The following is a 72089-nucleotide window of genomic DNA, read 5'->3' as shown; positions in this document are numbered from 1 at the left end:
ATTGTATACAAAGCTGGTAAGAAGATGGAAAATGCAGATGCTTTAAGCCAGTTGCCTTTACCAGACACACACACAAACAAAAATGGAGAGAGTGTTAATAATGGACTCTTGATGCACCTCTAGTGACAGGTAAAATCATAGATTGGTAAAGATCCAGTACTCACAAATGTGTGCTAAGGGGATGGTCCCTGACCAAAGCAGCCCTTATTATAAGTGATGCAATAAACTTGCTGTGCAAGGTGAGTGTGTATTATGGGGAGCATGGGTCATCATCCCAAAGCAAGGACATGAAGTAATAATGGATGAACTGCATCAGACACACACCCTGGTGCTACTAAAATGCAAGTTTTAGCCCAGAGTTACTTGCAGTGGCCAAAGAGGGATACTGATAGCTATTTTTCAAGAGAGTCAAAAAGCTCACTGTGGCTCTGCTCCATCTTGGGAGTGGCCCCAGAGGCCCTGGACAAGAGTACATAGTGATTATGCTGGACCATCTACAGAAAAAATGTTTTCAGTACAAATGTATGCATGTTCCAAATGAGTAGACGTCTAATCCCATGAATGCATCCACTAGTGAAGCCACCATAGAAAAATTAAAGACCAGTTTTAGTATCCATGGAAATGCTTGTACAAGAGAATGGATGTTCTTTCCCTAGCATGTAATTCCAAAGATTTATGACACAAAAGAGCATTCAACACATTACATTAGCACCTTACTATCCACCAAATGGGTTTGCTAAATGGGCAACTGAGTCATTTAAAGAGGGTATTAAAAGAATACCAGGAGGTACTATAGATACAAAAGTGTCTCATTACCTGCAGTCAAGTGCAATTCTGTCCGCAGCAGAGATGTTAATGGGAAGGAAACCAAGGTCAAAGTTAGACCTTATGCATCAATACTTAATGGGAAAAATTCTGAAAAAAAAAACAATAGAAGCAATAGCAACAACATGACAAACATGCTAAAGAAAAAAGAAAAGGAGGACTTGTGGCACCTTAGAGACTAACCAATTTATTAGAGCATAAGCTTTCGTGAGCTACAGCTCACTTCCTCAGATGCATATCGTGGAAACTGCAGCAGGCTTTATATATACACAGAGAATATGAAACAATACCTATTCCCACCCCACTGTCCTGCTGGTAATAGCTTATCTAAAGTGATTTCCAGCACAAATCCAGGTTTTCTCACCCTCCACCCCCCCACACAAATTCACTCTCCTGCTGGTGATAGCCCATCCAAAGTGACAACTCTTTACACAATGTGCATGACAATCAAGCTGGGCTATTTCCTGCATAAATCCAGGTTCTCACATCCCCCCCCACCCCCATACACACACAAACTCACTCTCCTGCTGGTAATAGCTCATCCAAACTGACCACTCTTCAAGTTAAAATCCAAGTTAAACCAGAACATCTGGGGGGGGGGGGGGTAGGAAAAAACAAGAGGAAACAGGCTACCTTGCATAATGACTTAGCCACTCCAAGTCTCTATTTAAGCCTAAATTAATAGTATCCAATTTGCAAATGAATTCCAATTCAGCAGTTTCTCGCTGGAGTCTGGATTTGAAGTTTTTTTGTTTTAAGATAGCGACCTTCATGTCTGTGATTGCGTGACCAGAGAGATTGAAGTGTTCTCCGACTGGTTTATGAATGTTATAATTCTTGACATCTGATTTGTGTCCATTTATTCTTTTACGTAGAGACTGTCCAGTTTGACCAATGTACATGGCAGAGGGGCATTGCTGGCACATGATGGCATATATCACATTGGTGGATGTGCAGGTGAACGAGCCTCTGATAGTGTGGCTGATGTTATTAGGCCCTGTGATGGTGTCCCCTGAATAGATATGTGGGCACAGTTGGCAACGGGCTTTGTTGCAAGGATAAGTTCCTGGGTTAGTGGTTCTGTTGTGTGGTATGTGGTTGTTGGTGAGTATTTGCTTCAGGTTGCGGGGCTGTCTGTAGGCAAGGACTGGCCTGTCTCCCAAGATTTGTGAGAGTGTTGGGTCATCCTTTAGGATAGGTTGTAGATCCTTAATAATGCGTTGGAAGGGTTTTAGTTGGGGGCTGAAGGTGACGGCTAGTGGCGTTCTGTTATTTTCTTTGTTAGGCCTGTCCTGTAGTAGGTAACTTCTGGGAACTCTTCTGGCTCTATCAATCTGTTTCTTTACTTCTGCAGGTGGGTATTGTAGTTGTAAGAAAGCTTGACAGAGATCTTGTAGGTGTTTGTCTCTGTCTGAGGGGTTGGAGCAAATGCGGTTGTATCGCAGAGCTTGGCTGTAGACGATGGATCGTGTGGTGTGGTCAGGGTGAAAGCTGGAGGCATGCAGGTAGGAATAGCGGTCAGTAGGTTTCCGGTATAGGGTGGTGTTTATGTGACCATTGTTTATTAGCACTGTAGTGTCCAGGAAGTGGATCTCTTGTGTGGACTGCACCAGGCTGAGGTTGGTGGTGGGATGGAAATTGTTGAAATCATGGTGGAATTCCTCAAGGGCTTCTTTTCCATGGGTCCAGATGATGAAGATGTCATCAATATAGCGCAAGTAGAGTAGGGGCTTTAGGGGACGAGAGCTGAGGAAGCGTTGTTCTAAATCAGCCATAAAAATGTTGGCATACTGTGGGGCCATGCGGGTACCCATAGCAGTGCCGCTGATCTGAAGGTATACATTGTCCCCAAATGTGAAGTAGTTATGGGTAAGGACAAAGTCACAAAGTTCAGCCACCAGGTTAGCCGTGACATTATCGGGGATAGTGTTCTTGACGGCTTGTAGTCCATCTTTGTGTGGAATGTTGGTGTAGAGGGCTTCTACATCCATAGTGGCCAGGATGGTGTTATCAGGAAGATCACCGATGGATTGTAGTTTCCTCAGGAAGTCAGTGGTGTCTCGAAGGTAGCTGGGAGTGCTGGTAGCGTAGGGCCTGAGGAGGGAGTCTACATAGCCAGACAATCCTGCTGTCAGGGTGCCAATGCCTGAGATGATGGGGCGCCCAGGATTTCCAGGTTTATGGATCTTGGGTAGTAGATAGAATATCCCAGGTCGGGGTTCCAGGGGTGTGTCTGTGCGGATTTGATCTTGTGCTTTTTCAGGAAGTTTCTTGAGCAAATGCTGTAGTTGCTTTTGGTAACTCTCAGTGGGATCAGAGGGTAATGGCTTGTAGAAACTCGTGTTGGAGAGCTGCCGAGCAGCCTCTTGTTCATATTCCGACCTATTCATGACGACAACAGCACCTCCTTTGTCAGCCTTTTTGATTATGATGTCAGAGTTGTTTCTGAGGCTGTGGATGGCATTGCGTTCCGCATGGCTGAGGTTATGGGGCAAGTGATGCTGCTTTTCCACAATTTCAGCCCGTGCACGTCGGCGGAAGCACTCTATGTAGAAGTCAACCCACCTAGCAATATTGTTAACCTATCCAACTATACTCTCAGCCCAGCAGAAGCAGCTGTTCTATCTCGGGGCCTCTCCTTCTGCCCCTCCACCCCCACGAACATGATACAGTTCTGTGGTGACCTAGAATCCTATTTTCGACGTCTCCGACTCAAGGAATATTTCCAAAATACCTCTGAACAGCATACTAATCCACAGAGGTCTCCCTACCAACACTACAGAAAGAGGGATTCTAGGTGGACTCCTCCTGAAGGTCGAAACAGCAGACTGGACTTCTACATAGAGTGCTTCCGCCGACGTGCACGGGCTGAAATTGTGGAAAAGCAGCATCACTTGCCCCATAACCTCAGCCATGCGGAACGCAATGCCATCCACAGCCTCAGAAACAACTCTGACATCATAATCAAAAAGGCTGACAAAGGAGGTGCTGTTGTCGTCATGAATAGGTCGGAATATGAACAAGAGGCTGCTCGGCAGCTCTCCAACACGAGTTTCTACAAGCCATTACCCTCTGATCCCACTGAGAGTTACCAAAAGCAACTACAGCATTTGCTCAAGAAACTTCCTGAAAAAGCACAAGATCAAATCCGCACAGACACACCCCTGGAACCCCGACCTGGGATATTCTATCTACTACCCAAGATCCATAAACCTGGAAATCCTGGGCGCCCCATCATCTCAGGCATTGGCACCCTGACAGCAGGATTGTCTGGCTATGTAGACTCCCTCCTCAGGCCCTACGCTACCAGCACTCCCAGCTACCTTCGAGACACCACTGACTTCCTGAGGAAACTACAATCCATCGGTGATCTTCCTGATAACACCATCCTGGCCACTATGGATGTAGAAGCCCTCTACACCAACATTCCACACAAAGATGGACTACAAGCCGTCAAGAACACTATCCCCGATAATGTCACGGCTAACCTGGTGGCTGAACTTTGTGACTTTGTCCTTACCCATAACTACTTCACATTTGGGGACAATGTATACCTTCAGATCAGCGGCACTGCTATGGGTACCCGCATGGCCCCACAGTATGCCAACATTTTTATGGCTGATTTAGAACAACGCTTCCTCAGCTCTCGTCCCCTAAAGCCCCTACTCTACTTGCGCTATATTGATGACATCTTCATCATCTGGACCCATGGAAAAGAAGCCCTTGAGGAATTCCACCATGATTTCAACAATTTCCATCCCACCACCAACCTCAGCCTGGTGCAGTCCACACAAGAGATCCACTTCCTGGACACTACAGTGCTAATAAACAATGGTCACATAAACACCACCCTATACCGGAAACCTACTGACCGCTATTCCTACCTGCATGCCTCCAGCTTTCACCCTGACCACACCACACGATCCATCGTCTACAGCCAAGCTCTGCGATACAACCGCATTTGCTCCAACCCCTCAGACAGAGACAAACACCTACAAGATCTCTGTCAAGCTTTCTTACAACTACAATACCCACCTGCAGAAGTAAAGAAACAGATTGATAGAGCCAGAAGAGTTCCCAGAAGTTACCTACTACAGGACAGGCCTAACAAAGAAAATAACAGAACGCCACTAGCCGTCACCTTCAGCCCCCAACTAAAACCCCTCCAACGCATTATTAAGGATCTACAACCTATCCTAAAGGATGACCCAACACTCTCACAAATCTTGGGAGACAGGCCAGTCCTTGCCTACAGACAGCCCCGCAACCTGAAGCAAATACTCACCAACAACCACATACCACACAACAGAACCACTAACCCAGGAACTTATCCTTGCAACAAAGCCCGTTGCCAACTGTGCCCACATATCTATTCAGGGGACACCATCACAGGGCCTAATAACATCAGCCACACTATCAGAGGCTCGTTCACCTGCACATCCACCAATGTGATATATGCCATCATGTGCCAGCAATGCCTCTCTGCCATGTACATTGGTCAAACTGGACAGTCTCTACGTAAAAGAATAAATGGACACAAATCAGATGTCAAGAATTATAACATTCATAAACCAGTCGGAGAACACTTCAATCTCTCTGGTCACGCGATCACAGACATGAAGGTCGCTATCTTAAAACAAAAAAACTTCAAATCCAGACTCCAGCGAGAAACTGCTGAATTGGAATTCATTTGCAAATTGGATACTATTAATTTAGGCTTAAATAGAGACTTGGAGTGGCTAAGTCATTATGCAAGGTAGCCTGTTTCCTCTTGTTTTTTCCTACCCCCCCCCCCAGATGTTCTGGTTTAACTTGGATTTTAACTTGAAGAGTGGTCAGTTTGGATGAGCTATTACCAGCAGGAGAGTGAGTTTGTGTGTGTATGGGGGTGGGGGGGATGTGAGAAAACCTGGATTTGTGCTGGAAATGGCCCACCTTAATTATGCACATTGTAGGTAGAATGGTCACTTTGGATGAGCTATTACCAGCAGGATAGTGAGTCTGTGTGTGTGGTTTTTGGGAGGGGGGTGAGGGGGTGAGAGAACCTGGATTTGTGCAGGAAATGGCCCAACTTTATTATCATGCACATTGTGTAAAGAGTTGTCACTTTGGATGGGCTATCACCAGCAGGAGAGTGAATTTGTGTGGGGAGGTGGAGGGTGAGAAAACCTGGATTTGTGCTGGAAATGGCCCACCTGATGATCACTTTAGATAAGCTATTACCAGCAGGACAGTGGGGTGGGAGAAGGTATTTTTTCATATTCTCTGTGTATAAATAAAGTCTGCTGCAGTTTCCACGGCATGCATCCGATGAAGTGAGCTGTAGCTCACGAAAGCTCATGCTCAAATAAATTGGTTAGTCTCTAAGGTGCCACAAGTACTCCTTTTCTTTATGCTAAAGAAAGTAGTTTTACTGTTGGAGAAGCTGTCTATACTAAAAACTTTGGGCCTGGTCCCAACTGGATGCTATTCTCCAACATGGTAATTCTGGGGGATGGCAGGGTCATATGCAGACATGTGAATCAACTGAGAAAGGATTGTGATGAACAAAGGAGATGTTAATACAGCAAGAATAGAACTGCCACTGGAGAATGCTCAATTAGATTCAGTGCTAGTTTCTGGAAGTCTGGAGGCAACAGCCTGACATCACCGGTGCCAACTTTTGTTGGCGCCAGTGGGTGCTTGCACACACCCCCCCGCCCCTGCCCCAACTCTGCCCCTATAGGATCCCTCCCCAAATCACTGCTCTGGCCCCGACTCCTCCCCCAAGTGTGCCGCGTTCCCCCTCCTCCCTGGCTTGCCACGCAAAACACGTTTCATGGCACAAGCGCTGGAGGGAGGGGGGAGAAGCAGGACCCAGCAGCATGCTCAGGGGAGGAGGCAGATCAGAGGCAGAGGCGAGCTGGGGAGTGGGGAGCTGCCAGTAGGTGCAGACCACCCACCAATTTTTCCCTGTGGGTACTGCAGCCCCTGAGCACCCACGGAGTCGGCACCTATGCCTGACACATGATTAGCTACTATGGAAAAACCTTGGACAAATGATCAAGTTACCACATCACAGAATGACAGGTTTGAACCAAAAGTTATTCCTGAAAGTGCAGCAGCAACAGTGGAATAGTAAGAGAAAAAAAAAGAGCCACTGTGGCTAAACAAAGTACAAGAAGCAGTGAGAACCAAAAAGACATCCTTTAAAAAGCGGAAGTTAAATCTTAGTGAAGAAAATAGAAAGGAGCATAAACTCTGGCAAATGAAGTGTAAAAATATAATTAGGAAGGCCAAAAAAGAATTTGAAGTACAGCTAGCCAAAGACTCAAAAAGTAATAGCAAAACATTTAAGTACATCAGAAGGCGGACGCCTGCTAGACAACCAGTGGGGCCACTGGACGATCGAGATACTAAAGGAGCACTCAAGGATGATAAGGCCATTGCAGAGAAACTAAATGAATTCTTTGCATCGGTCCTCACGGATAAGAATGTGAGGGAGATTCGCAACTCTGAGCCATTCTTTTTACGTGACAAATCATAGAATATCAGAGTTGGAAGGGACCTCAGGAGGTCATCTAGTTGAACCCCCTGCTCAAAGCAGGACCAATCCCCAACTAAATCATCCCAGCCAGGGTTTTGTCAAGCCTGACCTTAAAAACCTCTAAGGAAGGAGATTCCACCTCCTCCCTAGGTAACCCATTCCAGTGTTTCACCACCCTCCTTGTGAAAAAGTTTTTCCTAATATACAACCTAAAACCTCCCCTACTGCAACTTGAGACCATTACTCCTTGTTCTGTCATCTGCTACCACTGAGAACAGTTGAGATCCATCCTCTTTGGAACCCCCTTTCAGGTAGTTGACAGCAGCTATCAAACCCTGCCCCCATTCTTCTCTTCTGCAGACTAAATAATCCCAGACTGAGGTGTCATTAGAGGTGGTTTTGGAACAAATTGATAAACTAAATAGCAATAAATCACCAAGACCAGATGGTATTCACCCAAGAGTTCTGAAGGAACTCAAATGTGAAATTGTAGCACTACTAATTGTAGTCTGTAACCTATCATTTAAATCAGCTTCTGTACCAAATGACTGGAGGATAGATAATGTAACACCAATTTCTAAAAAGGGCTCCAGAGGTGACCCTGGCAATTACAGGCTGGTAAGCCTGACTTCAGTACTGAGCAAACTGGTTGAAACTATAGTAATGAACAAAACTGTCAGACACAGATGAACATAGTTTATTGGGGAATAGTCAACATGGTTTTTGTAAAGGGAAAATCTTGCCTCACCAATCTACTAGAATTCTTTGAGGGAGTCAACAAGCATGTGGACAAGGAGGATCCAGTGGATGTAGTGTATTTAGATTTTCAGAAAGTCTTCAACAAGGTCCCTCACCAAAGGCTCTTAAGCAAAGTAAGTAGTCATGGGATAAGAGGGAAGGTCCTTTCATGGATCAGTAACTGGTTAAAAGATAGGAGACAAAGGGTAGGAATAAATGGTCAGTTTTCAGAATGGAGAGTAGTGTCCCCAAGGGGTCTGAACTGGGACCAGTACTATTTAACATTCATAAATGATCTGGAAAAAGGGGTAAACAGTGAGGTGAAAAATTTGCAGAAGATACAAAACTACTCAGGCAGACTACGAAGAGCTACAAAAGGATCTCTGAAAACTGGGTGACTGGGCAACAAAGTGGCAGATGAAATTCAATGTTTGATAAATGCAAAATAATGCACATTAGAAAACAATCCCAACTATACATATAAAATGATGGGGCCTAAATTAGCTGTTACCACTCAAGAAAGATCTTGGAGTCATTGTGGACAGTTCTCTGAAAACATCCACTAAATGTGCAGCAACAGTCAAAAAAGTGAACAGCATGTTAGGAGTCATTAACAAAGGGAAAGATAATAAGACAGAATATATCATATTGCCTCTATATAAATCCATGTCATTTTCACACAATGCACAGTCAACCTGTGGAACTCCATGCCAGACGGTTTTGGCCTTCACAACATCCTAACAGGGTTCAAAAAAGAACTAGATAAATTCATGGAGGATAGGTCCATCAATGGCTATTGGCCAGGAATGGTGTCCCTAGCCTCTGTTTCCCAGAAGCTGGGAATGAACGACAGGGGATGGATCACTTGATTACCTGTTCTCTTCATTCCCTCTGGGTCACCTAGCACTGGCCACTGTCAGAAGACAGGATACTGAGCTAGATGGACCCAGTATGGCCATTCTTGTAGAATTTCCTTTTGCAAATTCTATACAGGAGAAACATCCATCTAGATATTTGAACGATTATACAGTGTAATAGGGACAGAGTGCCTGTTTTATTATTTGTAATTTGAAATGCATTGCTAATTACTATTGCTGGGTTTTGTACATTGTAAAGTGAATACCTAAGGAGGTGGTGGGGGGGGGAGAAGATGTTACAAGTACAATAAATCATCCACTAGATGGAGTGGGCAGATTGTTAAATAAGGAAATGTGTAAAAAGAATGAGTACTATAAATCTATCTTCCTACTGTATTTTCCACTACATGCATCTGATGAAGTGGGCTTTAGCCCACAAAAGCTTATGCTCAAATAAACTGATTAGTCTCTAAGGTGCCACAAGTACTCCTCATTCTTTTTGCCGATACAGACTAACATGGCTACCACTCTGAAAGGAAATGTGTGACTGTCTACTATTTGCTTGTTGGGTGTTGGCAACTGCTCACCATGCAGGACCACAGAACCACTGCAAACATGTGTGTTGCTTGACTAAAGAGATTTAATACTTAAAGAAGCTGCTGTGTCAGTGGTTTATGACACAGTCTACAGGGGTCCATGCAATCTCAGTGGCCTGCCTGTGGTGTTCTCCATGCAGTATCTGTACTTAGGGTGCACCATGGAACTGGTTACCTGTGTAAAGATACTTGTGTGCATCAGGCCCTGTCTACAACACAGTGGGCACAATGGCAGGACACCTCCAGCTCTGCACTGTAGCTATGCCAGGGAGGGGAGAATGGGAGGGAGACCCAGGGGGCCCGCCGCCTCTCTGGATGCTGCTGGGATGGGGGAGTCCCGGGGGACCTGCCACTGTTCTGGCCGTCCCCAGGCTGCTCTGGCCACTCCAAGACCGCTGAGTCCCTAAACCAGCTGCATTGGCTGCTGCTCAGGCAGTCCCCGAGACGAGCTGCCCAGGACCACCAGAGCAGCAGCTGGTGTGGCTGGCCCAGGGACTGCCTGAGGGGCTGGGGCTGGCTGTAGAGATGCTCCAGCACTGGCCAGTGTGGCTGTCCCCGGGCCCGCCCCGCCCCGGGGCCGGGCAGCTCCAGCGGCCCGCCCCGCCCCGGGGCCGGGCAGCTCCAGCGGCCCGCCCCGCCCCGGGGCCGGGCTGCTCCAGCGGCCCGGCCCGCCCCGCCCCAGGAGGTCAGACTAGATGATCTAATGGTCCTTTCCTGGCCTTTTGCCCTGGGCATAGTTTTGCAGCGTTTATGGTTACACTGGGAACTGCTGGCCAGTAGTGGTCAAGCCAAGTGAAAGGAGAACGAATGGTATTATTATAATATTTACTATTTGAAATATGTTGGTGCCCAGCAGCCCCAGGCATGGCCTAGCACCCCATTGTGCTAGGTGCTGTACAAACACAGAACAAAGAGACCTAAAGTGCTAATTAATGGAGGAATTCTGAATCCTTGCCATGCTCCCAGAGGTTGCTTAGAGCATAATTCATTTCTGTTCTATATAGGCTTATATACCACACTCATCACTGCGGTATAAAGCCTGGCCCTGCATCCTTCTCTATTGCGGGATGCTTTGTGCATGTCCTACATTGTTATGCTCCATAAGTTGTCCCTCTCAGAGTACAGTTCAATGGAGGGATTCTTTCACTTGCCCTCTTTCGCATGTTCCTCGAGCTGCCCAATTGCATGCCTGCCATGACAGATGCTCTGGCTTCCTTCTTAACGCATGGCCTAGATATTTCCATCTTCTTCTCAGATTAATTTAAGATTAGCAATAAAATATATTGCATTCCATATATGAAATCAAAGAGGTTTTTAACAGGATTTCTGTTTGAGGAACAGAGCTGAGCAATATATTTTTGAATTTCAATTTAACTTTGTCATATAACATTAACATTTTCACAATGCATTTTAGGTGTTTGACCAGTACTAATGGAAACACTTTGCCCATTTATATCATCTTTCTTCCCTAGGATCCCAAGGGATCTCGTAAGGACCAATTACTGTCAATACTACACCATCCATTTGGGAAAGGCATTATCCCCATTTTAAAAATGGATAAACTGAGGCACAGAGACTGCAGGCCAGAGTTTCAAAAGAACTCAGGTTTGGATTTTCAACAGCTCAGTGCCCACATTTGGGGCTAGATTTCCCACAGCACCCAACATACCAAGTTCTTTTGAAAAACCCACCCCTTATTCTGGTGACTAAATGAAAACTGAGCTCTGTTGAGAATTTGGGCTCTAAAAGTGGCTTGCCCAAATTTACAGATAGTCATTAAATCAGTGGGAGAACTTCTGGGATGAGAATTCAGGGAGAATTCTGACTCCCAGAACACTTCTGTAGCCACTAGGTAAACCCACCCTTGTTTTAATCAAAGGTACTATTAATAAGGGTACAATGTTTCCATGCAGTGTACACCTTCTCCATTTACAGTGTCTCTTGAAAACTGTTTAATTAGGATCCAAGCTTAGTTGCTGAGAGGAACACATTAAGTAAGAATCCAATGGAGTGTGGCTATAGTGAGAAAAATGACTTCAGTCTGTCTTGCATACATTCTCTATCATTGACTGCCAGATCAGATTTGCTCATGTCACTGACAAACCAAGATTCCCTTAACTGCTGGTCTTGCCAGCTCTGATTGGGTCTCTGAAAACTAAGCCACATTCTTTGTGTCAGGGAGCACTGACCCTCTCCACAGTTTGGCAGGGAAGGGATTAACTCTTGGGCTGGCTGAAGGGAGCCCAGGTTCCTATCTTGGGTGCAAGGATTTGCCAGGGAGTTCACCCCCCACCACCACCGTAAGAACAAGGGGGCTGAATCAGGGTTTCTAGGTAGAAGGCTGGAGCTAAGCAGGGATCAAGGGATTTCCCCCTCCTTTTTGGAACTCAGCCAAAGCTACTGCCAACTTAGACCTTTGTTTCGGACTTTGGCTGCAGCAGGCGCTACCTTATACCTTTGACTGGGGCACTGACTGAGGAAAGTCTATTGTGTTTGTCGTTGGCCTCTACAGTAGTAGGGCATTCTTCAAATTTGCTTTTCTGTTTTTCACCACAAAGCTCATCACAAAAATGTTTAAATTCCATTGAGTCCAGTGGAAATTTAGGAGACTTTGTGGTTGCACCGAGACCAATACACTCTGAAATATTAATGGTGTCCATTGCACACCTGGTTGAAGGCCCTCAAGGAGCAACTAGAAAGACTCATAACAGGGAGAAGGTCTTTGAGACCTAGCAAGCATACTCAGTTTCCTGTCTTGTGATTAGCCTGCCAGCAAGAGACTGGCCTGCTGCTGCTGCCCATTACTACACACGAGCTTCCAACAAACAAGCCCATTTGGAAGGGCATTCGATTCCATGATAGATGCCTGCAAATTTAGTTTCCAAAGACCTCAGGTTATTTCCTCAAAAATTAAGCAACCCTTGAAGCTGCCAGACCTTTCAGAGGGTCCCCAAAAAGTTGGCAGTTGAGAGGCGTGATAGAGAATGGCAAAAGTATTGAGAACATCAGAATAGAATGGTGACTTAAGACTAGGGAAGGTGGCCATGAATTCATCATGGAGGGTTCCTGGGTGTTGGTGTCCACTGCCTCCCCATAACCATCCCCCAGAGTTGGTTATGACAATATTTCTGAGCCCACCCTCAGAAGTGGAGTAGTTAGGGAACAGAGCTGGTTAAAAAAAAAATTGAGAAAATAATCTTGATACAAATTTTTAAATTTCAGAGTTGTTCCCATTTCTCAGTGTTCCAAACATCCATTTTCCATTTCGCATGATTTTTAATCAATATCTTTGCTACATTCTTATTCATATCCATTGCTAAATTGTTTTCTACTTTTTCCATTTCCTGAAACCCTAGTTTTGTACTGAAAATTTTAGATTATGCCAATAATTTTTGGTGAAGTTTCCTTTTTGAAAAAACAAAAACAAAACCCCACAACTTTTCAGCGTGGAAACTTTGAGAGAACATTTTTAGCAGCTCCGGGAAATGTGGGTCCAAATTTTGAGAAAGACGCTAAAATCTGAGGAGAGTTACCTTCACATTCTTGTAGCTGGCCATTCTTTGTGCGCACAAATGTCCTCTTGCATTTATAATTGTGTGGAGTGGGAGGGTATGGTTAAGTATGTTCTGATGGAACAGTTTTACATAGAGCTAGATGGGAAATTGTTTTCCTCTCCTGTGACAGTTTGAGATTTCAGCATTTTTTTCTGTCCTGAATTGGGACAAATCAAAATTTTGACAGTTTTTGCAAATTGAAAATCTGGGAAGAAATAGCATTGATCAACTGAAACATTGTTTCAATAATTTCCAAATGTTATGTTTCAGTTTTGATTTTTTAAAATTGTATTTACATTTTTACTATAAATAACCTTAAGTTTCTAAACAAAAAAGTAGTTTAGACACAAAGCAGAACTTAGAAAATGCTGAAACAGGACAATGTCAAAACTAGCGTTTCCAAAATTTGACAAAGCCAACAATTTTCTACAAATGATTTTAATTTCAATGAATTGGTATTTTCTGGCCAAAAGAGTTTCATTAAAAAACCTCCAAATGAGCTCTAGTTTTCCAATGGAAAAATGCTGATTCAGTGCAATCAAAATGTTGATAACACATTAAATTTCATTGAACGTTCCATGGCAAATTAAAGGAAAATTAGCTTGAAACACCTTGTTACAGATACAAGAGAGGAAATGATAAAATCAAAACTAAGTATTTCAAGAAGATTAAATATTCCCAAAATATTTCATTTCGGGAATATTTAATGTCACAACAAAAGTCTGAGATTTCAACTTTTTAATCCTGATTTAGGACTATAACGGGTCACATTCACCTCAATAGATTAATGGGACTAAATCAGGGTGTCCAGATAATCCTCATCTGAGAATATTAAAGGAACCAGCAAATGAAATTACAAGCCCATTAGCAAGAATTTTTAATGACTCTGTAAATTCAGGGTTTGTACTGTATGATTGGAGAATTGCTAACGGTTCCTATTTTTAAGAAAGGAAAAAAGAGATCCAGGTAACAGGCCTGTTAGTTTGACATCTGTAGCATGCAAGGTCTTGGAAATACTTTCAAAGGAGAAAGTAGTTAAGGACATTGAGGTCAATGGTAAATGGGACAAAATACAACATATACTACCTTTATAAAAGGTAGATCGTGCCAAACCAACCTGATCTCCTTCTTTGAGAAAGTAACAGATTTTTTAGACAAAGGAAACGCAGTGGATCTAGTTTACCTTGATTTCAGTAAGGCGTTTGATACAGTGCCACATGGAGAACTATTAGTTAAATTGGAAAAGATGGGGATCAATATGAAAATTGAAAAGTGGATAAGGAATTGGTTAAAAGGGAGACAACAGCAGGTCACACTGAAAGGTGAACTGTGAGACTGGAGGGAGGTTACCAGTGGAGTTCCTCAGGGATCAGTTTTGGGACCAATCTTTTTATTACTGAACTTGGCACAAAAAGTGGGAGTGTGCTAATAAAGTTTGCAGATGATACAAAGCTGGGAGGTATTGCCAATTCAGAGAAGGACCTGGATATCATACAGAAAGATCTGGACGACCTTGTAAACTGGAGTAATAGTAATAGGATGAAATTTAATAGTGAGAAGTGTAAGGTCATGCATTTAGGGATTAACACAAATTTTAGTTATAAACTGGGGACGCATCAATTGGAAGTAACAGAGGAGGAGAAGGACCTTGGAGTATTGGTTGGCCACAGGATGACTGAGCCACCAATGTGATATGGCCATAAAAAAAGCTAATGCAGTCTTGGGATGCATCAGGCGAGGTATTTCCAGTAAAGATAAGGAGGTGTTCGTACTGTTATACAAGGCACTGGCGAGACCTCATCTGGAATATTGTGTGCAGTTCTGGTCTCCCATGTTTAAGAAGGATGAATTCAAATTGGAACAGGTACAGAGAAGGGCTACTAGGATGATCCCAGGAATGGAAAACCTGTCTTTGAAAGGAGACTCAAGGAGCTTGGCTTGTTTAGCCTAACCAAAAGAAGGTTGAGGGGAGATATGATTGCTCTCTTTATATATATCACAGGGATAGATACCAGGGAGGGAGAGGAATTATTTAAGCTCAGTACCAGTGTGAACACAAGAACAAATGGATATAAACTGGCCATCAGGAAGTTTAGACTTGACATTAGAAGAAGGTTTCTAACCATCAGAGGAGTGAAGTTCTGGAACAGACTTCCAAGGAAAGCAGTGGGGGCAAAAGACTTATCAGGCTTCAAGATTAAACTCGATAAGTTTATGCAGGAGATGGTGTAATAGGATAACATGATTTTGGCAATTAATTGATCTTGGACTATTAGTGGTATATAGGCCTAATGGCCTGTGATGGGATGTTATATGGGGTGGGAGCTGAGTTACTACAAAGAATTCTTTCCTGGGTATCTGGCTGGTGAATCTTGCCCACATGCTCAGGGTTCAGCTGACTGCCATATTTGGGGTCAGGAAGGACTTTTCCTCCAGGGCAGATTGGCAGAGGCACTGTGGCTTTTTTGCCTTCCCCTGCAGTGTGGGGCACGGGTCACTTGTTGGAGGATTCTCTGCACCTTGATGTCTTTAAACCATGATTTGAGGATTTCAATAGCTCAGACATAGATGAGAGGTTTATTGTAGGAGTGGGTGGGTGAGATTCTGTAGGCTGCGTTGTGCAGGAGGTCAGACTAGATAATCATAATGGTCCCTTCTGACCTTAAAGTCTATGAACCTCTCATAAGCACCCCTGGCTGAGTGCCTGCACTCTCTACCTGTTTGTGGTGGGTCTTCACTGACTCAGCTCTCCATCCAAGTTATATACAATCTGAGATAAAAACAAAGCAAATCCCTTTTGGGGTATAAGTCCAACAGCGGCCTCTCAGTTCCTTCTGTGATGTCTGTTTGTCCCTGCTCCAAAATTGAGCAGTGCCCCAGGGCTCCTTCCCCGGAGGCAGTGTCTTCACCCTCTCCGGGCCTTTCTGGCCCCACCTCATCAGCTATGCCACTAGAGTTCAGTCCCCCTTCTGGGTGTTAGGATATAAATATTCAGGCCTGTCTGTAAAGACCTATACTCTAAGAATTTAGGTGTATTCTTATCACTTGGCTAATTCTAGAGGTATAAAAGAAAGAATCAAAATCACTGTCTGCTGGTGTAAGGGCCTTCTCTTACTGTGACAGTCTGAGGCCCTGTTCTTAGGCTAAGGCCTTTGGCAAAGCAGCAGAGGCAGCCATAAACTGGGAAGTGACCAGTCACATCCTCACATTCCAACCTAGTCACATTGAAATAAGGTGCAATCGGGCTGTTAGGAATACAATCCTGTCCTGATAGTGCCTATGGCCTCCAGAGAAAGAGAAGTGCTTAGAAAATGTAAAAGGAAACTTAGTTTGATAGCATCCTGTCTAGCAAGAACTCACTTATCAATAGCTGGGAAGTGAAATCCTCACTTCTGTATTGTTTTGTCATTATAGTTCCCACTTTGCTATTGTTTTTCTGCATAATCTGTCTGGTTCTGTGATTGTTCCTGTCTGTTGTATAATTAATTTTGCTGGGTGTAAACTAATTAAGGTGGTGGGATATAATTGGTTACATAATCATGTTACAATGTTAGGATTGGTTAGTTAAATTTCAGTAAAATGATTGGTTAAGGTATAGCTAAGCAGAACAATATATAGTCTGCAGTCAATCAGGAAGTGAGGGGGGCGGGAATGGAACAGGGATGGGGAATTGGAATCGGAATCGTGTTTTGCTAAGGGGGGGAATGGGAACAGGGACACAGGTAAGGCTCTGTGGTGTCAGAGGTGGGAAGCAGGACACTAAGGAAGGAAACTGGAATCATGCTTGCTGGAAATTCACCCCAATAAACATTGAATTGTTTGCACCTTTGTACTTCAGGTATTTTTGCTCTTGGTTCATGTGAGAAGGACCAGGGAAGTAAGTGGGTGAAGAAATAAGCCCCCTAACATCTTGGTGCTGGTAACTCAGATGCATTGCATCGGATAGGTGAGTGGCAGCCTGTAAGTCCCCCTCCCCAACAGTCCGTGCAGCTGCTTGGAGGGGGTATCGCGAACTCTCGTGATGGTAGTTGTGGGTTCTGGCAAGCCAGGGTAAAGGATTTTTTGGATAAATGAATAAGGAAGAACTAGGGCCCATTCCAGGTGCAGGGGTCAACCTGGGATGAGATTAAAAAGGAAATGGAGGAAGTGTTAGGGGACCCAGAGGAATGGGGGGTGGCTGAGGAGCCCACCCTCCTTGGTATATGGGTAGTGGAAGAAGGTCTCTGCCCATGGGGATGGAATGCCTTCCAGGGAAAGGAGACACTTCAGTCTGCTTGTGAGAGGTTTGAAGTAAGGGCAGCATTATGGGAAGCTGCCAGTAATCTTTCAAGTTCGGTGCTGCTTCAACAAGGGCTGCTGAAGGGTTGTAAATTAGTTAGGGGTGGTTAAAGATTTGGCACAAAAGGGTTTAAAGTCAAAAGCAGAGTTAACAAACTACCTTTAGAGACTGGAGCTGGGACTTGGTCCTGGGGGAGTGGAGAGAAAGAAGGGGAAGAAAAAAAATTTTCAAAGTGCAAAATGGCAGGGTTTGCAGGAGCAGGTAACAACCCCCACTCTTCTCCCAGAACCAGAATGAGAACCTGGGGATAAGAACCTGGGGAACTGTTTCAACTCAGGGAGCCTACTCTTGGCTCAGAGCTAACTATATCCTTTTCTACTTTTACTAGGTTTACTTAACTTGCTGCTGGTAGCCTACACTTTAAACTGACCTGACAGGCTTAATTGGTTTCTTTCCACCTCTCCCCCCATCACACTTTTGTTTTTCCTGAAGTTTTAATGGCGGGTACTTTGGATACTTATGTGAAATGTTTTTGGTTATTTTGGATAAAGTATGACTGAGGTCTGCTGTATTCCACTAGAATTTTTGGAGTAAAAGATCCATGGGCATCCATGGAGACAAATGTTTTACTGCCTCTTTGAACAGTCTCAAGGTAAAGACAGCACAGGTTAAGGCAGCTGTGTGGCAATAATTGTACTTGGTGGCTAAGTTGTTACAGACAAATTACACTACCTTAAAGAACTAAATGTAGGAGTAAGTGATTTAAAGAAGTGAGTGAAAAGTTACAAATAGCTTTTGCAAAAATTGATAATACAGGGTTTTCAGGAAAGTAAACATTTGGGAGTTGTGGAAATGGTAAAAGGTAACTGTTGTGAAGATGTTAAAAGGGTAACTGTTGTGGTGTTACAAGAAGGAAGTTTTTGTTTAATGATAAAACCCAGTTATATAAATGTGACTGCACAGAGTTGCACATACAGTTACATTGGATGGAAGCTTGGTAATTAAATTATCCAAAGGGGTCAGGTAGAGTGGCTACTACCACCACTATGCTTCTGTCCCCAGAAGCCTTTACAGCTAGTCTGAAGGAAAATGGGCCCTTTCCCACAGAAATGGTCTATAAGGGACTGCTGACAGCAGCAGGTGGAGAGAGAATCTGATCCAAATAATTTGACTATTGGGTAATGTAATCAAAATCACTAAAGGAATGTAAGGGGTTTCTATTGGAACTTAACTTGGCCGCCCCTACTTGTGTCTAGTTGTACAAGATGGGAGTGTAATCAGGTACAGTTGTGAAAAAGAGTAATCGCAGTGCAAGAAATGTTAGGCAAAAGAGAATTGTGTGTGCATAAGAAAAGGAGAAAGGGAGGAATGATGGGAACACTGAGCCTCGGGGTGGCTCTGGGGGATTGGACTGTCACTTTGGTGGGTGTGTATGAAAACTTTGTGGGAATGGGGGAGGCAGTTACACCTTGTGTAAAATTAATATGGCTAATATAATGTTATGGAAGTTAAACTATATGGAAGGAATGTGCATTTTCCCAGGATGTGTGCAGTGTATATAGGAGAAGGGGTAAAAGAAATGCAAATAAAACATGGTACTTAAATAAAACCCTGCTAGGGCTCCAAAAGGAGCCACAATAGGTTGTGCTTTCTTTTTCAGATCTGTGATTTGGAGCAGGAGATGAAAGTGGAAAGTAATCAGAACTCTGGTGGAAGTAAAATGTTTCCCTTTTAATGAGCTGCTAACAGCTTTGGATCCAAAAGCAAGCTAGTAAGCCTCTGTGTAAATGCAAATTACTTAGCTGATGGGCACAAAGGAGCTGCAGATAATGAATACATCGGGTCAGCAAACGAGTTACTAGAAGACTCAGATTATGGCCCTCCAGGAAATGGAGGTGAAAAAACAAGTCAAGCCTGAAAATAAGGGGAACAGGTTAACCTTAAGGTGTGTGTACAGTGCTAAAATCTGAAGCTGTGTCTCAGCTATTACCTGAGAAACTTAATGCTTGGTACAGCAGAGAAACTATTGCAAACTTGGTGTGTTGTACAGGAGGGGAAACTGAGGTACACCATCTCATGAATTTCATAAGTGACCCGTGAGTGGGATAATTCATTACCCTGACTATAGAACAAAATAAGGACAGCCTTGAGGTAATTCTTCTGTTTTTCCTGCAATTAGAAGAAAATTTGTAAAAGAAAGTGGTATTATTATTAAAGCAATAATCTGTCCCCACCAGGGGGGTGGAAGTTGTTTCTTTTGTTTTTCAGACACTCTACAAGCAAGCTGGCGCCAGCAGGAAAAATAACCCAGAATACCATGGATCTGTGTTTTGTGTTTGTCTGTGGTGTGTGTCTTGTTGCTAGCATTGTTGTTTTAATGAACAAAAAACTTCATGACATGGGTGGGGGATGGCTTCAAAAGGCTGACCTTGAGGGTGGGGAGGGAGATGTGTATGGGAATACAAAATGCTCAACTAGGAGGCCAGCACCTGTGTAATAGCTACTGTGGTACCTGGAAATGGAATGGTAACTAAGGTGGTCCCCACAAGCCCTATGGAAATAATGAGAAGGGCAGGAGCTCACTGGGAATCAATGGAGGGGTGTGTGTAAAATAGTGTAAATCAACAGAAGATGTTTGGATATGCCCCTCTCCTATGACTATAGAGGAGTGGGATCAATGGCCTATGCAAGGGGTGGACAATTGGGCATACTGTGTATAAGGTGTTTTGCTGGGAATGTACATACTACTGGGGGCACAATTACACTGGCCCATAACTACACACATAGAATATCAGGGTTGGAAGGGACCTCAGGAGGTCATCTAGTCCAACCCCCTGCTATCTATGCTGCTATCTGGACTTTGGTGCACAAATGGATCTGTGAATCTTATTGCTGTGAATAATCAAACCAGGGCATACGGCCTGATTCCATACCAAGTGGTCAAGCTGGTTTGAACAATATCCCATTTCTCTGTGAACCTTCAATGGACTTATGATATGGACAAAAGCACACAAAACCTGCAGGAGAAGCTTGTTGCAACTGGACACAAGATCATGACCCTGTCGAAGGAGGGGAGGCAGTGTTGTGGTGGCTCGGATGTTGGATCATGCTGCAGTGGTCAGGACTCAGTGTTGCTGTGGATTTTGTATTGTTAACTGTACTTGTGTTATGTTGCATATGGAGATATGCTATAAGTACTGTAATAAGCCCTCCAAACCCTACAGTGTACTAGGCAACCCGGACCCAACCTTCTCAGGCCCACTATAATGGGAAGTCTGAAACACTAATTGGAATAGGTATGCCCGTACGAGAGAAGGTGCAGGGTACTATACTACACAAGGGGCAGTGGGACAAATGGAATATTGATACCTTCCACCTTGATGCCTGGCCCTATCAGGAAATGTGTCGCCATATGTCCTATGCTTTTCCAGGGATACCTGGGCAGGAGGATCCCAAAAGAAAAAGAAAAAAAAAGGGGTGGAGTGTTAGGATATAGATATTCAGGCCTAGACTTTAAGAATTTAGATGTATTCTTATCACTTGGCTAGTTCTAGAGGTATAAAAGAAAGAATCAAAATCACTGTCTGCCGGTGTAAGGGCCTTCTCTTACTGTTACAGTCTGAGGCCCTGTTCTTAGGCTAAGGCCTTTGGCAAAGCAGCAGAGGCAGCCATAAACTGGGAAGTGACCAGTCACATCCTCACATTCCAACCTAGTCACACTGAAATAAGGTGCAATCGGGCTGTTAGGAATACAATCCTGTCCTGATAATGCCGATCACCTCCAGGGAAAGGGAAGTGCCTAGAAGATGTAAAAGGAAACTTAGTTTGATAGCATCCTGTCTGGCAAGAACTCACTTATCAATAGCTGGGAGGTGAAATCCTCACTTCTGTATTGTTTTGTCATTATAGTTCCCACTTTGCTATTGTTTGTCTGCATAATCTGTCTGGTTCTGTGATTGTTCCTGTCTGCTGTATAATTAATTTTGCTGGGTGTAAACTAATTAAGGTGGTGGGAGAAAATTGGTTACATAATCATGTTACAATATGTTAGGATTGGTTAGTTAAATTTCAGTAAAATGTTTGGTTAAGGTATAGCTAAGCAGAACTCAAGTTTTACTATATAGTCTGCAGTCAATCAGGGAGTGAGTATGTGTGTGGGGAGAATGGGAACAGGGAATGGGGGTGGGGAAATTGGAGTCATGTTTTGCTAAGTGGGGGAATGGGAACAGGGACAGAGATAAAGCTCTGTGGTGTCAGAGCTGGGAAGAGGGACACTAAGGAAGGAAACTGGAATCATGCTTGCTTGACGTTCACCCCAATAAACATCAAATTGTTTGCACCTTTGGACTTCTTGCATGAAGAGAGAGCAACAATACCTGAAGGACCAGGGAAGTAAGTGGGTGAAGGAATAAGCCCCCTAACACTGGGGTACTTCAATGACCACACCATTTTCCCAGTGGCTGGTGTGGGGGGACCTGGGCCTACCCTCCACTCCAGGTCCCAGCCCAGGGACCTTATAGATAGCAGCCATCTACAATGTTCCTCTAAGCTTTAAATATACTGCACTGCTTCTACAACTACCTGGGCCACTTCCCCACAACCCTGTGCCATCTTCACCCTTATCTCAGGGCCTTGTCCTGATGGAATCCCCACAACCAGGTCAGGGCTCCTTCTTGCTCTCCCTGGCTTCTGGCAGCATTACCTTAGCTAAGGTCCTGCAGGTATCTCAGCTATCCACACTCCTCCAGCTCTAGTAAGGCACTGAACTCACTCTGGCCCTGCAGCTCTTCTTATACTAGTCTGCTGGGCCCTGACTGGCTGCATCCCACACAGCCATTGTAGGCAGCTCAGAGGGCCTCTCTACTGCCCTTTTCTGGGGCAGGGTGTGGCAGGGCCAAAAGGCCTCCAGCAGGGGGCCTCACACTAGTCCATCCCGTCACAAGGACAAAACCAAATTCAAATGTCATAGAATTTTCTGTGGGACAGACATTTTGTTTGTTCAACCAGCTCTAATGCAAAAACCTGCAGGCACAATCTGAGAGATACAAACCAGTTTGAAAACATGACCCACACTCTGTGGCTAAGACAGCGGTTAAAAAATTCAGGGGGTCTCAGAGAGAAGACATCAAACTGAAGGGTCAAAACTATGAAAAGGATTGGAGTAAAAAATCCTAGTGAATCTAACCATTGGAACAGACTACCAAGGGCTGTGGTAAATTCTCCATCTATATTAGGGATGTTTCATGTATATTAAATTAAGATTGGATGTCTTCTTAAAAGATACACTCATGGTCAACTAGGCTCAATGTGGGAAACACTGAGTGAGGTTTTCTGGCCTGGGCTATGCAGGAGGTTGGATTAGATCAGAATGTTCCTTTCTGGCCTTAAAACCTCTGAAATCCAGGAATGCATTTCATTTTGAGATGGGCCCTGGATCTACACAGCCCCAGACTTGCTGGGTATCAGTAGCCAGGTCTGAATTTTGCAGTCTGAACTTTTCTCCCATTGCATGGGAAAAAATGGGGTCCTGCAAGACAGGAAAGGTAGGGTCTGCCTCCAGATCTGTCACTAACTCATTCTTGTGACCTTTGGGTCACTCTACCTGGCCGACTATCTCACTTACTCCATCAGTAACAGGAGGATTCTGATGTAAAGAGCTTTGAGATTTCTGGGCAAAAATCGCGCATTGCTGTTAAAACAGTCAGCTTTATTCAAACTGGCTGTTTCAGGAAGAAACAACGGTTGCACTGAACTGTACGGACACTTGTTGCTCATAAATAGTGTTCCATCTTGGGGCTGTTTTACTCAAACACCATATATAAAATAGCCTTGGGGAAATTGTGAAGTGCTGCTGAATTACTGAAAACTGATGGGCTCTAGGACCCAGTGGAGGAACGTCACACGAGCTGTCCTCAAACCTCTCCAAACTTTTCACAGCCTGTTGCTTATTCATTGAGATCAGGAGGAGTAAATCCATCCAGCCCAGAGAGAGAGAGAGAGAGAGGAACATCCCTGCTCGGAACATAGCAGCAATGTGAAAACCATTCACGGAGAAGCCCTGCAAACTTTACTGAAGCCTTGAGACCAAAAGCGGCTCTTTTCCTCCTTTCATCTCCCAAGTCAATTCCACATATGTTGGCCTGGCCATGCAGCCTGCGGGAGAGCTGTGCAGTTTAGAACAGGCCAGGAATGGACAGAGTTAGAGCTGTTCACATCAGGAAGCAGCGTAGAGGCTCTGGAGAGAGGAACAGCTGGCAGAGGCCATCCAGGCTGCCTCTTTGGTTTGGTTTTGCAAATACTAGCCATTAAATCATCCGCTCCTCTTTGGTCACAATGACGGCCTGTGGCTTGTGCGACTGGTGGGCTGTGATGGGCTGCGGGATCTTTCTGCTGGTCCATGGGCAGCAGCCACAGAGCAGCAACACAGACGGCAATCGGTGGAGGCAGATGATCCAGTGGGAGAACAATGGCAGGGTGTACAGCCTCTTGAATACAGGGTCTGAGTACGTGCCCGCTGGCCAGGAGCCGGCGGATGGCAGCACCAGGGTCCTGCTAGCTGACACCCCCAGGAGTCAAAGCAGAAGGGGGCAGGGGAACCTCAGGAGGCAAGCGCCCACCTTGCCAGTCAGGGTGGGCTCCGACACCATCCGGGGCCAGACACGGCACCCATTTGGCTTTGGCCAAGTCCCAGAGAACTGGCGGGAAGGTCCTGTCGGAGACAGCACCAGCTCCCAGAGGATCAGGCCATCCACCAGCCGGCAACGACAGACCAGCTCCTCCGCTGCCACCGTCGCGGCCTCTTCTTCATTCTCACACTCCTCCTTTGGGCAGCCCTCCTACTCACAGTTCCCCTTCCCCCAGCCCCCTTTTGGGAACCAGCATGAGCCCTATGATGCCCAGGTGTCTCGGGGCTATGACGAAGGCTACCTGTACTACCACAGCACAGGAAACGGAGGGGGCGCTGTTGCATCAGCTGCTGCTGGTGTCGGTGTCCTATACCCCTTCCAGTCCAGGGCACGGTATGAGGAATATGGGGAGGACCAGAATCCCTACCGAGCCCAAGGCTACTATCCTGCTCCAGAGAGGCCCTATGTTGCAGTGCCCCCCCAGCCCCAGCCTGCTGATGGCCTGGATAGGAGGTACTCCCACAGCTTGTATCATGACACTAGCGCCACTGCGGAGCAAGGCTTCCAAGATCCTTATTCAGCAAGTCGAAACCAGCAGCCAATGGGACAAGGGGTCCCCACTATGGACAATTTACAGCTCAGCCCGGGGTCCCCTTTGGGGGCCAGCCCTGGGTATGGAACTGACCCACGATTGGGGCGATACCCCCCTTACGGTAACATGCCACTGGAGCCCTATGTCCCACCCCACAACGTGGAACCCCAGCCACCTTTCCGGAACTTGGATCCCTATGGGGCTCCGCGACCTGAACCCTACCTCCCTGTGAGGAGCCCGGAAGCCCCACAAGTGATATCCGACAACCAAGCCCGGGTCAGCGTGGGCAGTGTTTACAGACCTCCTCAGAACGGACGGGGTGAGTCCTTGGCCCTGGGAGCTATGGGTGTGTGGATGGGGAGGCTGGAGTGCTGCACAGTACCTGAGTTAGACACACACTATGGCCTGTTTACCCACGGCCTTTTCAGGGACACGCCAGAAGGCAGAGCCCTATGGGAGCAGAGACTCCCCTACACCTGCGTCAACTCCCTTCTGTTCCACATTCTGTTTCTGAATCACAAAGCAGCCCAGTTGCTTACAGCGGCCCAAGGCATCTCCTGCAGTTCAGCTGCCTGAGTAATGAGGATGGGACCATAGGGTCTGAGCAGAGCCAGATGATGGACAGAGGGAGGCATTCCTGTGTATTCAGGTAGTGGGTGGGGACATATGTGGGGAAGGTGCCATTATACACTAGGTTGATTGACACCCTGTTAACATAGGCGACAAATTTTTCCAGTGCCAGTGGGTACTCGACCCCCACCCTCACCCCAGCCCCGCCCCAACTCCACCCTGCCCCGCCTCCTCCCGCCCCTGCCCCACCCCCATTCCGACCCCTTCCCCAAAGTCCCCACCCCAACTCTGCCCCCTCCCTGCCCCTATTGGATTCCTTCCCCAAATTCCGGCCCCAGCCCCGCCTCTTCCCCGAGCGTGCTGCGTTCCCCCTCCTCCCCTCTCCCTCCCAGTGCTTGCTGCCATGAAACAGCTGTTTTGTGGCAGCAAGCACTGAGAGCTAGGGAGGAGGCGGAGGTGAGCTGGGGTGAGGGGGGGCAGGGCGGGGAGTCTGCATCCACCAATTTTTCCCCAGCCACAGAGCACCCATGGAGTTGGCACCTATGCCTGTTAACACCTTATATAGATCAGGGTGAACTGGGCGGCGAACCTGAGAATGGGCCCAAGTGTCACTGCATCGCGGGGGCTGAGCTGTGCTGTGCTCCTGGGGTCCAGCAGCACTGCATCGCGGGGGTGATGTGCACTGTGCTCCTTGGCTCAGAAGCACTGCATCGTGAGACATCATTTGCAGTGCACTCCAGCTATGAACCGATTTGTAATTATGTCCCGTTTCTTGCCTGTATTCTGCACTGTGGACTGCTCTGCAGTTGTACAGGAGATAGGATACAGGCTAGGTTGCACAGTTTAGCACTGCATTGTGCAGGAGGGTCTGGTGTGATGAGCATCATCAAGGTCAGAACAGTGACACTCAGTGGTTTCACATGATTTTGACCCCAAAATAGGCCAGTGTTATAGCTTTTGGCTGAGTTTGCTTTCCATATTTTTGTTTTGAGTTGGAACTCAAAACAAAGGCTAGCGAGTGTGACAGGAAACCTGTGGAATTTAACTCCCCCCCCCCCAAAATGATTTGGATGAACCCATGGAAACCCCGGCTCACCAGACCCCTCTGACCCCTGTGACTCCTTTAGCCTGGCCAGCTCCCTAGTGGTTACTGAGATAAGCACGTCCAGAATGGGCTGGCTGATACACAAGAACAAAGACACCTCTCCAGGCTCCGCGCTCAGTTCCCCTGGGGAGCCCTACATGCTGGTGTAGGCTGGATGAGTATGATGGCTCTTTGTGTGCTGCTGCTGCTCAGCACAAGGCTACAGGTTCCATGCTGGCAGTGCAGCAAGATGTGGCTGGGATGTCTCAGTGCAGACGATCTAGGAGTTTGGTAATGGGCTACAGAAACCTAGGACACCTGTTTGGGGCCAGCTATGGATGGTAGAGATCAAGAACTGTAGCCATCAGTAGTGGTTTGGGGGACTATATGTAATTAATTGGTGGGTCTCAGTCCAGTTCCTTCATGAAAACTGGTCTCACAATTGGCATTAATTGGCCCTCTCATTGGCATTCTCAGCAGAGAGGCCAAAGATTATATGGAATCCTCTGGACAAGGGCTGAGGATCAGGTGTCCACACTAAGATCAATCGATCTGTCAAGTCAGCTGCCATCAGTGCCGTTGATCACGAGGTGTTGCTGGTTCATTTGGAAGCTCTAGCAGGAGAGGAGGGGGCTGCTCTTGGTGTCTGTTCTTTCCTTGCTGAGCACTCCCCAAGGGGGATTTGGGTGACTGTTTGAACTCCCACTGGAGGCCCACAGGGCTTCATTTTCACTCCTGTACTCCATGATCTACTCTGGCTTCCTGTTGGCCTCCCTCGGTGGCATTGGTGGTGCTGTAAAACCCTAGATGGCCTGGGACCTGTCTGTCTGAATCCCCTTTCTCTGTGTGTCAGAACCCCAGCTGCAGTAAACAGAGGGGCTCAACTGGACCCTGTACAAGGGAAGGAGCTGCTGGCAGAGTGTTCTCTGGGGAAGGGCCCTCGACTTTGTAACATCTCCACCACTTGATCCAAAACAGCCCATTGACCTTCAGGGCATGCTGCTGACCCGTCCAATTACCCAGGCCTTGAGGGAGTGAGGGGCTGGTGTTGCTTGGGTTTGGGGTTATTTCTGGTTGGCTGTTTTCTGGTCTGGAGCAGAAGAGAAACTGCTGTTTTTATCTTCCATGCAGCTGTGTTTTAGTTCCTGGGAAACGTGCTTACTGTCTGGCTTGGGTGTTTTTTTAATATAGATCATCGGTCAAAAGAAATAGTAATAATAGTTATTATTTATCTTAGTGTAGGATCCAAAGGCCGCAGCTGAGATCCCAGCCCCACTGAGCTAGGTCCTGTATGGACACAGAGACAGTCCATGCCCAAAAGTCTAGGAGGAAAAGAAAAATAATTCACCTGAGGTCACATAGCAGCTCAGTGGTGGAACCCGGGATAAAACTCTGATGTCTCCGGACTAGCAGTCCAGCTGCTCTCTCCTCTTTCTCCCCTATAACTGGGCCTTTCAGGTCAGTTAGCCAAGAGCCAAGGCTGTCCCTGTGCTTTGATTATAAACAGAGACCTCTAGTCCACAGGGCAGTCATTGAGGCAGGTTTCTTAATTGGTAAAATCACCTTTAAATAGAATCAAATGTTAATTGCCATTTCTAATCTCTTTAAACATTCAGTCAACCTGCCCAAGTCGCAGCTCATGGCCTGGAAGGAATTTACGAAATTCCAAGCCCATAACTGAGCTGGTTACATCGCCTGTTAGTGAAGCAGCCAGATCATTAGATTGTGTGAGCTGAGTTTTGTGCACTGTATGGACATCCTCTCTTCCTTCTGCCACTCACACAACAAAAGCATCTTAAAAGGCAACTGACAAGACTCGGTGATCCCGTCCCTACCACACTTTGGCACTTGTTCATGCCAAAACCAAACACCATTCAACTTTCAGCTGTTATTTTCAGTCCTTGTTGATTGCTAAGATATTTAAGTGTAAACTGAACCTTTCCTCTTTGCAATCAACTCCTTAATGACTCACTCCATCATCAGGAAATCACAGTCCCATGCTAGCAATACCACAATAGCATCCACTTTAGTATGGCACTCTAGCTAGCAATGCTCAAATACAACTCATAATTAATACTCTTTGGTACTTATAGAAGAGTGTTTTTCATCCAGAGATCTCACAGCAGCTCACTTTAACCAAGGTGTTTACATTTTATTAGCCCCATCCTACAGACATGGAAATTGAGTCATAGGGAGGCAAAGTGATTGGCTAGAATCACAAAGTAAGTAGGAGCTTATCTAAATAGTTTTACCTGTGAAGTGAAAGAAGGTAGGGTGACAAGTGCTGATCAGTTGTGTAGTCAATGGCTTGACCATGATTTGGTTCATTATGAAGTATATACAAAGACCAAATAACCAATGTCAGTAAGGTTTATTAATATGGTGTGAGAAAAAGGTTCTGTCTATATAATACCAGTCTCCAAGCTGCCCCATGCAGTGATGTTACAGTCACTTAACACAGAAGGTGTGCTCCCCAAGTTACATGTTTCAGCTGGTATTATTTATATAATTTTACAAGTTACACATAGAATCGTAGAATCATAGAACTGGAAAGGACCTCGAGAGGTCATCTAGTCCGGTCCCCTGCACTCATGGCTGGACTAAGTATTATCTAGACCATTCCTGACAGGTGTTTGTCTAACCTGCTCTTAAAAGTCTCCAATGATGGCGATTCCACAACCGCCCTAGGCAATTTATTCCAGTGCTTAAGCACCCTGACAGTTAGGAATTTTTTCCTAATGTCCAACCTAATCCTCCCTTGCTGCAATTTAAGCCCATTGCTTCTTGTCCTATCCTCAGAGGTTAAGAAAAAAAATTCTTCTCCCTCCTCCTTATAACAATCTTTTATGTACTTGAAAACAATTATCATGTCCTCTCTCAGTCTTCTCTTTTCCAGACTAAACAAACCCAGTTTTTTCAATCTTCCCTCATAGGTCATGTTTTTTAGACCTTTAATCATTTTTGTTGCTCTTCTCTGGACTTTCTCCGATTTGTCCACATCTTTCCTGAAATGTGGCACCCAGAACTGGACACAATATTCCAGTTGAGGCATAATCAGCATGGAGTAAAGCAGAAGAATTACTACTCGTGTCTTGCTTACAACACTCCTGTAAAACATCCCAGAATGATGTTCGCTTTTTTTGCAAGAGTGTTACACTGTTGACTCATATTTAGCTTATGACCCCCAGATCTCTTTCCGCAGTACTCCTTCCTACGCAGTCGTTTCCCATTTTGTATGGGTGCAACTAATTGTTCCTTCCTAAGTGAAGTACTTTGCATTTGTCCTTATTGAATTTCATCCTATTTACTTCAGACCATCTCTTTACGCATCACTAAAATCCAACCCATCAGTTGTCCCAGTTCCCTAACTGGTTCTTCTGTTCCTTCCTTATCTTTGTTGTGAATACTAGCATTCCAGGTACCGGTCCATGAAGGAACTTCCTAAGTGTACTAAGATATAAAACGAATGTCTCTTGATTTTGACAAGTTTCCTATCTGCTTATGCCATATGTTTACTTCAGCAAATACAAGCAGTTATGGGATACTTAGTATACTTATAAGTAAACAAGCTTATGGTATGGGTCAGTTTAGGTTATATCACTGTGCTTAATGTTACTAGTGCTTAATGGATACTAATATATATGGTGTGGATAATAGATGTTATTAATATGATATATTTTAAAGAAAAGGATATAAAGAAAAGGAATACTTGTGGCACCTTAGAGACTAACAAATTTATTTGAGCATAAGCTTTCGTGAGCTACAGCTCACTTCATCGGATGCATTTGTGAATGTAAGCTGTAGCTCACGAAAGCTTATGCTCAAATAAATTTGTTAGTCTCTAAGGTGCCACAAGTACTCCTTTTCTTTTTGCAAATACAGACTAACACGGCTGCTACTCTGAAACCTATATTTATATGCTAGCCAGCATATATTAGTCAACACAAGGGTCTCTCAAAGAGAAGAGTTTCAGGAAAGGTTCCCATTCATGATTGCCAGAGATGTCCAAAATGTTCACAATGAATTCTGAAACCAGGTGAAACTGGGGCAAATCTGTGGTTTCATTCCTACAGCAATGACTACATTCAGATTCACTGAGAGTCTAAAAAACCTTTGGAGTCAATGCAGTCTGGATTTCAAGTGAGCCCAGGCCAGTTTATGGTTCAGCTATAAAGCAAGTGAATCTCTCTGAGTCACTGAGATTCACTCTGACCCTTCAGGGTAGAGTTGTGTGAATAACTGAATTTTTTGGATGAGTGGCGAAGCCAAAAAATCGGGGAAAAAATCCTTGGGTCAACCCAAAATAATTATTTTCGGTGAAACAACAAAATAAAAAAATAAAAGCTTAATTTAGATCAAACAAAACATTTAATTTGACCTGAAACATTTTGTTTTGGTTTGGGGTTTTTTAACCTATTAATAAAAATGCAGTGAAATCCTAAACAAAACAGAATTCCAAGTGTAAAAATCAAAATGTTTCATTTAAAAAATATCAAAACAAAACATTTAGGATTTTTCAGCATTTTTTTTTCTTTCTGTTTTTTCCCCCCAACAACCAGCTTGGCAAATTCAACTGTAATTTGCAAAAATGTTTTGGTCAACACAAACATGTGTTTTTCAGCCATAAAACAAAGTCTCAGCTGATAAATTGTGTCCAGCTCTAGTGATTGGGACATGACGTTCAAGGCAAAAGTCAATGAGGAGTAAACATACCTGTGATCTACTGCTGAGGGGAAGGGTCACAGGAGGCCCGATCAACCAGCTCTACTGATCATGTTGTCCAAAAATCTCCACAGGGACCTACTGTAAACTTGTAAAAGTCCAGCTGGGTGATCAGTACTGGGCAGAGGGAGGAGGCAGAATTGGGACAGAGATGAGAGGCTCTAGGAGGAGCTGAACTTGAGAAGCTCAGGCCTGGCTTCTGCTGTTGGTTACAAAGTTAATTGAAGTTATAGAATCTAAACTTCAGCCCGATCTCCTTCTGCCTGTGGGCAGAGCTTTAGGGGCCCAGCAGCATGATGCAACAGTAGGAGCCATGTGGCCCAAATGTCAGGTGATGATACTGCAATGCTGTGGACCTGATCCAAAGCACATTTAATTCAAGGACCCCAATGCAACCAGCAAACAACTGGATGGATGTTTGAGAAACCTTCTAAGCACCCCTGTGGTGTCCAACCATTCGATTGGATATCAGTGTTGGAGACCCAGCAAGTCTTAGAATCATAGAATCATAGAATATCAGGGTTGGAAGGGACCTCAGGAGGTCATCTAGTCCAACCCCCTGCTCAAAGCAGGACCAATCCCCAATTTTTGCCCCAGTTCCCTAAATGGCCCCCTCAAGGATTGAACTCACAACCCTGGGTTTAGCAGGCCAATACTCAAACCACTGAGCTATCCCTCCCCCCTTTCCACTCTTTCCACTGTACCTTTCCCTCCCTCCTTCCCAAAATGCCATGAACTCCCTGGGTGGCAGGAGTGGGGCTGTCTGGTTGGAACTCCACCTTGAGTGGGTGTCTTCAGCTCAGAAATTCTGAGCTGAGATTCTGTGCCTGGAAAGTGCCAGCGTTCACGGGCATAGCTGGCCTTGAGCATGTGCTTGTGATCAGATCCCTCCAAGTCCATGTTTCATGCAAGCAGCACTGAACAAAGGGCTAATTTTATGAGCTTGACCTCATTTCCTTCTGGCCTGGCTCCAGGGGCTGCAGAAGCAAAGGGGAGCTGAGTGTGTATATATTCTTGTCAACTTGCAATACTAAACACATGTGAACTTTCTAAAATAAACACAACCCCCATGCTCTTTGCTCCATTTACACTACCATTTGTTTCTCTCTCTCTCTCTGCTGTTAACATGCTCTCTGGCGTCAATTCTTTCCTCTTCCCCATCCATTCTCTTTCTCCTTCCTTTTACCTTAATATTTATTTCCAGCACTTACTTCACTTTCTCCATTGCATATTTTGTTATATTTAAGTCTTCTCTTTCTCTCTCTTTCGCTCCATCTGCTGCCATTTGTCTCTGTCTCTTGCCTCCTTCTGTTCTTATCTCCTCTTGATCTAGTTTAAAACCTTTTCATTGGAAACCCACTTCCATGTTTTGCTTTTCTGTACTTAAGCAATCCAGACAAAGATCCACAGGGAACGTGTGACTCAGGGAATTGAAACAATAACAAGGATCTTCATTGGTCAACCCTGAGTGTTCAAAAATTGCAAGTCAGGCCCTAAAACTTGCGAGATTAAAAAAATCCTTGATAAATCTGGTGTTCTTTTGCTTTGCTTTCTGGTTGTCCTCAGGCTTCTCTCTCCAACCACAAGGACTAGAAACTTACTTTAAAAAAATTAAAGCATCATCATCACATGATTCCAGAAGAAGAAGATTTAAAACAAACACCAATTATCATGAGACTTGGGATAAAATTGTGAGAATTGGCAACACTGCCCCCTCTCTCAAGGGTATTTTTTTTATAAGATACTAGTCATCCCAGAAAAATTCTCTCTGTCAGTGGACTGGTTGGCCAGGAGAACCAAGGGGACTGTACTGGTGACAGGATTGTTTGATTTTGATGTCACAGATGCACCCATTCCATGAGCCAAACAAAATCCCAATCTTCCCTCAGTTCCCTTCTCCTTCCCCCAAAACCAGGTAGACAAAACCCTGTGGTTCTTGCAGGGCGCTTGGCATCTGCTCCCATATGGGACCTGGGACCAGAGCGCTCCAGGGCCATTACATTTCAACTTCTAAGGGTACATCAGCAGTGCGATTCTGGGGTGTGATTGCAGCTCATGTGGGTGTACCAGAACTAGTTTTGAGCTAGCTAGGTCAGGCATTGGAGCAGCGAAGCTGCAGCAGCACTTGGGTGCTACTGATGCAGCTTCCCTGCTCCAGTACAGGGCTGTCCTGAGGCATACACAACATACTCAGCTGCATAGGGCACCTGAAAATTTGGGGCACCACTGGGTCTTAGTGTCCACCCATCTGATTTTCCTATCCCTGTTCTGACCCTTCCTACAGGTTCCTGCAGCTGGCTTCTTCGGGAGGGGATCTAGTAGTTAAAAATGAAAAAGCCTTCCAGCCTGCCAGACCTATTAGCAGAACACTGAAACTGTTGAACAGCCATTCAAGGGGTAATGAAGCCATTTAACAAGCATTTGCCAAACCCCAGGTATATACTGTCAGTTTCTGAATTTACTGACAAAAACAGTTGTGCATTACTATAATATTTACTCAGAACATGTCAGTCTACAGGACCTTAGTTTAAAATTTGCTTTAAAAATATTTAATTAGTGTGTTTGTGAAGATTGTAAAATCACATCTCTAAAAAATCCTTGCATAGATTTTTAGATGCACAATCATCTTTAGCCTTAAATACTTGGCTCTTCAGACATATAGTTTTTTAAATAAATCCTTCAAAAGACCACCCTTATCTAAAATACACATTTTAATTACTATACTAAAAAAAACTTGCTTCCAAAGTCTTCCTGTCCTTTTTGTCCATCCCTTTCTCCCTTCACCCACCCACCCCCATCTCCACTGAACAGAGCCTTAAAGGGACAACACCCCTTTTCTTCCAGGTAGCTGGACAAAGAGTTTCCCTTTCTTTACTTTTGACTATCTGGTGAACTAAGAGAACCCTCCAGCAAAATCAGTACCTTAGTAAGATATAAAATCCTTTGTTATGCCTAAAATCTTTGGAAACATATTTTTTAAAGTTGGTGAAATTTCATAAACATGTCTATTGTTATGGTGATCACACAAGGCAAATTAGTGTTCCCTTTTTCTAAAAGCAATGAACTTTGTTATGAACACACTAAACCTCTGTGACTGATTAATTTAAAATAATGTCTTTGTTTCAGTGAGTTAAATATGTAGTAATCTGGAATGATTACTTTATGAAGGCTTAAGAATACATTTAAAATATAAAATCAGCTTAGAAATACTGATTAAGAAAATGTAAAACAGAGAAGAGCTGCATCATGTATTCCATAATATTTAATGTTGTATTCAGCAAGACAGCTGACTCACCCTTACTACAAAGTTTTTGCAAATAAATGTCTGACTAACTTCAGGGCATATCAAAAAACCTGTGATTGACATTTTTTATTCCCAAGTTTAGTGCTTTTAATTAGGTACCTTCTGCATGTCCATTCTATGTGAGGGAGATGGTACAGGGGTCTCTGCGTGGAACTGTGATGCTCCACCACCGTGAGGCAGGCTGGGCGTCTTTGTTATCCTTTGGTGCCTCGTCCCCTCACTCACCCACCCATCCACCCCGCCGGGCTGCAAGCTCGGGCTGCCGTTGGGCATAGGGGCACCAGTTTAATAATACTGCATAGGGGCCCATAAATCCTAAGGACGGCCCTGCTCCAGTACCATGGTAACTGGAGTAAAGCTAGCTTGAATATGTTTGGGCCTGAACTTTGTGTCTCTGGCCAATCTCTCCATCTGAGTTAGGGAACAGAATAGGGCAAGGGGCAACCACCCCTTATAAAACATCTAAAGAAGATGTTACCTTCTGCCTGGTGGGGTACTGAAGGGGGCATCCCATTGCCTGGCCTCCTCAGCTCCCTCCAAGGAGAGGGCTGTCTCCAAGAGGCCTGGCCATTCTGCTCTGAGCAGTTTCTGCAGCAGAACCACTTTCCTCCCCTTGCCTCCACATGTCTCTGATTAGATTTATTTTCATGTTTCTTTCCATATATGTACTCAGGTCACCTAGCAACCACTCAACCCAGCATAGCTGTCTTGGTTTCCCACAGGGATTTGTGTTCACTCTGTGGGCGGCTTGGTTTGGAGGGCTGGGATTTTTCTGCACATTTACCAGCACATATGAGTTCAGGGTACCGGTGGAATAACAGGCCCCCTCCCTCCTCTGCTCCCTCAGCAGGTGGGGGTCCTGTGTCCTTCTGCTAATCCATAAACTCCAGGGCCTGACCGCTTGTGGGCATTAAAGTTCCTATGACACTTTTCACAGGAGGTGTTAGCCCCAGTGTCCTGGCCAGCTTTCAGGCTAAGTAATTACATTCTGGCTGAGCTGAAAGTCCCTGAGCAGCTTCAATTAGAGAAGTTAGTCTCCTCCTATAAACTGTTGGGTAGTGTTCCTAATAGAGAAGAGTGGCCATGTTCCAGTTCAGAAGTACCTGTGTTCCACTCTGTGTGTGTATGTGTAATTACTTATAGACTTTCAAATTTCTTTCCATGTGAGGATCTCAAAGCAGTTTGCAAAATTGGTGAATAAACCATGCGTGAGGTAGGTCCATGTAAATATTCCGATTTTATAGGTGGGGAAACTGAGGCACTGACAGAGTAAGTGACATGCCCAAAGTCACCCAGTAAAATGGCAGCAGTGCTGAAAATAGAATCCTGGGGGTCCCCCGCTCCAAACCCTCCAAACCCTTCCCTCTTTGGAAACTAATAATAATACCTAGCTCTTTTCATCAGTAATCTCACATCAATTTACAAAGGTGCTCAGTACTCTTATCAAGGGCCGGCCTCAGGGAAAATGGCACCCTGCACGAACTAGCATTTTGGCGCTCCTGACCCCTGTGGGCGCAGTGCCTCCCATTGCCCCTGACCCCCATGGCTCCTCACCTGTGTCCCCAACCCCTGCACTACCCTCCCACCTGCACCCCCAACCCCTGCCTCTCTCTTGTGCCCCAACTCCTGCATGTGCCCCTTTTGCCCCTAAGCCCTGCACCCCTCTCCTGTGCCCAGGTTGGGAAACTGACCCAGATGCATGGAGCAGCTGGCATTGCTGCTCGCTCTCTCCACCCCCACCACACTGCTCCTCCGCACACCCCTAGGGGATTGGGGGAGGGGGGGGGGAATGAGGCCCGACATCAGGGCCCCCTGCATCCAGGTCACTTTTCCCACCTAGGCTGCATAAGTACTTGGTGCTGCTCCTTGCTCCCCCACTCACAGCCCCCTAGGGGTGCATGGAGGAACGTTGGAGGTTGGGGGTGAGCAGTATCTGTGCATCTCTGCTTGTCCTCCACCAGGCGGAAGCAGGGAGAAATCTGGGCACCCTTCCACACGGCACTCCCCTGCCAGCCGGGAGCAGTTTCTGACTTTACACTGGCAATGCACACCTCTGTGCTGCTGCACAGCACCCCCTTGACCATCACGCCCCTGGGCAGTTGCCTGGGTGGTCCACCCCAAAGGCTGACCCTGCCACTATCCCCCTTTACAGGTGCGGAAACTGAGGCACAAGGAGGTGAAGGGACTTGCCCAACATCACACATGGGTCACTGGCAGAGCTGGGAATTGAACCCAGTCTTCCTGGTCTCTAGCTCTAGACATGTGTAGTTATCAGTAGGGTGGCTCAATCCTGCAGCCCTCATTCAGGCACAACTTCAGTTGAAGCGTGTATGAAGGGACTGCTGTTATTGGTCCACAGTGAGCACCGTCCATGTGGCTCAGCAGGCTACCCTGTGAGACCCCTCCCATGGCTGGCTGCCTCCATGCACACTGCTCCCCAGCCACACTCTGCCCACCAATACACTGCTGTGTGTGTGCTATGGGCACAATAGATAAGATTGATTCCCCCCATGCTGTGTCTGCCAGCTGGTGGGCAGGTTTCGCAGCAGGCCTCCCTCATGATTGGTGTCTGCGGTGTGATAGTTGCACTTGCTGTGCGTGGGTCTTGCGGGGACCCTCACTGTCCAGAGGGAGCTAACACTTTTGTGCAAGGTTCTGACTATGCAATTATCTGGTTCTTTTTGGAACTCGGTTACACCTTTTGACCTCACAACATCCTCTAGGAATGACTTCCACAGATTGACTGTGCATTCTCCACTGCATTCATGATTTTATAGACTTCTGACATATCCAATCTTAGTCATCTCTTTTCTAAGTGGAGTAGTCCTGTTCTTGCCTCATACAGAAGCTGTTCCATACCCCAATCATTTTTGTTGCCCTCCTCTGTACCTTTTCCAGTTTTATCTTTTTTGAGACAGGACCACCAGAACTGCACACATTATTCCATGTGTGGGCAAAGCATGTATTAATATAGTGGCATGATATTTTCTATCCCATAATCTATCCCTTTCCTAATGGTTCCTAACATTCACTTAGCTTTTTTGACTGCAGATGCACACTGAGCAAATATTTTCAGAGAACTGTCTACGACTCCACGATCTTTCTTGACTGTTAACAGCTAATTTAAACTCATTTTTGTATGTATAGTTGGAATTATTTTTTCCACTGTGCATTACTATTTCTTTTGTTTATCATTTTTACAGTGCAAATATTTGTAATAAAAATAATATACACTTTGATTTCAATTACAACACAGAATACAATATATATGAAAATGTAGAAAAACATCCAAAATATTTAATACATTTCAATTGGTATTCTGTTTTTAACAGTGCGATTAAAACTGCAATTAATTGCGATTAGTTTTTTTAATCACAATTAATTTTTTTGAGATAATCTCATGAGTTAACTGCAATTAATCGACAGCCCTAATACACACACACACACACACACAGACACACACACACACTCAGAGGCAGTCCTTGAATTTATGATATTCGACTTACAATGAACGGCACTTCCAATACTTCTAAATTGATACCCTGATTAGACTTATGACAATTGGTTTCAACTTTATGATGGTCAGTCTCGCAGTGGAGTGGCTTGCGGTTCTGACTTACGACATTTCAACTTAAGACGCAATTTTCAGGATATTGTGTCATAAGTACAAGGACTGCCTGTATACATCTATATCTATATATATAAATATATAGATATAAAAACTCTTGGGTGAATACCATCTGGTCTTGGTGACTTATTACTGTTTAATTTATCAGTTTGTTCCAAACGCTCCTCTGTTGACACCTTTGTCTGGGACAGTTCCTTGGATTTGTCACCTACAAGAATGGCTTGCATGTGGGGGTGTTCCCCACATCCTCGGCAGTGAAGACTGATGCAAAAAATTCATTTTGCTTCTCTGCAATGGCCTTCTCTTCCTTGAGCGCTCCTGTAGCTCTTCTATCGTCCAGTGGCCCCACTGATTGTTTAGCAGCTTCCTGCTTCTGATGTACTTTAAAAAAATCTGTTAGTTTTTTTTGTTGTTGCTCTTCAAATCTTTCTTCGTCTGCCTTATTGTACTTTGACACTTGACTGGCCAGAGTTTATGCTCCTTTTAATTTTCCTCAGTAGGATTTGACTTCCAGTTTTAAAGGTTGCTGTTTTAACTCTCACAGCCTCTTTTACTCTGCTGGTTAGACATGGTGGCATTTTTGGGTCCTCTTATGTTTTTCATGTTTTTTTTAATTTGATTATCTGAGACTTTGTTTTTTATTAAAAATTCTTGGCTTGATGGGTTGGAAACAAGGTCCAGTAGCCATGAGCTTACACAAGACATCCCTGGGCAAAGATCAGGACATGCCATATTTGGGGCAACCTTTGATCCAGTGGAACCAGACTTTTTGATGTTTTAAACTGTCTGATAGAGCTGGGTGAAGGTTTTTGAATTAATAGTTTGTTCATCAAAAATGCAATTGTGGATCGCCTGAAACTAGATGCAAATTTGGGTTGAATTTGGTGAACAGTTTTGGCCAGAAAAAAACAATAGATTTATTTTTAAATCAAAACCCACCTCCGCAGGCTGCTGTGAGGATAAATGTATGAAAGACTGGGATGTGCACAGACATTACAGCCATGGAATACCTTTGATCATTATGACTGGAGCCATTTAGCCCTTGGGATGGCATTGGCTCCAGTTGCAAAAGGTTCAAGTTAGCTGCTGAGTACTTATCAAAGCATCACTGGTACCTGGCTTGTGGGCATGGTCATGAACCCAAATGAAGAAAAGAACAAGTGGAAAGTCGGGGCTTTGCAGCCGGAGTGACTGGAGAACAGGCGGTTTGCCTTTGTCAGCTGAGATGGCTTTTAATGATGGCACTTATGGCACACCTTATGGCACCTGGAGGGGAAGGGAATGAGAGGGAGACTGTCCCCATTCCTTGGGCTACCCTGCCTGCTGGTAACAGCAACATTCCATGGCAGATCAGTTTGCTGGGAGGCTGAGGCTGACCCTGGATGCTGCAGGGCATTTTTTTTCAACCAAAAAGGCTTTTTAGCCAAAAATGAACATTTTTGCAGAAAATATTAATTCTGATCAAATTATTCCCTTTTGCAATGAAAAATTGTTACCAGAAACTGATTTTTAACCCCAAAATGATTTTTCAAAAAACAAATGTTTTGGGGTTTGAGGTTTCTTCTTGTTGAAAAAACCCCAGGCAATGTTCATAGGAAATTTCAGGAGGGGAAAAAAGGGGGTTTGTTTTTTTCCAAAAATTCCTACAAAAATCACTGGGATTTTTTAACCAACTAGAATCCTGCATCTCCACTTCCTTCCTATCTTACGAAGCGAGGTCACTTTCCATTACTCTCTTTCTTTCCAACTTTCATGGTTCACTGATTCCTTCGGCTTTCGACTGTCTGTTTATATCAAGAATTTAGGGCCAACTTTTATTGAAGCAAACTGGAGTCTTTCCACTGCCTTCAGTAGGCAATGGATCGGATCCTTAAAGGATGCCCATCACTGTAGTATCTCGGCACTGAAGCACTTACATGTCAGAAACATAAAGCTCCAGGCTTAATGAGCTCTGCTGCCTCCAACCCTGAGTCCAGCTGGTTCGATTTATAGAGCTAAAAGGGGGAAGGGGCTGCATCGCCAACAAGATCTCAGTTTTACTCAAGTTCACTTGGATCCCACTGGGGACCGAAGGCTCTCCTTGGCCACAGCCCCTGCAGCAGAAATGCAAAGCTCAGCTCACTTTGCCTTCAGCCTTGTGTACCTCAGGCCTGACCTGGGGCTCAAGGTGGGAGAGTGCAGTTCAGCTCGTGTGGCCCAATCAATTCTTGGCCTTCCCCTGAGACAAGAGCAATAATCTGCTCACATTGCAGGGGTGGTTTGATGATGGAGTCACTTGCCCTCTGACAAATGGGTTTGAACTTGTGATCTAAAGCAAATGGTTCCATATTCTGCTGTCTCCTCCCTCCGTCCTCTGCCAGGTTTCATTTCAAACACATCACTTGTTAGAGGTGTCTTGCAATAATACATTACACTTGTACAGCTCCTTTCCCAACATTTGTGCAGTAACCACCATACCCATTTTATGGAAGGATAAACTATAAGAAAGGAACTTATCATACAGCAAGTCAGTGGCAAGAGCCAGAAACATAACCCAGTGGTTCTGACTCCCAGCCCTCTGTTCTGCGCCCCAAACAGCATTCTTGTCACTATCTCAATGTAAAACTCCATCTATTGTTGTAATGAAGCCATAGGAAAGGGACGAAGAACAAGTTTTTTCAGTCAACATTTTTTGGATGTTGATGTGAAATTTCAAAACAGAAAAAATCTGGATAATGTTGATGAAAAATTTCCCCTATTTTTCAACTAACTATGGGGCTGGTCAGATTGGGTTTGGTTGGCAGCGGAGGCCTGTTTGTTTGATTGTTTTGTTTGTTTTTTGAGGAATTTTCAAAATTTCAGTTTTCAAAAAAGGGTGGGGAAATGTTGATAAATTGTTCATGAAATATTTCCACTTTCTTCGAGCTACGTGTGGTGAGGCTGTCAATCTGCCTCCTTTTACCAGCACTGAATTAAGAAAGAAAGAAAGAAAGAAAGAAAGAAAGAAAGAAAGAAAGAAAGAAAGAAAGAAAGAAAGAAAGAAAGAAAGAAAGAAAGAAAGAAAGAAAAAGCCTAGCTTCTTGATGGGAAAGGAACTGAAGAACTTAGTTTAATGATACTTGTAAGACTTGTACATCCATTAATGCTGTCCTCAAGCACAATTGTGGTGCTTTAGCAGGTACACTTGATAGTTGCTTAAGCCACAATCAAGAATGTTTTATAATCAGTTATTATTCAAATATGTTGAGGATTCTTGACATAAAGACCAAATCTTGCCATTCTTTCTCAGTGCTTCCTCAGACAGAACTCCCATTGATTGAGTAGGTCATGCAACCCAGCGATTGAAAGCAACCCTACAATAACTAACCAGTATGCGCAACCCAGAATTAGTGAGCCCCCGCTTCGATTGCCAACCAGCATGCACAGTACAGTACTATTGAGTGATTAGAATAACAAATCAGGGAGTGCAGCCCTGCACATATAAGCAGCCCTACAATAACAAACCACTGTGCTCCGCCCAGTGCTTTTGAGCAGCCCTACAATAACAAGGCAGTGCAGAAACTTGTGGGAAGGGAAGATCCATGTTGGTAAAGGAATCTGATTGCTGTCTCAAGTTCCCAAGATTTATTATAAACATCAGTGAAAAGGAAACATTTTTATAAATAATGACCAATCCCCTGGCAATGTTCCTGTCTATAATGTAGGCACAAATCATCAAGGAAGAAGGATGGGGCCCAGTTCTGAATTCCTTCCCTGAAGCATGGCTGATCAGCCTGGGGTGTTCTTCTTTTCTTTTCTTTTTAGTGAACAGTTTCTTTCGAAAAAACAGTTGTTTCCCCTGACGCCTTCTCCTTGTCTTTGTGTTCAAATCCCCCTGTGCATTACATCACCAGAAATGACCAAGCATAGAGGCAGGAAACAAGATCCAATCTAGTGACGTGATTTCTCCAGGGAAAGCAGTTCAAGAAACAAGAAGGCATTGTTCTCTGGAAGAAAAAAAACCACTCAGGACCTGATCCAGTTCCCGTTGAAACTGATGGAAAGGTTCCCACTGACTCCAGCGGGAGCTGGAGCAGAGCTGAAGTCTCTGGAATTCAGCAACCTCTGGCAGCACAGAGGAAGGCTTGTTGCAACACAGGCAAAGGGTAAGCCACATAAAGCTCACTTTGCACAAGCATCCCAGATTGTCTGAAACTCACCTGAGCTGCTCTGCTGTGGGAAGCTGGGCTGCAAATCCATTACAAATTGTAGTCAAAGGAGGAGGACTATGCCATAACCGTGAGGTCTGATTGCACTCTGAAATACAGAAGAAAGGGGGAGACGGGGGCTGTAGAGCTTGGGGATTGGTCTGCTGGGGCATCAGCGCTGATTCTGGGGATAAGTGGTAATCCTTCCACTTGTACAGCACAGTGTACCCAGGTATTTAAATAACAGCTGGAGCTTGTCACCCATAGGGGTGATGGTGGTTCTCAAACAGGGGTGTGCAGCATTATCCCCATTCAACAGAGAGGGAAACTGAGGCACAGCACATAGATGAGACTTGCCCAAGATCCCACAGGGAGTCAGTGGCAGAGCTGAGGAATAGCACCCAGATCCCCTGAAGCCCAGCCCTCTAGACCATAGTCACCCTGAAGCAGGATCTAAAAGCCTTTTATAAGTGCAAACTTGTCCAGCCTCATGAGGGAGGTTAGTGGAACTGCAGCACAGCAAGGTGAAGCAATCTCCCCAGTCATTGGCACACTGGGACTGAGGGCAGAGGTGCAAATGGAAGAGACCCAGCTCCCCCCAGGTCCAACCATTAGGCCAAACTCACCCCCCCATTCATAGTAATGGGATCACGTCATTTTCTTCCCACTGCCCTTCAGGGGCTCTGAAGACTGAGGCTCTACTTCCAGCTGAGCTCTGTAATGACTCAGCCTCCCCCCAGCCCTATTTCCTAACCTGGCCCTCTCCTGGCCATTGTCAACATCTTGCCTCCTTCTGCTTCTGCTATGAGGCTTCATCTTCCAGCACGGGCCTCCTTCCTGAGGCATGAGGCTGGTCTGGGGATACGGCACAAGAATCAGGATAAGCTGATGCTAAACCTCTGTGAGCTAATCTACTCTTCTAAAGCAAGATGGGAAGACATCCCTTGGCAACGTTGGGGAGGCTGGCGCTGAGCACTTACTTTGCCTCACTTTGGAAGCTGGAAACAGGAGAGTCTGATGGGAATGTGCTGGAGGAGCATGAAGGGCCAGGAGACAAAATAACAACAATCCAGAATGGAAAGCAGCCCAGGCATCCCATTCCTGCTCTGTACACTTGCCTCACTAGCTGCAATGCGTGTGCAACGTGTTTTGATGTCTGGCTCAGGACAGTCTGGCCCGTGCCTAGCGTCCCAGCTCCTGGAGTCACAGCCTGAGAGCAGAGCTCTCAGCTAACACAAATGTGATTAGCCCTTATGGACGCAAAGAAAGCTTGACAAGGTGAACTGGATGTAATTGATGCCTGCCTGAGTCTACAGACAGCCTGAAACTATAGTTCCAAGAGGTGTGGACTGCCCCATTCATCTTAATTCTGACTCCTGCAGCCTCCCGAAGGAGTGGGAGGGAGGGTCATGAATCAGGGATAGGGCCACAAGGACACCATGTGGGGTTTGTCTAGAGCCCCCCATGGTCTGAACTTGGCCCTGCTCTCAGTGTCTCTCCCACTGTCTTCTGAGCCTTTTCCCTGGTTGTGCTCCTGGTTGAAGTCCATTCCCTGGGATAATTGCCCCCTCTGTAAAAGCAATTCTCCCAAAGGAGCCTTTCTCCCCTTCAGCTGCATCCCCTTGCTTTAGAATCTTTGGCTGGGATGTAACGTCACAAGGGAAGGAGTGGGCCCCCCAGCCCTTGGACTGTGCAAAGGGGGCTGCACAAAGCACTGGAGACTATGTTAGAGGAACATAAGAACAGCCATACCATGTCAGACCAAAGGACCATCTAGCTCAGTATCCTGTCTTCTGACAGTGGCCAATGTCAGGTGCCCCAGAGGGAATTAATAGAACAGGTAATCATCAAGTGATCCATTCCTTGTCACCCATTCCCAACTTCTGAAAAATAGGGTTGGGACGCCATCCCTGCCCATTCTGGCTATTAGTCATTGATGGACCTATCCTCCATTAATTTATCTAATTCTTTTTTGAATCCTGTTATAGCCTTGGCGATCACAACATCCTCTGGCAGAGTTCCACAGGCTGACTGTGTGTTGTTTGAAAAAATACTTCTTTTTGTTTGTTTTTAAACCTGCTGCCTATTAATTTCATTTGGTGACCCCTAGTTCTTGTGTTATGAGAAGAAGTAAATAACACTTCCTTATTTACTTTCTCCGCACCAGTCATGATTTCATAGACCCCTATCATATCCCCCCTTAGTCATCTCTTTTCCAAGCTGAAAAGTCCCAGTTTTATTAATCTCTCCTCATACGGAAGCTGTTCCATACCCCTAATCATTTTTGTTGCCTTTTTCTGAACCTTTTCCATTCCAATATATCTTTTTTGAAATGGGACGACCACATCTGCACACAGTGTTCAAAATGTGGGCACATCATGGATTTATATAGAGGCAATATGATATTTTCTGTCTTATTATCTATCCTTTTCTAAATGATTTCCAACATTCTGTTAGCTTTTTTGACTGCTGCTGCACATTTTAGAGAACTATCCACAATAACTCCAAGATCTCTTTCTTGAATGGTAACAACAAATTTAGACCCCCATCATTTTATACGTATAGTTGGGATTATGTTTTCCAACATGAATTACTTTGCACTTATCAACATTGAATTTCATCTGCCATTTTGTTGCCCAGTCACCTAGTTTTGTGAGATCCTTTTGTAACTCTTTCAGTCTGCTTTGGGCTTAACTATCTTGAGTAGTTTTGTATCATCTGCAAATTTTGCCACTTCAATGTTTACCCCTTTTTCCAGATCATTTATGAATATGTTAAATAGGACTGGTCCCAGTACACACCCCTGGGGGACACTACTATTTACCTCTCTCCATTTTGAAAACTATTTATTCCTACCCTTTGTTTCCTATCTTTTAACCAGTTACCATTCCATGAGAGGACCTTCCCTCTTATCCCATGACAGCTTACTTTGCTTAAGAGCCTTTGGTGAGGGACCTTGTCAAAGACTTTCTGAAAATCTAAGTAAACTATATCCACTGGAACCCCCCTGTCCACATGCTTGTTGATCCCCTCAAAGAATTCTAGTAGATTGGTGAGGCATGATTTCCCTTTACAAAAACCATGTTAACTCTTCCACAACAAATTATGTTCATCTATGTGGCCGACAATTCTGTTCTTTACAATAGTTTCAACCAGTTTGCCCGGTACTGAAGTCAGGCTGTAATTGCTGGGATCACCTCTGGAGCTCTTTTAAAAAAATGTCACATTATCTATCCTCCAGTCATTTGGTATGGAAGCTGATTTAAATTATTTAAAGTTTGCATACCACAGTTAGAAGTTCTGCAATTTCACATATGAGTTCCTTCAGAACTCTTGGGTGAATGCCATCTGGTCCTGGTGACTTATTACTATTTAATTTATCAGTTTCTTCCAAAATCTCCTCTAATGACACCTCAATATGGAACAGTTCCTCAGCTCTGTCACCTAAAAAGAATGGCTCAGGTTTGGGAATCTCCCTCACATCTTCAGCCATGAAGACTGAAGCAAAGAATTCATTTAGTTTCTCCGCAATGACCTTATTGTCCTTGAGTGCTCCTTTAGCATCTCAATCGTCCAGTGGACCCATGTGTTGTTTAGCAGACTTCCTGCTTCTGATATACTTAAAAATGCAGGAGAAGCCTGCATTGGCTGGCCACCTACAGATTTTGCAGCTCTGATTTCTGCAATTGACCTTTTGATGGCACCACCCACAGGCTCTGGCTTCCTCCTTGCCCTGGAGGTGCTCAACCCCTGCTCCACCCCAAGCCCTGATCCACCCCAAGCCCCGCCCCACTCCACCCCTTTGCCCATGCCCCCACTGCCACCCAACCACTGCCTCTTCCCATCCCTGCTCCTCCCACTCCGCCCAGCACCTCCTGCATGCCATGGAACAGCTGATCTTCAGCACGCGGGAGGCACTGGGTGGGAGGGGAAGGGGAGGAGCTAGCTGCCGTTGAGTGCTAAGCATCCACTAATTTTTTTCCGTGGGTGCTCCAGCCCTGCAGCACCCACGGAGTCAGCACCTATGGACCACCTTCTCTTTCCTGTTTAGCTGTGGAAACATAGAATCATAGAATATCAGGGTTGGAAGGGACCTCAGGAGGTCATCTAGTCCAACCCCCTGCTCAGAGCATAACTAATCCACAACTAAATCATCCCAGCCGGGGCTTTGTCAAGCCTGACCTTAAAAACTTCAAAGGAAGGAGATTCCACCATGTCAAGGTTCCTTCCCCACTCTGAACTCTAGGGTACAGATGTGGGGACCTGCATGAAAACCTCCTAAGCTTACTTTTACCAGCTTAGGTTAAAACTTCCCCAAGATACAAACTATTTTACCCTTTGCCCTTGGACTTCCACTGCCACCACCAAATGTTTATCGGGGTTTATTTTATTAGGAAAGCATTGTTTGGAAACGTCTTTCCCCCCAAAATCCTCCCAACCCTTGACCACACTTCCTGGGGAAGGTTTGATAAAAATCCTCACCAATTTGCATAGGTGACCACAGACCCAAACCCTTGGATCTTAAGAACAATACAAAAAGCATTCAGGTCTTACAAGAAGAATTTTAATAGAAGAAACAGTAAAAAAGAAGTAACAATAAAAAGAATCACCTCTGTAAAATCAGGATGGTAAATACCTCACAGGGTAATTAGATTCAAAACATAGAGAATCCCTCTATGCAAAACCTTAGGTTACAAAAAGACACACAGACAGGAATATCCATTCCATTCAGCACAGCTTAATTTCTCAGCCATTTAAAGAAATCATAATGTAACGCATATCTAGCTAGAGTACTTACTAAATTCTAAGACTCCATTCCTGTTCTGTCCCCGGCAAAAGCATCAAACAGACAGACACAGACCCTTTGTTTTTCTCCCTCCTTCCAGCTTTTGAAAGTATCTTGTCTCCTCATTGGTCATTTTGTTCAGGTGTCAGCGAGGTTATCCTAGCTTCTTAACCCTTTACAGGTGAGAGGATTTTTCCTCTGGCCAGGAGGGATTTTAAAGGGGTTTACCCTTCCCTTTATATTTATGACACACCACCTCCCCAGGTAACGCATTCCAGTGTTTCACCACCCTCCTAGTGAAAACGTTTTTCCTAATATCCAACCTAAACCTCCCCCACTGCAACTTGAGACCATTACTCCTCATTCTGTCATCTGCTACCACTGAGAACAGTCTAGATCCATCCTCTTTGGAACCCCCTTTCAGCTAGTTGAAAGTAGCTATCAAATCCCCCCTCATTCTTCTCTTCCGCAGACTAAACAATCCCAGTTCCCTCAGCCTCTCCTCAGAAGTCATGTGTTCCAGTCCCCTAATCATTTTTGTTGCCCTCCACTGGACGCTTTCCAATTTTTCCACATCCTTTTCGTAGTGTGGGGCCCAAAACTGGACACAGTACTCCAGATGAGGCCTCACCAATGCCTAATAGAGGGGAACGATCACGTCCCTCGATCTGCTGGCAATGCCCCGACTTATACATCCCAAAATGCCATTGGTCTTCTTGGCAACAATGGCACACTGTTGACTCATATCCAGCTTCTCGTCCACTAGAACCCTTAGGTTTCAGAGTAACAGCCGTGTTAGTCTGTATTTGCAAAAAGAAAAGGAGTACTTGTGGCACCTCAGAGACTAACCAATTTATTTGAGCATAAGCTTTCGTGAGCTACAGCTCACTTCATCAGATGCATATTGTGGAAAGTACAGAAGACGTTTTTATACACACAAACCATGAAAAAATGGGTGATTATCACTAGAAAAGGTTTTCTCTCCCTCCACCCCACTCTCCTGCTGGTAATAGCTTATGTAAAGTGATCACTCTCCTTACAATGTGTATGATAATCAAGGTGGGCCATTTCCAGCACAAATCCAGGGTTTAACAAGAACGTCTGAGGAAGGAGGGGAAGGGGGGGAAGTGCTGGTAGCGTAGGGCCTGAGGAGGGAGTCTACATAGCCAAGATCCATAAACCTGGAAATCCTGGGCGCCCCATCATCTCAGGCATTGGCACCCTGACAGCAGGATTGTCTGGATATGTAGACTCCCTCCTCAGGCCCTACGCTACCAGCACTCTCAGCTACCTTCGAGACACCACTGACTTCCTGAGGAAACTACAATCCATCGGTGATCTTCCTGATAGCACCATCCTGGCCACTATGGATGTAGAAGCCCTCTACACCAACATTCCACACAAAGATGGACTACAAGCCGTCAAGAACACTATCCCTGATAATGTCACGGCTAACCTGGTGGCTGAACTTTGTGACTTTCTCCTTGCCCATAACTATTTTACATTTGGGGACAATGTATACCTTCAAATCAGCGGCACTGCTATGGGTACCCGCATGGCCCCACAGTATGCCAATGTACACAGTATTTTTATGGCTGACTTAGAAGAATGCATCCTCAGCTCTCATCCCCTAATGCCCCTACTCTACTTGCGCTATATTGATGACATCTTCATCATCTGGACCCATGGAAAAGGAGCCCTTGAGGAATTCCACCATGATTTCAACAATTTCCATCCCACCATCAACCTCAGCCTGGTCCAGTCCACACAAGAGATCCACTTCCTGGACACTACAGTGCTAATAAACGATGGTCACATAAACACCACCCCATACCGGAAACCTACTGACCGCTATTCCTACCTACATGCCTCCAGACTTCACCCTGACCACACCACACCATCCATTGTCTACAGCCAAGTTCTGCGATACAACCGCATTTGCTCCAACCCCTCAGACAGAGACAAACACCTACAAGATCTCTATCAAGCATTCTTACAACTACAATACCCACCTGCGGAAGTGAAGAAACAGATTGATAGAGCCAGAAGAGTTCCCAGAAGTCACCTACTACAGAACAGGCCTAACAAAGAAAATAACAGAACACCACTAGCCGTCACCTTCAGCCCCCAACTAAAACCCCTCCAACGCATTATCAAGGATCTACAACCTATCGTGAAGGATGACCCATCACTCTCACAAATCTTGGGAGACAGGCCAGTCCTTGCCTACAGACAGCCCCCCAACCTGAAGCGAATACTCACCAGCAACCACATACCACACAACAGAACCACTAATCCAGGAACCTATCCTTGCAACAAAGCCCGTTGTCAACTGTGCCCACATATCTATTCAGGGGACACCATCACAGGGCCTAATAACATCAGCCACACTATCAGAGGCTCGTTCACCTGCACATCTACCAATGTGATATATGCCATCATGTGCCAGCAATGCCCCTCTGCCGTATACATTGGTCAAACTGGACAGTCTCTACGTAAAAGAATAAATGAACACAAATCAGATGTCAAGAATTATAACATTCATAAACCAGTCGGAGAACACTTCAATCTCTCTGGTTACGCGATTACAGACATGAAACTTGCGATATTACAACAGAAAAACTTCAAATCCAGACTCCAGCAAGAGACTGCTGAATTGGAATTCATTTGGAAATTGGATACAATTAACTCAGGCTTGAATAGAGACTGGGAGTGGCTAAGTCATTATGCAAGGTAACCTATTTTCCCCTGTTTTTTCCTCTCCCCCCCCCCCGCCCAGACGTTCTTGTTAAACCCTGGATTTGTGCTGGAAATGACCCACCTTGATTATCATACACATTGTAAGGAGAGTGATCATTTTACATAAGCTATTACCAGCAGGAGAGTGGGGTGAGGAGAGAGAAAATCTTTGGTAGTGATAATCACCCATTTTTTCATGGTTTGTGTGTATAAAAACGTCTTCTGTACTTTCAACAGAATGCATCTGATGAAGTGAGCTGTAGCTCACGAAAGCTTACGCTCAAATAACTTGGTTAGTCTCTAAGGTGCCACAAGCACTCCTTTTCTTTTTAGAACCCTTAGGTCCTTTTCTGCAGAACTGCTGCCTAGACATTCGGTCCCTAGTCCATAGCGGTCCATGGGATTCATCTGTCCTAAGTGCAGGACTCTGCACTTGTCCTTGTTGAACCTCATCAGATTTCTTTTGGCCCAATCCTCCAATTTGTCTAGGTCCCTCTGTATCCCATCCCTACCCTCATAGAATCATAGAATTTCAGGGTTGGAAGGGACCTCAGGAGGTTATCTAGTCCAACCCCCTGCTCAAAGCAGAACCAATCCCCAATTTTTGCCCCAGATCCCTAAATGGCCCCCTCAAGGATTGAACTCACAACACTGGGTTTAGCAGGCCAATGCTCAAACCACTGAGCTATCCCTCCCTCCAGCGTATCTACCTCTCCTCCCAGTTTAGTGTCATCTGCAAACTTGCTGAGGGTGCAGTCCACACCATCCTCCAGATCATTAATGAAGATATTGAACAAAACCGGCCCCAGGACCGACCCTTGGGGCACTCCACTTGATACCGGCTGCCAACTAGACATGGAGCCATTGATCACTACCCGTTGAGCCCGACAATCTAGCCAGCTTTCTATCCACCTTATCGTCCATTCATCCAGCCCATACTTCTTTAACTTGCTGGCAAGAATACTGTGGGAGACCGTGTCAAAAGCTTTGCTAAAGTCAAGGAACAACACGTCCACGGCTTTCCCCTCATCCACAGAGCCAGTTATCTCATCATAGAAGGCAATTAGATTAGTCAGGCATGACTTGCCCTTGATGAATCCATGCTGACTGTTCCTGATCACTTTCCTCTCCTCTAAGCACTTCAGAATTGATTCCTTGAGGACCTGCTCCATGATTTTTCAAGGGACTGAGGTGAGGCTGATTGGCCTGTAGTTCCCCGGATCCTCCTTCTTCCCTTCTTTAAAGATGGGCACTACATTAGCCTTTTTCCAGTCGTCCGGGACCTCCCCCAATCGCCATGAGTTTTCAAAGATAATGGCCAATGGCTCTGCAATCACATCCGCCAACTCCTTTAGCACTCTTGGATGCAGCGCATCCGGCCTCATGGACTTGTGCTCGTCCAGCTTTTCTAAATATTCCCGAACCACTTCTTTCTCCACAGAGGGCTGGTCACCTCCTCCCCATGCTGTGCTGCCCAGTGCAGTAGTCTGGGAGCTGACCTTGTTCGTGAAGACAGGGGCAAAAAAAGCATTGAGTACATTCGCTTTTTTCACATCCTCTGTCACTAGGTTGCCTCCCTCATTCAGTAAAAGACACACACTTTCCTTGACTTTCTTCTTGTTGCGAACATACCTGAAGAAAGCCTTCTTGTTACTCTTAACATCTCTTGCTAGCTGCAACTCCAGGTGTGATTTGGCATTCCTGATTTCACTCCTGCGTGCCCGAGCAATATTTTTATACTCTTCCCTGGTCATCTGTCCAATCTTCCACTTCTCGTAAGCTTCTTTTTTGTGTTTAAGATCAGCAAGGATTTCACTGTGAAGCCAAGCTGGTCGACTGCCATATTTACTATTCTTTCTACACTTTGGGATGGTTTGTCCCTCTAACCTCAATAAGGATTCTTTAAAATACAGCCAGCTCTCCTGGACTCCTTTCCCCCTCATGTTATTCTCCCAGGGGATCCTGCCCATCAATTCCCTGAGGTTGTCAAAGTCTGCTTTTCTGAAGTCCAGGGTCCGTATTCTGCTGCTCTCCTTTCTTCCTTGTGTCAGGATCCTGAACTCGACCATTTCATGGTCACTGCCTCCCAGGTTCCCATCCACTTTTGCTTCCCCTACTAATTCTTCCTGGTTTGTGAGCAGCAGGTCAAGAAGAGCTCTGCCCCTAGTTGGTTCCTCCAGCACTGACAACAGGACATTGTCCCCTACACTTCCCAAAAACTTCCTGGATTGTCTGTGCACCGCTGTATTACTCTCCCAGCAGATATCAGGGTGATTGAAGTCTCCTATGAGAACCAGGGCTTGCGATCTAGTAACTTCCGTTAGTTGCCAGAAGAAAGCCTCGTCCACCTCATCCCCCTGGTCCGGTGGTCTATAGCAGACTCCCACCATGACATCACCCTTGTTGCTCACACTTCTATACTTAATCCAGAGACTCTCAGGTTTTTCTGCAGTTTCATACCGGAGTTCTGAGCAGTCATACTGCTCTCTTACATACAGTGCAACTCCCCCACCTTTTCTGCCCTGCCTGTCCTTCCTGAACAGTTTATATCCATCCATGACAGTACTCCAGTCATGTGAGTTATCCCACCAAGTCTCTGTTATTCCAATCAGATCATAATTCCTTGACTGTGCCAGGACTTCCAGTTCTCCCTGCTTGTTTCCCAGGCTTCTTGCATTTGTGTATAGGCACTTGAGATAACTTGCTGTTTGTCCTGCTTTCTTAGCATGAGGCAGGAGCCCTCCCCTCTGGCACTCTCCTGCTCATGCTTCCTCCCGGTATCCCACTTCCCCACTTACCTCAGGGCTTTGGTCTCCTTCTCCTGGTGAACCTAGTTTATAACCCTCCTCACTAGGTTAGCCAGCCTGCTTGCCAAGATTCTCTTCCCTCTCTTCGTTAGGTGGAGCCCATCTCTGCCTAGCACTCCTCCTTCTTGGAACACCATCCCATGGTCAAAGAATCCAAAGCCTTCTCTCTGACACCACCTGCATAGCCATTTGTTGACTTCCACGATTCAACGGTCTCTACCCAGGCCTTTTCCTTCCACAGGAGGATGGACGAGAACACCACTTGCCCCTCAAACTCCTTTATCCTTCTTCCCAGAGCCACATAGTCTGCAGTGATCTGCTCAAGGCCATTCTTGGCAGTATCATTGGTGCCCACGTGGAGAAGCATGAAGGGTTAGCGATCAGAGGGCTTGATGAGTCTCGGCAGTCTCTCTCTCACATCATGAATCCTAGCTCCTGGCAAGCAGCAGACTTCTCGGTTTTCCCGGTCGGCGTGGCAGATAGATGACTCAGTCCCCCTGAGGAGAGATTCCTTTACCACCACCACCCGCCTCCTTCTCTTGGGAGCGGTGGTCATGGAACCCCCATCCCTAAAACAGTGCATCTCATGCCTTCCAATCGGCAGAGTCTCCTTCTGTTCCCTTCCCTCAGATGTATCATCTAGTTCACTCTCCACATTAGTACCTGTGGAAAGAACATGAAATCAGTTGCTTACCTGCATCATGCACCCCTTTCAGTGCGAAGGAAGGTAAATATTGGCCCTTCACCTCTTCTCATAACTAGATTAGCTCCCTATTTGCCACCTTCTATACTTTTGCCAAATATTAATCTCTCTCCCGTTATATCTCAACTAGAGTTACGGTGCCCCATACTCCAGCAAGGCAGCATCATCCTGGAAAAAAGCAACCCTTTTGTAGAGTTGTAATGATCATTCTCCTCTCACTAAGTCCCAGTATCCAGTTTGTGAGATGTTGGTTTCACAGGCCATGTCTACACTATAAAGTTTAATCAGTGTAAGTTATGTTAGCATTCTGCCACCAAGTTTTGTATATTGCCCAAGTGTGTTTCACCGCAAGCCTATCCCCAGATCCTTTCCCTGATCAGAATTCCTGAAACTTGTGTTTGTAATGTCCTAGTGAAATCCCTGGGGCCAAGATTATGCCCTCCCCTTTCTGAGTATGACACATTCTGAGTTCAGTGGAACATTGAGAGAAAATTTAAGCAATCAGATTGTCTAATGCAGAGCGCATTAGTTCCCTGGAAAAGCCCTGTCAGTACCACCTGTAACCATCACAGCACCCAGATCTAGAATGCACAGCTTCTTGGCAGCCTCTTTTCCTTTTCAGATTCACCCAGAGAGGTGGTGTGGTCTAGCCAAAAGGAGTGAATAGATCAAAAGCTTCCATTACTGATTTCTGTGCTATCACTTGTCTGTGGATTCCCTGGCATGTTACCAAGGCTGTTAATCTTTCATGCCCACTAAATTCACTTTAAAAAATAAATAATTAAATAGGAAGAACTCATTTCTGGTGCTGTCTCCCAGCCAGGTTGGTACTAAGGTAATTGCTATCTCCGCTGGTTTGGAAGGAAAAAGAAGCCACAATCCACTGCAAATCTGATGGGTAACCCAGCCAATGGAATCTTTCATTTAATCAGTTCCAGGAGGCTGGATGAAGCAGGCTGCCTTTGAAAATGTAAGTTTGATTTGCCAATGAAACGGAGGTGGGAGGGGGGAAGTGAAGAGGATTTCCATCTTTAGCTGAAATTAAAAAAACATGGCAGTCACCAAGGCAAGCTTTCCCAATGAGATTAGGAGCAGCTGCCTCCAAGTCTGAGAATACTGCTTTGTCAGACGCACATAGCGAGCAGCTCCTGTTAGTCTTTAAGTGGCTGATGTATTTTCAGGCTTTTCTCAGGCTGCGTCTCTATCTTTTACAGGCCTCCCTGACTTAGTACCTGATCCAAACTATGTCCAGGCCTCCACCTACATCCAGAGAGCTCACCTCTATTCTCTCCGCTGTGCCGCTGAGGAAAAGTGCCTCGCCAGGTAAGGAGATGCGTGACTCCATGTTGCCAACGCTTGTGATTATACATGAGTATTGTACTATTTGGGGTTCTCCCTGAAGCCCCAGTTCCTGGAGTCAGGAGATTAGGGAAGAATCTGAACTTTCCTATATAAAAGAAGTTTCTAACCCTCGTGGTTGCAGAGAAAAGCTGGACAACTTAAAGGCTCAGAAACCTGAAGGCAAAGAAAAATAATCCAATTTTTTTCAGTCTCATGATTTTTAAACAATCTCATGATTTTTGAATGTTTGGAGTTCATGATACTGTTGTCGCTACCTTAGTATTAATGATGGGCCAGCCAAAAATCTGGTTGAATTTGGAAAGCTTCCGGTGTTAACTCAGAGGTGCGCAAATTTGGCCAGCAAAAGCACTAAACAGGAAGTCTAGGAGAGAATGAATCTGAGGATTGTTGTTTTACTGTTGTACAGCCCTTTTCTGCACATGTCCAGATTTCTGAGAAGGGACAAAAAATTTCAATGAAAACCATTTTTAATAGAAAAAAATCATTTGTGCCCATGAAAATCTACCTTCATTCACTGTGGATACAATGGAATGTGAAGATTCGTGTAACTGTTCTTTCTAGTTCATACACTGAATATATTGGTGATTGATATTCTATTAAATTAGAGGTTTCAGAGTAGCAGCCGTGTTAGTCTGTATACGCAAAAAGAACAGGAGGACTTGTGGCACCTTAGAGACTAACAAATTTATTTGAACATAAGCTTTCATGAGCTACAGCTCACTTCATCGGATGCATAGATAGATAGATAGATGCCACCATCACTAATAGTCTCTGGAATTTACTTGGCATTTCTGTAGCTGCTTAAGGCAGTGCTGTGCTGAATATAATGAAACATTGCCTTTGCTTGGTGAGGACCAGATTCTGATACAGCTGGTCACATTGGGTAGTATCTTACTCTGTACATAGTGCCATTAACACCAGTGTAGTAAGGTGATGTTTGACAGGAGTAAGGGTATCAGAATCTGGCCTTAATTAAGCAGATGTGCCTTGGAATGCACAGTATTAGCAGATGCGGCTCATATATTAATGAGGGGCTGGGTTATTTTACGTGATGTATTTTTGTTCCCCTTGCAATGACTCATCTCAGCTTCCCTGCACTGTAAAGTTTAGAGCGCACATAGAATTGCAATCAGTTCCTGTGCTCAAAATGAACTTTGTGTGAAGGGCCCACTTGGAGCTGGGCAGCTGTTCTCAGCTGGACTCTTAGCACCACTTAAACCCAACAATTAAGCAATTGATGCCTCAGCCTTGTCACGCTCTGTATAACCCTTCTCCTCCAATGGGGTAGCAGAGCCTTTCCCTCCCCCTCCCCCTCCCCCGCCCTCCCTCCCAGGGGCAGGTTATGACAAGCTGAACTGAACAAATAATGAATTTTTTTGTTTGGCTGAAGAAAAGACGGGTTCAATTAAAACAAAAACCATGTTTTTCAAAACATTTCATTAAATCAAAAACTTGGAAAATCTAATTTTGGAATGTTGCAGTTGTTTTGAAATTACCGGTAATCTGCTTTCAAGTTTTGTGTTCTGATTCAGCCAACTTTGTGTGTTTTCACCACCACCACCCCTTTGTTTTTTTTAACCAGCCACACTGGAAAAGAAAATGCTGCTTCAAACTGAATAGCTGAAACGAAAAGTTTTGACTTAAAATCAAACCCAGAAGGGATACATCAGCTTTAACCCGAATTCAGGAACAGTTTCTGAGCTAAAAAATAAAATAAAATGCATTTTTCAGCAAAAAAATCTATTCACTGAAAAAAATTCCCTCTGCTCCAAGTAGAAGCTCCATCCCTCAGCCCATCCAGTGCTCAGATGTCACCAGCTGTTTTCAGGGTGAAGTGACTTTCACCCATCTCCCCCATTTCCTTCCTTTTAACCCCTTCAGCACTGCCTACACCCCCGAGGCCACCGACTACGACATCCGGGTGCTGCTGAGGTTCCCGCAGCGGGTGAAGAACCAGGGCACAGCAGACTTCCTGCCCAACCGCCCCCGCCACAACTGGGAGTGGCACAGCTGCCACCAGTAAGTTGAGGAGAACTTGGCACTCCTCAGCAACTTACTAGTCCATCTCTGGGTGACAGGGCCTTGCCAAGGGGACCTTCCTTTGGTGGGCAGAGGCTGGTATCCAGCCGTGGGGAGCCACCCAGGCTGGTTCAGGGTGAGGCTCGGTTCAGTAAAGTAGCTTGAGTACATGCTTCAGCGTTTTGCTGAACTGGGATCTAGGTCAATATGCTGAGGATTAGAGCCACCCCTGGCTATAGATCAATGGACTTGCCTCCTCCATTCCCACCTTACTTTCCTCTCTCCATTTTCTCATTCCCTCACTCCAATCCTTTTCTTCTTTCTTTTTTCCTCTGCTCCTCTTTTCTTTCATCCTTTCTCTGCAATATTTATTTATCCCACCCCACAAACCCAAAACCATTTCCCTGCCAGCTCCTCCTCTTGTCTCCATGCTGCTCAGAGTGAGTATCCTGTGCTGATCCCAAAGGGTCAGGCCACATCATCACGGACCCCTGAACTGAGTGCCACGGGCAAAGAGAAGTTTGGGCTTCTAATGTTGTGACCTATGCATTGTGGGAGCAGGTGGCTTTCAAGAAGCCGCACACTCCATCGCTCAGAGCCCCAGCATTTTCTAAATGTGGGGTGGGGAGGATCTGGGATCCTGCCACTTTCCCTGCCCCCGCCCACTCCTGGGCTGCTCTGGTGCCCCTGCACCCACCCAGCATATATCTGTGAATATCACTGTGGTACATGCTTCTGCCCTGGGTTTCCCCCAGGCACTACCACAGCATGGACGAGTTCAGCCACTACGACCTGCTGGATGCGGCCACAGGGAGAAAGGTGGCCGAGGGCCACAAGGCTAGCTTCTGCCTGGAGGACACCACCTGCGACTTTGGGAACCTGAAGCGCTATGCCTGCACTTCACATACCCAGGTGAGAGGAGGAGGAGATGTGTCCAACGAATTCAGGGCCACTCTACCGTCTGGCTGCAATTTAGTGCAGGGCTTTCTTCCCCGACCATCCCAGTCTCCCAGGACACCCAGCTGTGAGTGGGCAGGAAGAGTCACCTATGGGAGCTGCGGAAGGGATTAGTGAGTGTCTGGACCTGGTCAGGAATCTCCCTCACTCAGGGCATCATGCCAGTGCAGGGGTTACACCTCCCTCTGGAATTTCAAGCAGGCTCAGGTGGGCATGTCCTATTGATTTCCTGGCACAGGCACTGGAGCCCTCCCCAAAGGGCGGGGGGGTCGATCCCACCCCCTGCGAAGCCAGAGGGGCGCCGGGGAGCGAAAGCAGACCCCTGCCTGTGTCCCGGGCTCCCCGCCCAGGGCAGGTAGAGGGACCCACGCTCCCCACAGCTGCCCATGCAGCTCTCCCCAACCTGGCTCCAGCCCAGGAGGGAGGGGGGCTCGGAATCGTAGCCCAGCCATGATAAGAGCCAGGCGGGCAGCTGTGCGGAGCCTGGGTCCCTCCACCTGCCCTGGGCGGGGGACACGGGCCAGGGATGCCCTCAGCAGCCCCCCACACTCCAGGCAGGTGGAGGGACCCAGTCTCCGCACAGCTGCTGCCTGGGCTCCCTAGGTGGGCTCCCTCCATGCTAGCCTGGCTGTGGGGGGGCTGGCTTGGGGGGGAGAGGAGGGGAAGGGTCGGAGTCCACCCCAGTGAAAAGTGTACCAGCCAGGCCCCACTTCCCCGGTTCTGGCTCCTCTGTTTCCTGGGCTTGCCCAGCGCAGGGAAAGGAGAGGCACCCAGGGCAGCAACATCTTTGGCTGAGCATTCGGTAGTGCTTTTGTATGTATATATGTATATAGGATTAGTCTGCACTCCACGCTTGAATCTTTCTGATGCTCAGATATATAGGGCTGAGCAAAACACAGATGCACCAATTTTTCCTGAAATGAAATAAAATAGTTATTCCAGATGGGCACAGCAATCCACTCCAGTATTTTCATATAGCCATCACAGGCATTACATTTGCTGGACAGTCCTCAGACTGCTTGTTCCCTTCGCATTCAAAATGCCTGAACTGGATGATTGTGTCCACCAGGAATGGACTCTGCATGCAAACCTTGGGAAGGAGAAAAACCTGAACTAGATTCCTTTGCCCACATGGAATGGACTCTGCAATACAGCTCCTGGGAGAAAAACATGTGTTTTGCAATAGTAAACGTTGCAGACTAGACAGGCCACCTGCACAGAATTGAGCAGTGTGGGTAATTCCTGAACATATTTCTATATAAAGAAAGAGAGGGAACAACAGAAAACGAAAAATGAGAAATGCTAAAGATAAAAAGCAAAGTCCATACCCTGTGTTATGCAGGAGGTCAGACTAGATGAACTGATGGCTCCGTGTGGGCCCTATGAATTGTGAGCACTGCTCTCTCCTTTTGTCAGGGCTTGAGTCCCGGTTGCTATGACACCTACAATGCCGACATTGATTGCCAGTGGATTGACATAACAGACGTTCAGCCTGGAAATTACATCCTAAAGGTTGGTTTCCCTGTATGTAGAGCTTCTCTGTACGGGCCATTGCCATGAATAGAGCTAGGCAGTTACTCGTGAAATCCATGGTGAATTTAGTGCTGGATTTTGGTTTGTGTGTGTCCACGGCCCCATTGCTAGTCCCCTTGGTTGTGAACATCCATCCTCAAAGCATGTGAATAACATGGCTGATCAGACATTTGTTTGAGGACAGAAGCAGCTGCACGGAGGGCCCAGTCACAAGCTACACATTGGCAATTAGAAGTAACAGTGGGGGTGGGGGAGAGGTATGAAAATGAAACAATAGCTGGTAACCCCAAGAACAGATGGAAAGAAAGCCATTGTGTACTCATACTCAAACACATTTTTAGGACCAAATTAAGCCCTGCTACGAGTGGGCACAATGCCATTCGGTTCAAGGGAAGCTAAGCCCAATTACACCAGCGCTGAATTTGACTCTCTTTGTTTACAGCTTTCTTTTTTTGACCATTTGCTACAGTGAAGCAAGATGGTTGCATCAGGATAACAAACTGTTTTCTTGGAAGAAAGTGGAGGTGTTTTACCTGTAGAAGAAACCATAAAAGTAGAATAGCAAAACTGCCCATGATAGTTTAGTTCCCTAAAAGGAATAACACCCACACCAACCCCGTAAATAATGTGCATTTTTCATTGAAAAAAATTCTAGTTGTACATTATCATGTGTTTACAGTAAAGCCCAGGGACCTGCCAAGAACTGGGCCCCATTGCACTAGGTGCTGTACAGCCACAGAGTAGTAGCTAGTCCTTGTCCTAATTTACAAGCTAAATAGACAAGTTAGACACAAGGGGTCTAACACACAGTTACATCTCTCTCACTCGCTCTCTCTCTCTCCACTGACTATCAGAGGAACTGTTTCCTGATGTGGTCTTTGTCTTGTTTTCTCAGGTTCAAGTGAACCCCAAGTACCTGGTGCTGGAGTCTGACTTCACCAACAATGTTGTGAGGTGCAATATTCACTATACTGGACGCTACGTTGCCACTACAAACTGCAAAATTGCCCAGTAAGAGCACTGGTGAAACTCTCCCACTCCTTGTGTGTTTGCCTGGGTTCTTCCATTACTGTGGTATCCAGGCATCTCACCTCTTTCTTTTTCTGCCTCCATCACTTCTTGGTGGTGTAGACTTACAGATCAAAAGGGAAATGTAAGGATGGAGCTGCCAGGGAGCTGCTGTTGGGGAGGGGCATGGGAAATGCAGAAATGGTACTTGAATCAGGGGTGGGGAAAGGGTCTTTCCAGAACTAGACCTGAGGGTCTAGTGCAGCAGTTCTCAAACTTCATTGCATCATGACCCCCTTCTGACAACAAAAATTACTACATGACCCCAGGAGGGGGGACCGAAGACTGAGCCCACCCGAGCCCTGCCGCCTGAGCCCCATTGCCCCCCGTTGCGGGGGCAAAGCTGAAACTCAATGGCTTCTGCCCTGGGCAGGGAACATGTAACCTTAGCCCTGGGTGGCGGGGCTTGTCCTTCAGACTTGCTGGGGCCTAGGGCCAACACCAGTCTTGGGGACCCCATTAAAATGGGGTCCCAAGCCACAGTTTGAGAATCCCTGGTCTAGTGGAGCAACAGTTGGCACCTGAAATGGAGTTGTTCTGTGTCCAGCTGCCACCTTCAGAATAATCTGCTCCCCAAGCAGCCCTTTGCCACAGAACAAAAAACAACTTGCTCTGCTCCCTTATTCAGTGTTAGGCTGTGGTCTCATCAACACCATTCCCGTGAGATGTCTGCGGGATTCCTGCCAGGCACTGCTACGGGTCCTGGGAGCTGTTTCCCTCGTCAGTGCTCCATGCCACAGTGGGACAGGATGCCTTGCCGGCATTCTATGAGTTGTGAATCTCAATTAAACTCACAGGCTGAAATCCTTGCCCCATTAACATCAATAGGAGCTTTGCCATTGATTTTAGTGGGGCCAGAGTTTCATCCATAGGTCCTCCAGATCCCAGGGAAGACCAGGCTGTATTGTATGGGATCTGGGATTTCCAGATTGCTCTGTAGCTTTCTGGTGCCTAACTCCCTTTCAGGATCTGGGCCATGGTGGGTGTGCTAGTTGACAGCTGAACCTTAGCTGGGCTACCCCTCCCTTCACATAACAAGCCACAATAAAGTTACTCCCATTTTTCCACTGAAACTTTTTTTCAGTGGAAATTAGCTTTTTGACCAAAAATTAAAATATTCATTTTGGTCATTATTATTGCAGATTTTCTGTGCACACTTTCAGTAAACATTTTAGTTTTTCAGTTTAGTTTTTGGTTTTCAAAGATTGAAAATTTTTACTAAATGCATGTTTGCCATAATAAGGGGTCGGGGGACAGAGATGACACAGGACTTTTTTTTTCCCCCTTCCTAAAAATAATGAGCATTTTCCAACCAGTCTGCCTGCTGAGTGCTCTTATTTTCCTCTTGCAGGTCGTGATCCACACAGGGAGGGGTGCATGAGACCTGACCCCACCTCCCAACCCAAATTCAATGCTTTCAAGATGGCATTTGAGATGTCAGCTTCTGAGGTGCATGATACAGTGGGGCATCAGATGTTTGTCCATTCCAGCAGCCCCTGGAGACAAAAAAAGTATTTCTCAATTTTAAGAACATGAGGGAAATGAGCGTGATTATTTTAAATATTTTTATACTTAACTTTTCTTCGATCTTTGGGGCTTTTCTCTGTTTCCACGTGGAGTTTGCTGATGATTTAGGTTAAATAAAACAAGGGTTATTACTGTACCAGGCACTACCAATATCTGTAGATTACATGCTATATCGGTAGATAGCTCTATAGTCTAAACTGTGCCCTGCTGTACAATATGGGGCTGTATTTTTGTGCAGGTTTGCTAGTGACATTACAAATCCTAGCCCCCAGCCTCACAGTAAGAATACAGCTGTAATCTGGGTGTATTTTATTTTGTATAATCTGACACCAACACACTCCAAATAGGAATTAAGGTGGAAAGTTTCAAATGCGACCTCTGGTTTTGTCTACGTTCCTGAGTGCCCAGTCTAAGACTTCTAGGGTCTGATTGTCAGAGGTACTGAGCACCTGCAGTTCCCATTGCCTTCAGCTGGAATAGTGGGTATTCAGGGCTTCTGAAATCAAGCCCAAATTGTTCTGTTTTAGGACACCCAACGTTTAGCCAAATCTCTAGGGCTAAAATCTTCTTTCAGTACCTTTAATGTTACAAGTCATTGACCCAGGCCCCATTGTGCTAGGTGCTGTTCAGATACAGAACAACAAACTGGTCCCTGTCCAAATAATTTACAACTTAAGTAAAGCAATGCAACGTCACTCAGTACTGACGTCACAGTCAGAGGGCACTGCATTTAGCCATATAAAATAGTCAGAGGGGTTACTCCTGATTTACACTGGTGAACGTGAGATCAGACTCTGTCAGGGAGTTTTAATTTTTATTCAGTTTAAAGGGATGCTGTCAACTGAATATTTATATTTTGTTTAAAAAGCCAGAAGGGATTAAAAAATACCTAATATGACTGGAAATATCTTAGTTTATAATTTAAAAGAAAAATAATAATCACATCAGGTTGTTTTATAATTTTTTAAAAATTAGTGTTAAACTTTCCCCTACAGCGTTGTGAATCCAAACACCAACAGGACAGGGGGATTGTGACAGGCTTCCCACAGGGTGCCACCTGGAACTGGGGTACCACTGAGCCTTCTGACCCACAAGCCTGGGCTCTCTCTCACACTGTACTGCTGTGACAAGCTGCAGATATGCTCCTGGTCTTACATTTCCACCAGCATATACAGAGGTAGGAACACACCCAGCTGCAGTTACATGCAGGGTCTCTGACTAGCCACTGCACAAACCAACAGTAGAAAGGCTAAAACCAAAGTAACTCTCAGCTCCCCAGTCACCACCCCCCTCTGGAGCATAAACCCAAAATTATACTGTCTTGCGCTGCACAGGGAACTACAGCATAAGCTCATAGATTTCTCCACTTCCCCCCTCAATGTGGAGAGGAATATACAACAGCCTATCTGAGCTAAAATTCCTATGCACTTCATTCCAAACTCACTGGTTTAGATTAAAACGTAAAATAAATTTATTAATTACAAAAGATAGATTTTAAGTGATTATAAGGGCTAGCAAACAGATCACAGTGAATTACCCAGCAAATAAACAAAAACGCAACCTAAACTTATTATCCTAGAGAGATTGGATATAAATAGCAGATTCTCACCCTAACTGATGGTACAGACTTGTAGATTCTTAAGGCACAAGCTGCATTAGCTTTACATCTTGGGTTTCTCAGGTCTTCATACACAGGCTAGAAATCCCTTTAGCCTGGGTCCAGCACTTCCTCCAGTTCAGTTTTTGTTCCTCGGACGTTTCCAGGAGTCTTCTCGTGTGGGGAGTCACTCCATTGCCTTATATAGCTTTCGCATATGAGATGAGGTCACTCCATTGCCTTATATAGCTTTCGCATATGGTGGGAACCCTTTGTTTTAAAACTTGGTTCCCAGCCCAATCTGTGGAAAAATACTAACATCTGGAGTCCAGAGACATGTAGTCTGGTCACATGACCTTGCAGTGTTATAGCAGCCATTGCTTACAGGCTGGTCAAAACGCCTACAGGAAGATTAAACATTCCACAGTCCATTTTTTTGCTGATGGGTCATCAGCCCCGTCTGACTTATTCATTGTTGTACCTGAAAGGCTGGCTGTGCGTGTTTTCCAGAGTAATCCTGTAGCAAGTCGCTGACTCACCAGCGTGGCACCTCCTGCTGGTCACCCGGGAATTAGCTCAATTCCAGCACTCAGAGTGCCTCCTGCTGGCCAGTGTCCCTCCTGCCCCAGGCCCCGTGTCCCTCCCAGTCCCTAGTGCCCCTTTCTTTGCAGTGCTGCCCTGCAGCAGTGCCCCCACACTCTGGGTCTCCCCTCCCAGGGGAACCCCCTCCCTCTATGCCCACCTTGCCTCAGTGACTACTGCCAGTCGTCATTTAGCCCCCTTTCTCTGGGACAAACTTCAGTCTGTAATGGCCACTCATCATTGGCAAGGGGGTTGGACCAGCTGCCTCTGCCTATCCCCGGCTGCACCTTTAACAAGGCCGCAACTGGAGCTCTCCAGCTCCTGTTGCCCTTCCCCAGCATTGCTCTGCTTCATAGAATCATAGAATCATAGAATCATAGAATATCAGGGTTGGAAGGGACCCCAGAAGGTCATCTAGTCCAACCCCCTGCTCAAAGCAGGACCAATTCCCAGTTAAATCATTCAGGTACCCTGTGCTCCCAGGCAGCTAGGTCCTTCCCACTCCAAGGCTGGCGTGAGTAAATTCAGTGTGACTATGCTAAGGGGTACTGCATTAAGTACCCCCAGGATATGTCTATACCACAAAAGCTGAGCAGGGCCAGTCTACCGGGGTTAGCATGAATCCAGCTAGAATGGCTAACAATAGCAATGAAAACAGCACAGGGCAGGTGTACAGCCCCAGCATGAGCCCTGGGTATGTACTCAGCTTCCTAGCCCACGCTGCACTGTCTTTCTGGTTGTTGTTACCTGCACTGGATTCGAGCTAGGTAGGTTATGCTAGGCTGTGCACAGCTCTTGCAGAGTAGATACACCCTAAGTAATACTATTGCAGGGACAGCTGCTGCTGCATATGGTGTTATATTTCCCCAGGCTCCATAACGGAGGAGAGAGAGAGTGGGCCTCAGAACGAAGCCTCGGAGCCAAATAATACCCTGTCCCCCCTGAACTTTGGATCTGAACCCAGCCTTTGTGAATCAGGACCGAGGCTTCTGGTCTTGCGCCACAACAGTATTGAGTAGCCTAATGAACCCATATGTGATCAGTGAAAGGTTTAAAGCTATTACAGGTTATACAGTGCAGCTATATTTGTGAGCCAACCAATGAAATAAAATCCTTTTTCAATCACTATGATGCAGGAAATTAGCATTATTATTGATGTACCAAGCGCTCTTTGCCATTGTATCTGATACTATAATATATGGCAATGACTAGCAGAGCTGTTAAAGGACTAGAGCTACCCTGGACTGAGTTCTTAACCATCTGCCTGATGTGACATGGATGGCCCCCGCTTCCACACTCCCCCCTTCCCCTCCGTGCTGGATCAGGAATGAAAATGAGGAATCCACTTATCAGTGACTCTGGAGAGGCTCCTCTGCATTACGTTTAGAGGTGGGCTCAAGCAGCAATGTTTGGCTCTAGGTCCCAACCTTCCCAAAGTTCAGGGGAGTTTGGCTCTGGATTTTGTTGCTGTCAGCACTGGAGCCAGAAGGAATTGATTGCTGGCATCATGTGAGCTTGATCTCCATGCTGCTTCCGCAGCAGAGTCACCTGATGGATGCTTTGTGCCACCATGCATCTTGCCTGGCTCTAGGACCACTCTGGAGATGTTGCACAGACCCAGTGCAATCTCAACAGGCTCCAATCCGGCCATGCCCATCCCTCCCCCCGCACCCTCCCCCAGACCTAAATTAATCCCCAACCTGGAAAAAAGAGATTGCCCCATAATTCAAGCCTGCTGCTCCTCCTGTTTCTACCCATGCCCCAGCGCTCTCCACTTCCTCCATCTCCCCTCCCAGGCAGAACATAGGAGGGAGAAATCTTAGCTTCGTTTCCCGAGGAGGGGAGTGGGGTAAAGGTATCAGGAGACCCCACTCTTCTTCATTTTTGCTCTCTCCATGGATCATTGGGCGCAGTCCAGGGCCACCCAGAGTGGGGGCAAGTGGGGCAATTTGCTCCAAGCCCCGGGCCCCGCAGACAGGTCAGGGGCAATTTCGGCAGCAATTCAGCAGCACGTCTTTCAGTCCCTCTCTTCCTCGTCGGCGGCACTTTGGCAGCAGCTCGATCGCTCCACTTCAGTCTTCTGTGGCAATTCAGCGGTGGGTACTCCTGTCCTCTTCTTTCTTCGGTGGCATGACTTGGGTTTTTCTTTTTTTTTTCTTCGCCGCTCGGGGTGGCAAAACTAACTTTTTTTATGGATGGGGCCCCCGAAAATGCTTTGCTCCAGGCTCCCTGAATCCTCTGGGCGGCACTGGTGCAGTCAACCTCTCTTCTTTCCTCCAGCCAAAGATCTGTCACCTCTGACGTACCCCATGGATGCCTGGACTTCACAACCATAAGCAGTGAGAGGACTCAGTTTCTCCTGCACCATATACACAGGCCTCTACTCCCTAAACTAAAGGAGACTCTTCATTTGCTATAGTAGGGCTTTCATCAGATCTGTGCCTCCAGCCACTAGGCAGAGCCATGATAATACTCACTCAAAGCAGTTCTGATGCCATCCACTAGAGGGCAGTGGTACACAGACACACTGTGTACATGTTTCAGAGTAACAGCCGTGTTAGTCTGTATTCGCAAAAAGAAAAGGAGTACTTGTGGCACCTTAGAGACTAACCAATTTATTTGAGCATGAGCAGCTGGTACCAATCCCCCTGGTCTCAGCGTGCCTGCAGAGCAGAGATAGGCAAAGCTTGAGAGGGCTGATATGAGTAAACAGCCACAAGTACAGCAGAACCACTGCAGTCTAGAAATATGCTGAGAATCTCTCCCAAGATGTGGTTTCCACTAGGCTGTAAATCTGTTGAGCAGAGCCCTCATTTTGCTTTCGATCCCCGCCAGAAAGCAGGATGCGCAGGGGCCTGGAGGAAATGTAAAAAGGAAAATGTAAAACCTCAAGTTCAAAAAAGTTGGGTTAAGTGTTGGGTAAGGCTTGGGGCCTATTGTTACTTTAGGTTCCATCTAAGAAACCTTTAGGGCCCACCCTGGACAGCAAAGTCACATGAATTGCCTCATAAAGAAGGCTGGTGTGGGTCATACTGGAATTCTACTCCTGGCCTAGACCGGGGGCACTAGAGCTTGCAGCATGTCCACTGTCTTGCTACCCAGTGTACATTGCCATGGCAATGGGAACACAGCCTCAAAGCTGACCACTCAACAAACACACACAAAACCCTACCCAGAAACTGCTGCATCCATCTCAAAGCAGACCAGTGCATCTTGGGCAGGGCAGTGGGGATAGAACTTATAGCAAATCCTTTTAAGTAGAGTTAATTGAACCCTGCAAAACAGTCTTGGTGAACATTGGTATGAATTCCAAAGAGCAGTTTGCACCCACCATGCCTACATCTTGCTATTTCATTCATGATTGCTTGTTTTTTTTAAGGAACTGGCTGTTTTTCATCCCAAGACCTGTAGTCAGAAAATTAACCAGGTGCAAACAAGAGTATTTGCTACTCATTATTCTACTTGCATTTAAATATGGACCCCCAAGTGTTATATCCTTGCGGGCAACAGTTTTAGGAAGAAATCACTTGAGACACAGAGAGCTGAGCCATAAAAGCAGCCACATATTTCCACACACTGAACTAAGCAAACCAGCCAAAACTGGCTGAGCTATCCCCTAATAATCTAACTCAGTTGCCATAGCAACAACAAGATGCTATTACCACGACAACCAAATACACAACATATTCCTCCCCCCGAATAAGAACATCCCCTAAATAAAACAAACACTAAACTAGAGAAGGAGGGTAGCCTGCCTCCATTCCGTGCTAAACCCCGGGGATTATTTTGCCCCATAACTGCAGGTTCACCCAAGCTAAAGATCCAGCCATTGAGGAAGTCTTCTGCCTCTAGGTGGATTATGGCGAACTTCTGGTGTTGTTGCACCCAAAAGTACCTTGGGCGCAGGCCTGACGATGGGCTCAGGGTTTGTAGTGCGAACGGGTGAGGAGGTGGTAACAGCTTGTTCCAGGCAAGGGGATATCTCAGCCACCGGCAGCAATGGAGCAGAACAGTCAGGAACAGGGTGATTCTTGATTTGGTGCCTCGCCAGAAGAGGTGAAATCAGACAACTCAACGAAAGATGTGTCCTGAGGACTGGCATGACCTGGCAACAGCTGATACACATGTCACCTCCAGGTGAGAGTCTCTGCAGTCCGGACTGTGTAGAAAACAGGTCCTGTTTGAGCGATGATCATGGCAAAGACCCATTTAGCTCCAGAAGTATAATTCCAAGTCAAAACTGGCTGTCCCGAGCTAAAGGTTCGGTCTTTTGCTCTGGGTGCACGTCTGCTGACTTGATATTGCTGCTGATGTTGCACAATTTGTCTGGGTTCAGAAGGTTTCAGCAGATCAAAGTAAGTGTGCAGCTGTCGTCCCAGCATTAGAAAGGCTGGGGATGCCTTGGTTGTAGCATGAGGTGTGTTTCTGTAGGAAAGTAAGGTGTCCAGACGCTTTTGAATGGAGTGTTGTCCCCTTGCTGATTTCAAAGCTTGTTTCATTGTCATTGCAAAAATCTTTCAGCTAATCCATTGGTAGATGGTGCATATGGTGGTGAAGTGATGTGGTGTATCCCATTTGCCTTCATAAAATTTTGAAACGCCTGAGAGACAAACTGTGGTCCGTTGTCGCTCACAAGTTGTTCTGGCAGACCAAAACAACTAAAGAGTCCCCGTAGTTTTTGGATAATAGAGACTTCTGGCCATTTAGAATGGGCATCTACCACCGCCAAGAACATGCTTCCTTCAAGGGGACCAGTGAAGTCAACATGAATACGTTGACATGGGTTTTCAGGCCAGTCCCATGGGTGTAGGGGCGCCCACTGGGGTGTATTCCTGACACCCTGGCATGACATACAAGCTCCTGCCTTCTCTTCTATAGCACTGTCCAATCCAGGCCACCAAAAATAGCGTCGTGCAATTTCCTTCGTGTGTACTATTCCACAGTGACCGGAATGTAGCTCTTCTAACATCTGTGATCTCAGTGGTGGTGGGATAATGACATGTCTCCCCCACAACAAACAACCAGACTGGATCGATAACTCCATCCTCCTGGACATGTAGGTAACCAGGTCGGGTGAGACAGAAGAGGTTGGTCGCGATTTTCCATGCATCACCAGGTTCATTAACGCGAGTTGCCTTCTTTATCTGAGTAGCAGTGATGGGTGTATTCTCTACGAGTTCAAAGTAGAAGATTTCCTTTTGGGTAGTATCTTGATGTTTGACTGGCAAAGGCAACCTTGAGAGACCATCTGCATTGCCGTGCAGAGTGGATTTCAAATATTTGATTTCATATGTGTGCGCTGAAAGTAACAATGCCCAACATTGCATACGACTAGCAGCCAATGGAGGAATGCCTGTGTAGGGTCCAAAAATTGACGTCAGAGGTTGGATGGTCTGTAAGAAGAGTAGGAGTACTTGTGGCACCTTAGAGACTAACCAATTTATTTGAGCATGAGCTTTCGTGAGCTACAGCTCACTTCATCGGGTGCACACTCTGAAACCTGTAAGAAGAGTAAACTGCTGCCCAAACAGGTACTGATGAAACTTCCGAATTCCAAAAACGATTCCCAATGCCTCACGTTCAATTTGGGCATAGTTAGTTTCTGCTTTGCTTAGCGTGCATGAAGTAAAAGCAATTGGTCTCTCTTCTCCCAAAGGCATAATGTGTGACACGACCACTCCCACTACATAAGGGGAGACTTCGCAGGCAAATTTTAGGGGTAAGGATGGATCAAAGTGCGTTGGAACTTCAGAATTTAGCAATGCATCCTTAGCTTTGTTAAATGCAACATTACAGGCTTCAGTCCTCTTCCAGGTCTTGTTCTGCCCAAGGAGTTCGTGAAGTGGTTTAGCAGTGTGGCTAACTGTGAGATGAACTTTCCATGATAGTTCAATAGTGCTAGAAAAGAGCGCAGATGACTAACATTTCAAGCCAGGGGAGCCTCCATAATAGCCTTAAATTTTCCAGGGGCCTTATGAAGACCCACAGCATCAATGATCTGTCTCAAATATTCAACAGAGAGCTGGAAGAATTCACACTTGTCTTTGCGGACTCATAGGCCATACTCTTTGTCTTTGTAGCGTAGCCTCTTCATTCCTTCCAGTGACCAGGATGTCATCCAGATAGCACTGAATGCCTGGCAAGCCACACAGGATCTGATCCATAGCCCTCGGGAACAGGGCGGGAGCAGACGTTTTTCTGAAGGGTAGGCAACAGTATCGATAAAGCCCCTTATGAGTCACAATAGTTGACAACTCTTGAGACGTTTCATCGACGTGCATCTGTAAATACGCTTGACTCAGATCAATCTTACTTAACTTTTGTCCCCCAGCCAGGCCCGCGAAGAGGTCATCGATGCGGGGAAGCAGGAATTGCTCTGCACACAACACTGGGTTGACAGTGACTTTAAATTCACCACAAATCCGGAGGGAGCCATCTTTCTTCACTATTGGAATGATAGGAGTGGCCCATGGCCTATGGGTAACTGGTATTAGGACTCCATTTGTGACCAGGTGCTCCAGGTCTGCTTCAACTTTCAGCCTGATGGCATATGCCACAGTTCGAGCTTTCAGATATTTTGGTTGACTGTCAGGTTTAATATTCGATGTCACAGTGATTCCCTTCATACTTTGCAGATCCTCTCCAAAAGCAGCAGCATGTTTCCTTAGTATAAGATCAGACTGGTTTCTTCTTTAGTCATTCGGTGCACTTCTGCCCAGTTCAGCTGAATCTTCCCAACCCAAGACCTATCCATTAAGGCTGGGTAATTACCTCTCACCAGAAACAGTGGCAATTTAGCAGCTTGTCCACTGAGTTCCACTTTAACATCAATAATGCCCAACATGGGCACAGCTTCTCCCGTATATGTCTTCAGAACAGTTTTTGTTGCCTTAAGCGGAAGATGCTGTAGCTTTTCTTTATACACAGTCTCAGGGACCAGCGAGACGGCTGCACCAGTGTCCAGCTCCATGTGTATGGGTTTGTCATCCAACAGCGGGGTTACCCAGTATTCATGTGAGCCCACGGCCAAAGACAAAATGTGCAGTGGCACTTCTTCTTGCGATGAGGGGTCATCTTGGTCATCCTGGGTCTGCTCTAGGGGTATGCAGGTTCCCCTTTTTGGTCAGCCAGACCACAGGCCTCTTTTTCTTTTGTTTACAGGCACCCTCAATGTGTCCCTTTTTGCCACGGTGTCGACACACCAGGTCCTTGCACCAGCATTCTGATGCCTGGTGACCCGGCTTACCACAGCGGTAACATTCCTGACTCCGCACAGTTCTGTGGGTAGGTTCTTGTGACACTTTATGCACCCTAGGGGATGCACCAATGTATTATGCCTCCTTTGTAGCCAGTTCCATGGAGACCGCAATTTCAACCACCTTCTGTAAGGTAAGCTGAGCCTCTGTCAATAGGCGCTTCAGTACAGCTTCACTATACAGGCCACACATTAACCTGTCACTCAGGGCATCATTTAACATCTCCTTAAATTCACAGTGTTCTGCTAGCCTTTTTAAAGTTGCTACAAATTGTAGAACTGTTTCATCTTCTTTTTGGTCTCTTTTGTGGAACCTATATCGTTCAGCGATTACCAGTGGTTTTGGGGAAAAATGGGACCCCAGGATTTCCACAATGTCACTGTAAAATTTGGTCTCAGGTTTAACAAGGTGTAGTAAGCTGCATAGCAGGGAGTAGGTTTTAGCCCCCCACAACACTTAAGAATATTGGCACCTTCTTCTCTTCTGTAATGTCATTTGCAATAACAAAAAGCTCAAAACGCTCAGTATACATATGACATAGCACTATATTCTCCTCAAAAGGTTCCAGTGGCCCTGTAAGTGTAGCCATGGTTTTCATTTCAGGTTTCACAGTCAGTGCCAACAAGCCAGCACAGTCAGTGCAAACAAGCTAGTTCTCACCCCCTTCCAACAGCTAAAAGATTTTGGTAGGGTTGTTTTTTCTGTTGCTGGGGACGCACAGGGATCCCATCATCATCGTCACTTTGTTGTATCCTTGGGGGCAGCAGTTTTAGGAAGAAATCACTTGAGACACACAGAGCTGTGAGCCATGAAAGCAGCCATTTATTTCCACACACTGAACTAACCAAACCAGCCAAAACTGGCTGGGCTATCCCCTAATAATCTAACTCAGTTGCCATAGCAACAAGGTGTTATTACCACGACAACCAAATACCCAACACCAAGGAATACACTCAAAGATGTAAACAGTAAAATCCTTGTTGCCCTTTAGATCAGGTTTCATAGATAGTACATGGCTAATAGAGGTTATAAGCATGCTGAGTAAATCACGGGAAGGCAATACAAGGAAAAACCGCACTGCACCGG

General features: G+C 45.7%; 1 protein-coding gene across 2 annotated transcripts; it reads left to right on the top strand.

Moving 5' to 3' along the window:
- The first annotated feature begins 23348 nt into the window (after window positions 1-23348).
- LOXL1 (lysyl oxidase like 1) lies at window positions 23349-64853 on the top strand. Of its 2 annotated transcripts, none has more exons than XM_073363081.1 (7): window positions 23349-24912; window positions 54317-54425; window positions 56346-56483; window positions 57251-57395; window positions 58857-58952; window positions 59869-59984; window positions 61393-64853. In XM_073363081.1, the coding sequence occupies exons 1-7, from the start codon at window positions 23709-23711 to the stop codon at window positions 61397-61399; spliced, it is 1815 nt and encodes a 604-aa protein (XP_073219182.1). In that variant the 5' UTR covers window positions 23349-23708; the 3' UTR covers window positions 61400-64853. The 2 variants fall into 2 exon arrangements, with proteins under 2 accessions (XP_073219182.1, XP_073219181.1); XM_073363080.1 differs by having other exon boundaries at window positions 57239-57395.
- The last annotated feature ends 7236 nt before the right edge of the window (window positions 64854-72089 follow it).

The sequence above is a fragment of the Lepidochelys kempii genome, chromosome 10 (assembly GCF_965140265.1).
Source record: "Lepidochelys kempii isolate rLepKem1 chromosome 10, rLepKem1.hap2, whole genome shotgun sequence".
In the NCBI taxonomy this organism is placed as follows: Eukaryota; Metazoa; Chordata; order Testudines; family Cheloniidae; genus Lepidochelys; species Lepidochelys kempii.
The sequence above is the reverse complement of the archived record's forward strand: the minus strand, read 5'-3'. Positions and strand labels throughout refer to the sequence as shown.

What these genes read in the sequence shown, in the direction of transcription:
- LOXL1 (XM_073363080.1), top strand. Translation starts at nt 23,709, where the DNA reads ATGACGGCCTGTGGCTTGTGCGACTGGTGGGCTGTGATGGGCTGCGGG. An exon ending in CCTGCACTTCACATACCCAG is followed by an intron (nt 57,396 to 58,856) that starts GTGAGAGGAGGA and finishes TCCTTTTGTCAG; the next exon opens with GGCTTGAGTCCCGGTTGCTA. An exon ending in CTGGAAATTACATCCTAAAG is followed by an intron (nt 58,953 to 59,868) that starts GTTGGTTTCCCT and finishes TTGTTTTCTCAG; the next exon opens with GTTCAAGTGAACCCCAAGTA.